The sequence below is a fragment of the Ruditapes philippinarum genome, unplaced genomic scaffold (assembly GCF_026571515.1).
Source record: "Ruditapes philippinarum isolate M1 unplaced genomic scaffold, ASM2657151v2 ctg13_1_1_1_1, whole genome shotgun sequence".
In the NCBI taxonomy this organism is placed as follows: domain Eukaryota; kingdom Metazoa; phylum Mollusca; class Bivalvia; order Venerida; family Veneridae; genus Ruditapes; species Ruditapes philippinarum.
This window is the reverse complement of record NW_026856696.1, coordinates 12,396-76,810: the sequence shown is the minus strand read 5'-3', so window position 1 is coordinate 76,810 and position 64,415 is coordinate 12,396. Positions and strand designations below refer to the sequence as shown.

Below are 64,415 nucleotides of genomic sequence, written 5' to 3'. Positions count from 1 at the left end.
AACTATTTGGGATTCAGACAAGAATAAATTTGTAAATTTCTGCAATGTACGCCATGCGTGATAATAGCGTGTAAGATATTTTTTGCAAAGATCAGCATATTGTGATCGAAGATATAAACAAAAATGAAATCCGTTTCATAAAAGTAGGTATAGCCAGTAGTGTTTACCACAGGCGCTAGTCACATAATCAATTATTTTACATAACCGGTCTATATATATAAAGATATAATAGTATATAGCCCATATAAAACTTTAAAAAAATTGTTTCAAGCACCTGTGGTGTTTACTGATGCGTGATTTTTTTTAAAATACTGATTTACATACGTTAGACTTTTAATATTATAGTATATAGCATGCTCTTCAATCAGGGATGATACTATGTCAAAGATATCAATGTTTGGAGTGAGTTCGGAAGTTTATTGTTCCTGAACTATCAAGCTTGGATAATGAAGATCGTTTAAAACAGTTGAACACGTGTAGTTTGAAAGATAGACACTTTAGAGGTGATTTTATTAAAACCCACAAAATACTCACGGAACAATTATTTATAATTCTGAAAGATTCTTCAGGAAGTCTAGCATATCAACCTCTGTTTTGTTTATAAATTAAAGCTGGTCAGGATTGATGACTTTTCAATAAAAGGGTGTTAAAACCCCGGATAAGTAAAAAATCATGAATACATATGGAATACAATGAAGAGACATCGCCTAAACTTTAAACATGTAAATAATTCGCATTTATCAATATATGAGTGTATAAAACTACTCGATTGCCACACTTATTTAGAAAACAACAACAACAATTTCTTGATACATTGTATATAGACGGAAATACGAAACTTAATTATTTATTCGGTTTATTTCGGTAGATTTACAAACAAGAGGTCTATTGATATATCAGTTTACGTTATTAGTGATGTTTGCATGAAGATAGATTTTCTTAAACGTTTGTGAAATTCACGCATAAAAACGTTGAAAACATTGGCGTTTTACCTGTTCACAATGGAACATTTTTTGTTGAAAAATTTGATTTCTAAATGTTGTGTGAATTATGAAAATGAACAAGTAAAAGATATCTCTGTAGCTCTGTCAGAGCTTAAATAAAAACGCTTTGTTACACCACTACAAGAAAATTAATGACGATTTCGCGATATCTAGAGTTGATCAATGCGGGTGAGTATGACGGAACAAACGAGAATAACTACAAGTGGTATCGAGTTTCGATTACCTTGCAGTTTCACCTCAAGAGAACCGGCTTTTCTTGGCACGGACCCTGCACACATTTGCAATTTAGAAGGGATGCGCGCAGGTATTTTGTAATACTAAGGAGTTAGAAAGCAAAGAGATAAAAAGTGAAACAGTGCTAGACAGTTTTAATAAAAAGTTATTTGATAATATTAAAAATGAATGCAAAAAAAGAATTTGTTCACCTTCCAAAGGGTGCGAATACTGTTCTATCCAAAAGGGTACTGGAACGCTTAAGTTACAAAAATATGTAGGAAACTCTGAACTCGAACTGGAAGACATACATCACAAAAAAGTTAAATTTTCTTTGGATGCCTAACGATGCAGAAGAATCTGAATGGTATCAGAATGTGTTTAATAGAGGGAGACACAACTTTGAAAGAATGCAAGTTTATTTTAAACTACAAAGTCTCAAACAAAAACGACTTTACCACATTCCACTGGCTGAGAGGGAAATGAATTGGAGAAAATGTTTTAGTCACATGAATCCAGACACAGAACACAAACCACTTTAAGTCGGATAGAACTCCAATAGAGCCTGGACTGGAAATTGAATTAGATTTCCATCCGATTTCTGGAACTTGAGCCAGATTCACCAAACAACGAACTAAATTTTAAGTGCACTCATAAAGTATTTCTGTTTCCTAAACCAGGAAAAAGGGACGAATGTAAAGGTTGGAGATATCTACGTATGACACAGAATTGAGCATCATGCAAAGAACAACACACAAATCACAGACAAGCCTATATGGTTTTGAAATTTGTTTTAGAGCAAATAAATGGCGGGCATTTGCAGGTCATATTAGTTCCTTTTTACCTTAAAACTGGCATTTTTCATCACATTAGAGATTTGCGACAGCAAAAGCCTTGAACCAACGGTTAACGAATGTGTTATTGCAGTTCTTAACTTTTTATCTGTAAAGTTCAATTGTCAAAAACCTGCCGAACTTTGTTTCAAGTGCTAACCTCATACTCACAAGTGAATACTTGTCGGTCCCAAAGTCCCCAGAATTTGCAAAAAGCCATTGTGAATCCTTAGCGCATGTTCTTAAAGTCGTGAGCGATTATTTAAGCGCAAAAATACACGGCGACATAGAAAAAATTGTTAATGAACTTCGCAGGATAAAGCGGATTTTAGCGGATATTTCAGCAGTTGAACACAAGAACTTCACAACTGTTCATAGAAAAGTTTGACAAGTGCATGCGTGAGTGACTATGTGTTATTATGATACACATGTTAATTGCGCTACAAGAAAACAAACTAAGAACACCCAAATACATAAAACATTTAACTGTTGACAAGTCATACACATTAAGTTCTAACGGCTAGAAGCACAAAATCACTTCTTTGTATTTTCATTGTTTGCATGAATGTAAATTATTTTGTTCTTAAATGAGAACCTCATTGACTATTTAAGTGTTGGTTTAATGAGCTATCTCGTTAAATAAAGTCATACCCGACATCTTTGGACAGGGTAAAAATAAAAAAAAAATACCCTCCGTTTTTTTACATTGGATATCGATGGCAAAGAAAAAAACAGCGCACGACGTTTGGAATTTGTTTTACTAGCATACAGATTATTTCATTTTTGTGATGGGCTGACTGATTTTAATTGTAGTTGCTGAACGCAACGCTAAAAACATTGTTAGTAAACATTTCCCTCTCTTGAAAATATTTTTAAAAAACGCCCACTTCTTGATACAATTAAACATAGTCCATATTCACTATAAACTATTGAGCTTTAAAAAAATATGCTGTATCATATAAAACAAGTAACATTTCAAAGACTACATAATATTCGTGTATTATGTTTTGACTTTTCATGCGGAACGTAAATGACAAATGCGATAACAATGTGCTAAAAAGAAATGTCGACAAAATGATAACATGCAAGACTGTTAGGTAGAGACATAATTAAAATCTCATTATTGATCGGTATGGTAAAATACAAAAGATACCGAATCAGGGCATATTATATACATTTGTACTTCAACAGAAACTTGTCAGATAATTGAATGAAAATAAAATGAAGCATAAAATTTGTAATGTGTTAAATAATATTTCCTTCACTTAAATTTAAAACTTGAAAAGGCGCATATTGTTCATCTTGTTCATCAAATTTCACAAAGCATTGTAGATATACTACCACTAGAAAGATAAAATATATTACATACTAATTTCTCCATGTATATATGAATACTTGTAAATGTTTTATCTTTAAAATTTTGTGTTATTAATTTACATATTATGTCCATCTTGCCTAGGTGCTTGATATAGTGTCATTATTGCAATCAGAATTACACAGGGCAGGAAGAATATGACCCGAACCAAGGTGATATATAGAGTAGTTCAAAGTGTATCTATGTTATCAAAATGGTCTTATAGTGTCCTAAAATCTATAAAACATTTCTTTATTTTTCAGATTATTATCATTTGTTTAAAAAAACCACATTAAACGTATCGACAGCGAGATAAATAAGATTAACATGTAGTAGATGTTTTTCCAATTTCGACGAGGCTAGTTACGTAGGCGACTTCAAATAATCACTTCACTATAATTCTACATTGGAGAAGCACACGATCAGTTTTTAGAATCAAACCAATATCATTTTAATTTGCATTTATGATTTGTTACCATGCGCTTCTAAGAAAACAGTTCAGGCTAAGGTATTTGAGGTGTGGTAATTATAACCCAGTCATAAATGAAATTAACCCAGAGAATCAACCTGGGGTAATAGTTGATACAAGCTAGTCCCTGGTAAAATATCCCGCACGTAGGATCAAGCTGGTGCATACACATATAAACTCTTATAACCCTTTTTTATATACACACAACAGGTAAAAGTATCATCCCTCTGACATATTTTAGTTTCATTACAAATACTTAAAAGGACTACTAATACCACCATCACTTTCACCAACACTAGTGGCTACCACTAACTGCTACTACTAGTTCTATAACACTTTTATGACGTTTGTAAATTGAACTCGTATTTGTCCCCTATGTACAACCGCCCAATATATATTGATAAACTGATATCAAACAATCTACATTTGTAATATAATCGATCTACATTTACCATCAATATATATTTGTTGAAATAATATATTGATAGAAGATCAATTAAAAGTTGGAATTATGGAAAAAGAAAATGGAGACGATATAACAACTCTCAAATGAACCAGAACAGGAAGTTACACAGACGATAGCTTTAACGCGCCCAATATATTGATTTAATGATTGCAAATATTTAAACTAGTCGTACATGTAATCAAATTTATTTGTCGAACGGATATTATTATTAGGAGGATCAAACGTTGAAAATATGGCAGAAGAAAATGGAGAGGATGTGATACCCAAATGCTTTACCGAGACAGGACATTGCACAGACGAGATTAAAACTATTGTTTGATGATGGAAAAATACTATTCGTCTCTGAAAACCTACTGACATATGCTTCTCCAGTATTCAAAGCTATGTTTGATCATAATTTTATAGAGAAGAAAGAACGTGAAGTGAAGTTAGCTGGAAAGAAATATGACGACTTTAAAGAATTTTTGCTGTGTCTACATCCGGCGGTTCAAAAGGAAATCTCACGTGAGTTGAAGTTGCTATGCTATTAAATCAATTTGCTCCTTTGTGACCTTATGGATATATATATACACGAGGGTCAAAAGGCCCCATATCGCTCACCTTAGAAACGCAGTCTAAACAAGACATATAATTCTCAGGTGAGATAAAAAGTACGTCAGTCGGTAATAAAGTAGTTCAATTGATATCAATGTTTGAATCAGCCCCTAAAGTTCTGGGTATGGTCCAAATTCCATAGCTGTACTGGATACAAATCTAGGTGAATTGATATAAAATAAATCAAATTTGAAACTGTGCTTGTAGTTCAAATTTCAATATTGTACCTCTCAATTAATAAAGTAGGTCACTGGATCAATTCAATTCTTCGTCTGCAACTGTGTATTTAAATGTTGTCTGCAGCTGAAAATACAAATATGTATTTCCCAGCATTAAAATCTAGATTTTCTGATATCTTTCAAATGATATAATTTTCGCAAACTTGAAAGTTGAAAGAGGTCAACTTTACAATATTTCATGGCAAGTTTTAGCTTGTGAAGTTTCAGGAGAAGAATTGTTTTGACTATACACACATAAAGAAACCCTATGACCCCCGGAGCATGCAGGGTAAATGTCGAGATCAGGGCTGTTTCTTAAACAAACTTTATACATACCTACCGGACATTGTTACATACCAAATATCTAAGCTCAAGTCCTTGCAGGTTTTAAGGATTTCTCTACATACATATAAGTGAAAACCATGCACCTGAACTTTGATCTTAAAGCTATAATTCAACAAACTTGGTAGAGGTTGACTAGAAAACGTTACATATCAAATATGTTAGCTTTAGCCCTTGATGTTTGGAGAAGAAGTTTTTTCTTTTGGTTGTTTGGTTGCCATCGCAACCAGAGTTAATGGAATGGAATTCTTCGAACAATTTTACAAACCTTTTATGCCAGAAACAATCCTACTTAGTTTTAACAACATTTAGAAAGAGTTGTTGTTCGAAACAAATTTTGACATTGTCCGCTGCACGCATGTCAAGCGGCATATTGTTGCTAGCCAACAGACAAGACAAAATACGATTATTTATTTTTTCTTCTTGTCTCTATTGCCTTTGCTAGAGTCGCCCAGCCATTATTTGTTTTGCTGTTTTGAAGTTAGCATGATATATTAAATCAGTTTGCTCCTCTATCAGATTCACATTAAGATTATATTTCAATTTGCAAATTTCATTTCAGGTAGCAATGTTTTAAGTTTAGCGTTGATAGCGGAAGAATATCAAGTGGCAATTTTTATCACGAGATGTAAAAATGTCATGTGGGATTGGTTACGCATGAGCGTCAAAGGCACTAATTCCGAGTACACTACTGCCAATGATCTTCGGAAATACGCTGCTAATTGCCTTTTAATCTTGCATAAAGCTCTTGAATGTAGATACGCAGAGATCACCGATGAAGCTATCTCAAGTGTTTGCAAGTTTGGTTACGGTGTTTTTAGTGGAAGACTTAGACTTAATATGAATTTGTCTGTTAGACTAATGGGTTTAAGTCGGACTGCAAGAACATGCTACATTACAGCTGCTGATGAAGATGTTGAAAAATCAGAATGTTATGATTTATTTGAAGACCTTCCTGAAGACATTAAATACAAATTACTGACCGAAAGACTCATTTTATGTGAAAGTAACAACATGATTGGTGTAAATTGAATAGCATTACAATATTTAATGATACATATAATACATGTTTATGAAAACACATTCAAATTAATATGAATTAATTACAGAATTAAAAGTATGTTTCAAATTAATACAAAAAAGTCATATAGTCGTTTTGTATGTAATGTTTAAAGTTCATTTGTTTGATTGTGAAGTAAGATAAGTATAGTTATTACAACAAATATAGCCAAATATTCAAAACATATATTAGTGCACTGTCTTTGAATCTGCGAATAAAGCCTCTCTTTAAAAAAACTGTTACTTTTATACTGGTAAGGTTTCTTTGTAAGAAAATGTAGATATCTTGTGAAAACGCACGAACCATATATATTAACTTGTTAGCTAGGATACGTGTGTCTTACTGGTAAATAACACCTAGAATTTATTCATTTCTAAAATAACACGACTTTACGAGGATGGATTCCGGTCAATTCAAAATATATATTCTAGCACAAAAGAGAAGACAGCATTTAGCAAAGCAAATCAAGAACATCTTCAGGTATTGTCATTTTTATTTTATTTTTAAAGAAACATTTTGGCGATAATTTGACCTTTAAGAAGAAAATGTGATAAGTCAGTCCAAGCCTATTGAAACTTCCAATAATATCAAAATCCTCGCGGGGACGTTAAATTTACACATGTAAGTAATACATGTTTGTGTGCATTGGCAAATGAAAAATAAATCGGTAACTGAGTAACATCAGAAGAAGTTTTTGTCAATTAAATGTTTTATATCATTACCCTTGAAGGAAAACATATAGCAGATACGCCTTAGTTTCTAGGTAGAGTGTCACTATATTAAGGCGTTATCAGAGGTTTATATCAGGTATGCACACTTTTCCTTCAGGATTTCTACAATATTTCCATAGCTTGTTTTTAACTTTTTAGAACACACACTGTTTTACAGTTATCTTTTACCTGTCATCTTCTGCATACAGAGGGAATATACTCTAAATAAAGATACTGTATCAACTGAACATGCACATAATTATATGATTAAATTTGACCAATTACCTTTATTGCTTCAAAATAATGGTTCATTTTTATAACTATGAAACATGATAATAATAGTAACATTTACCTAACAATACATGGTACTAACTCATTGTTTAGACTCAAAATATTTGAAAAGTGCATGGGAATGCTACTCTATCCCACCAATTTTGACACTGAGTTGACCATTTTCCTGCTAAGAATGTCTTAATTAAACTATAGATTAAATCTAATAAATTGTGATAGTTATTTTAAAGATTGTCCACACACTGGCATACTGGCTGATCTTGTCAGATAATAATTGTGTAATTTTGATATTAATGTTAGAATTTGAACATAGCTGATACCAGATTTATAATCAAACCGAGTAGCTAATAGATGCCTATACAATTTAAATTATACAAAGAAAACAAGTTGTTTCTCTCAATGATAAATAAAGAATATTCAATGGAGAAATATAACAATTAGGGATGCATTAGAACCAGGGGTATAGTATCAGTGCCAGTACTAGTTTGGTTCAATAATGCAATAATAGAACCAGTGGTTTTGTTTTGAATGTAATACAAGTATACGTACCCTCATATATTTCAGTACAATATTAGGAATATACATGTACTACCATAAGGTATTGAATTCAACTTTTTAACATCAATAATATTGTTTTCCCCATATGGAATTCAGGTCAAGTAATGCATGCCTGTGATATTCTAGGGTCTATATTATATGTGGTTACATTTTCAGTCTATAATACAGCTGAGAAATTAAATAATAATTAATAAGTCGACGGGATGTTAGTGGACATAAAGATGTGACACAAAAATTTAGGTAAATAAATATGTTTTATTGCAAATTACAGAGACGATGTCATCCTATAAACAAAACAAAAATGTCTATATATCAAAAGCCAGAATTTCATTTAAATAAAATTCTCTCCGATAAAATATTATAATAAGGTCAACATCAGTGATGCTTGAACTTGTAATCTAAATGTACTGTTGTTAATTTAAGGCTAAGAGTAAAGTTTTCTTCTAACGTATCTCTTTTAATTAAATAGATATTTGTGGATTATAGCTTTAATGTTGAAAAAAAAAGGAGAAGAAATAAGATACCTGCGTTAAGAAAGAAATAGAAAATGGAAGTTTTGTGTTTCAGATCTCGCCAACAGAAGATGTACCTGATGCTTAAAAAGTTGATAAGTTATGTGTGTGGAAACGGAAAATGATTTGAAATCAAAACTTTACATGATCTCATTAATGAATGATGACGAAAAGACAAGATGGCTAAATGATATTTCGGTCAACATTCTAGAAAATGTGCATAATAATTATATGAAAAGTTTCAGAAAGAAGGAACAATCTTATTAAAATCATATCCGAACTGTCGATCCACTACCCGTCGCTAGGAAGGCAAAGAGTAACGTGAGCGAAAACGATGATCTGATTTTAATGAGATTGGAGTAGGGAGGAACAGCAACTTGGTAAAATGAAAGTGGAAATTTGTAATTTATGTCCTGTTTGTAGAGGTACATTTTCAACCTCAGTATGGTTTAAGAAGCACTTTCTGAATAAAGAGATCACTGGAACTTATACACAGTTTACCAAAGTAAAAATTGTAGCTATTGAATATTTTCTATTCATGTCTTTAATTTTCAAAGATACTTGTGATGCTTAAAAATTAGCTGATGATAACAGAATAATAAGAAATACTTACTTTGAATGACTGTATGTGTCAGGTGCAAAGCATATAAAGTACACGATCTGGCTTAGTCGCATGATTACTTATGAATGTAACAATCGAAACATGTGTGTTCATTTAAAAGTGGGTATATATAATAATATACCAAAATGACAAGGCTGTAGAAATACAAGTTTGAAAAATAAAGAAAGAACTAAATACAGGGCGCAAATGAAGTGTATACACGTAACGAGTACGAATGTGTTTTGAGGATGCTTTATAGATTACAAGTAGTTGTATCATAATTTGGAGACTTTACTATTGAAAACGTGTCAGAGTTAAATCGTATACCATACATGCACAGAGCATGCTCGTTGATTGGCTCATTTTTTCTGGGGTTTACTTATTTTGACGACAAGGAAAGAGATAACGACATAAAAGTCATGCTCAGATGCTCGATCGTACATTGGTTACTTCTTCTTTAATCTAGATGGGGTCTAATATTGTGACGACACGGAACGTGTTTTGAGAAAGAACACTCGGCAATCTGATCAAACAGCCTCGTGTTTCGATGCTTTTTCTATTACACAGAGAGCTACGCGCTTCCAAAAATGATAAATTTGACTCTGCATGTGATCTATTTTTAACTTCTAGCAATGCAACAATTCATAATATTGATCGATCAGAAGCTCACTTGTATAACTAGGCCGTGACGATCGGCACTGTGTATAGTGTAAAAAAGGATTTTATGCAACCAATTAAAAAGGTAAATGATTTACATCATACTTATTTCTTTAATACATTTCTATATCCATTCTCTTGAGGGTTTACTTTTTCAATATCTGCTCTGCATCTTGTACAAAACTTGAATATGATATTTTTTAGACTAATGAATACAGTAATATAACCTATATATGATTATTTTCCACTTTAAATTGAAAATGTGTTTGGGGGAGTGCCTTGTAAGTAATGCTCTTTAGTCTGCATACAAGCATTGATTCATGACGTTGAACATAAATTAAAAACATATATTACATGTAGTGAAATTTATACGGTCTAGATATTATATACTGTAGGTAAAAAGTAAGTTGCAATTAACTACTATGCAAACATACTTTTATCACAGTTATTTTTGTTTATATTTTCATCACGCGAATAAAACCTGTAACGATTTCATATTACGATTTCGTACTATTGATTGACTGAATGTATTAATTAGATGACTAATGCTTAACCTCTTTTCCGAAGAGTATTCAATAAAGGTTTTCAGGGAACGTAGCTTCAAGTCCAATTTTGGGCAAACTTTTTTTAATTTCTTTTTTGTATTTTTCTTTTCTTTTGTCTGACCGGTTAAATATTAATAGTTTTTTTCTTATGTTTGAAAACACTTTAATTAAGAAAACACTTAAAATGTTATATTTCCAAATCCGGAAAGTAAACTTCCCCACAGTCCAACAAGTGTCCAGAATTATATGTAAATACTCATAATTGAAAATATTAAGATTCCCCATCGATTACTGACAAAATATGTAGGGTTTTCTGAACCCAACCACTTTCCGTTTCTGACATAGGTCTGTTTTAATTAACCACTTTTCTTTAAGTTTTGTTTGTTACAACGGTTTAATAATATGAAGTTTTAGATGACTTTTAAAATATCGTCAATAAAACATCTAATACATTAACTAATTGATTGATTGATTGATTAATTGATTGATTAATTGATCGATTGATTGATTAATTGATGAATCAATGATTTATAGTTTGATTGATAGAGCTATTTATTAAACCGTTCCTGTTTTCATTCGTTATCAGTTATATAGTAATTGGAATATTTCATCTTTACATACGGCACATTTCAGAGTCAGAAATTTATATCAATTTCATTTTGTACTTTAAGTAACTGAATTCTGTCAAAATGACAAAAAAGTGAAATAAAGAGGTCAATACACATTTTTGAGAACAATACTGATTGTACTGGACTAGAACAACACAACTGCGAAACCTATATTAGACTTGACTAGCGCTTCGTCCTATTCAGATGTGACAGCTATATGTACTCGTCCAATAGACTTCACTACTGAACTCAACACTATAATTATAATAACCTCGTACATGTAGAAATTTCGAACTTCTTAAACATTTTTTTCTCTTGCTTTGGTTCTAAGAGAGCAATCGAATGAATATCAATGGCATCTGCGGGCAATGCTACTATGAAAGATGGGATAATGGCTTACCGGAGTGAGACTACGGGCGTAGGTGATAACCAAAATATGCAGATGGATACACGCGATGTGGAAAGAGGTGATGATACGTGTAACTTGTTAACATTAAAAACATTCTGCATGAATACATAACAATTTTTGCGCAATAATAGAGCAATATTCAAATTAGTAACTAATAAGTAATGGTGATTATTAAAGTTGAAGAATCAACACATATTTTTCTTCTATTTGCACTGTAAAATTCAAACTTATCAATCAAGTTTAACAAGTTCACTTATCATCCGAATGGATGGACTGTATGCGTAATTACAGGTCTTAAATTTTCATAAATAGTTTTCAATAAATGTTGTATAATGGCTCCTAAAATAATATATTGCAAGTTAATTCAATAAGTATCGATAAGTACAGCAGATTTGATTCATTATTATTTTTTTCCAAATGTTATTTTCAGATGATTTAGCCATCATTAGAGAAAAACGATTGAATATGATGAGCAAATGTTCAATTTTGACGGCGTTAGTGTCGTTGATTGCAAGTGTTGTAGGAATACTGGCCATTCTGTACTCAGGGGGCAAATTCCCATACAGCCTAGGAGGAAGTGCTATCGCCGGTGTAATGGTAATATTAAATCATCCCAATATTTTATGACTCGGTCAAAAAGTGTTTTTTGGATTGTTTGCGTTACCAAAATCATTATTGTTATCATTCAACTTATTTTCTATTGATTTTACTTGGTTATTTTTACACATCAAACATTTCTGTGGTCTCTTAATATAGCATGGGCACATCAGTGAAGTTGCCAATCTATGGTAATGATAGAATTTATACATTTTTTAACATAACATTTTTACACAATAGTTAAGTATACGTAAATAACGCAATGTGTGTTTTACTAACTTATATGACGGCGTAATATTTTGTGTATTTCACAGGCACTCTCAATGACCATTTGTCCATTTTGTATGTACATGGAAGGAAAGAAAACAAAAACTGGAACCAAAATGAGTGGACTGTTCAATTGTTGTGTAAGTTATAGTTTTTCTCAAGAAGAAAAATTGATAATGATATACTTCAAAAAGTTGTATGCAAGTTCATTTTGTAACGCCAAAACGCAAATATGTAGGTACATGCATAGCGAATCAATTTACAATGTATATTTTCCTTTATCAAAAAAATGTTTAACTTCTTTTTTTAGTTTTACTTGCCTTAAGCAGGAAATCCTTAACATTATCTTACTCATATTTTTTTCTGGCAAAATAAGATATATAATGATGCTAAATATAAAAGTAGTTTTGTTATCATACAAAAAATCCCCTTTTTGATGGACTTTATTTGCACAATTCATATTTCTAGTCTTTGGTATTATATAATTATTTAAACCGGTTTACAGAAAGCGATATTTAAAGAAGTCTTGTTTTCATTGGTTTATTGGCAGTGTTTTTCATGGGATCTTCATAATTCAAAACCTTACTGATATATTTATATCAAGTTTATAAATACATTATTTTTGTTTTATTGCAGACAATCAGTCTGGTGATCTGGTTTTGCTTTTGCTTATGTGGTATTTTGGTTGCGATGGGGATGTCTGGAATATGGGGAATGATCGAATGTATACAAGAAACACAGAGCCCTGGACAATGGTCGATAAACTCGTGTAGCCAAAAGACTAATGCAAATCTAACATTTTCTGTGTTAACGCTTATTTTGTCAGCTTTGCTTCTAATTCTAACGATTGTTATTATTTGTTTATTTTGTTGTAACACTGGAGCATTCGGCATTAAGAATGAACGGCAGAGAGAATTTGATTATTATAGAAATGTGATTAGGGCCGAAGTCCAGCGGGAATTAGTAGAACAACGTACCCATGAGAGGCCTCGTCCTGATATACCCTATGACGACAGAGTGAACAACCCGAATTTAAACAGAACCATTGACGACCATGGACATGTATCAAGATATGTTGATGGAAGAGATAAGAATGAAGAACCTCCTCCTTCCTACGAAGAAATAGTCAACAAAAACGTTTAAAATGCTGGGGATATATGAGCCGCGTCATGACAAAACCAACATAGTGCGTTTGCGACCAGCATGGATCCAGACCAGCCTATGCATCCGCGTAGTCTGATTAGGATCCATGCTGTTCGCTTTCAGTTTCTCTGCTTGTAATAGGGTTTGTAGGCGAACAACAAGGATCCTGATCAGACTGCGCGGATGCGCAGGCTAGTCTGGATCCATGCTGGTCGCAAACGCACTATATTGTTTTTTGTCATGATGCGGCTCATATAGACTTTTATAAGTCCTTTCATTACGCCATTTTCTAAAATAAACCTCCACATGTTAACTTGGTATAAGTAACTGTGTAATTGGCTTTTTATGTGTTCATTTATTTTTTGCAATTATTTTATTTATTTACTTTTGTTATTCCTAATATTGTGTTTGATTTATTTATTTTATATGCTTACAAATAAATAAGGTCATTTACTGAAAATTTAACCGGAGTTGTGTTTGATTACTTCCTTCTTACAGCTTTTTCATACTGATGACCCAACTCCACGTTTTTATTCTTTGTACTATTTACTTTAGCCCAATCCTTAAATAAAATGATTTTCTACGAACAGAAACATCTCTTTTTATTTGATATGTCCACAAGTTGTATTAGTCCTTCCTTCATTTAGTCATAAAAGCTAATGATGTGTCTGATTATTTTTATTAGAATCCAAGAATATTCGCAATCTTTAATAGCTGATAGTCATATTAAAGAGCATACTATAGTGAGATAGTTCATATGAATGTGTTTTTCTTCTGTTTATTTTTAACCTAGAATAATGGAGATAGCCTTTTTATAAACATCTTACTGCCTTGCTATGAATTTATTTATGCTCATATTATGTATATTATATATATTCAAATTATAAATGCATTTATATTGGATAACTAAAATGGGGAAAACCTTCACTGAAAAAAAGAAATAAGCGAATGATTTCTAAAAGTTTAAAAATAAATAATAAACTGCTTTCAATATGGTTTATTTTCCACGAGTATTTGACATTTATTGTTTAAATCGTTTTTTTTTTTGTTGTTGTTGTTGTTTTTTTTTTCATATTTTTTATGCATATATATGAACATAAAGATAAATAAAATTAATAAATTGTCACACTGTCATTGTCACAAAACTGTTCTATTTCATTTAAAATCAGTCTGCGTCTGTCGTATTGAAATTTTTTACATGTAATATTTAATAGATTAGTTAATTTGACAATAAAAAATTACCAATTCGCGAAAATATAAAAAAAAACAACAAGCTAAACTGGAACCATATGAAGTTAGCACTGTGGTTTATATGTTCAGGTGACTCCAAAAACCTATTTCAGAAATACCTGTCGCATATACAACAAAATCATGCTGTAGATTCAATAATACAACAACAATTCTTTTTTATAAATGTCTAAAGTCTTACATCGCCCATTTTAGACAGCGAAATTTTGAATTACACATTAAAGCAGCACAAAAATAAATAAATAAAGCAGCTCTAAAATATTGTGAGGTAAACAAATAAAGCAATTTACATATTGCAATCGGCACTTTCAATCCAAGAAAATTACCAAGAAGTCGTCAACATATGCAAAAATAGCCATTACTGCGTAAGTAACGCATTAGAAATATGGTAATAAAATACTGCAAAATCAGTCTTAAACCGTACATAACATGAAAAACAAAACTTGGATTTGAATGTCTTTACCTTTCATTAAATGTTAGTACATTTTTCTCTATATTAATTTTCTTGAAATAGTTTGGCTCATCTAGAGGCGTGCAGCTTTAAGTGTTAAAAGCGGTAGACATTTTTAGGCAATATTAGATGATACCAATAAACGAATGAATTTTATATGTGTTGTCCTATCATGTGTTTGTTTGTTGTTTTTCTTTTACATTTTTCTTAAGAAGGTGAATAATCTTGTTTTGAAAATTTTCTATATAATGTACATAAATCCTGTAATCAATGATTTTACTCGAGAAAGGAAGTAACACAAATTTTTCGTTTTGAAAATTTAACACGAAAATGTAATCACCGGTAAAAGATCATAATTCATACAAAATTAAAATGTAATAATGATAGGGTTTTCTCTCATATCATATATTTAATTTTAAAATGCTTATGAGTCTTACTTTATAACATTTATACCTGTATTTGTCTTCTATACCCATTCACAGTAATTTATACTCAATAATGTGCTACTGAAATCAAATGAGCGGCGTCACGACAAAACCAACATAATGGGTTTGCGACCATCATGATTCCAGACCAGCCTGCGCAGTCCGATCAGGATCCATGCTGTTCGCTTACAAACTTTTTTACAAGTACAGAAACTGATAGCGAACAGCGTGGATCCTGATCAGACTGCGCGGATGCGCAGGCTGGTCTAGATCCATGCTGGTCGCAAACGCATTATGTTGGTTTTGTAGTGACGCGGCTCAAATGTTAATCTGACACACAAGTGTTACTTTGATATTCTTAATCATGATCATCGATATAAAATTTGAAATCTATATTTTTTCTTAATTAATTAAATGACAAGGTAATAATTCCATGAAACATTAAGTGAACTCCTGAATGAACTTGTTACTAATGAATAGATAATTCCAGATGCTATTACCAAAAAGATAACCCATTGTACTAGAAGAAGTGTGTCCGCATATAGTTTCTCTACAGACCATAATACCGAAAACATATTTAATGAACTAAACATTGAATTAAAATTTAAACTCTAGAAATTTAAATAGTAAATCTGTGATTCACTTTGTTTGTAGAAATTTAAGTTAAATCTGGTTCTCAAAATACACTATACGCCTTGGTATTGTTTACACGAGATAACATGCATCGTGGTGGTGTGGCGAGCTTTAATATCCAAGTAAACAAACTCGTTTACATTTCGAAATTTACTGGCATAAACAGATCGTGCGTGACTATATTGTGCATAAGACGAAATTCACGTTATCAAGATAAACACAGGTATTTATATTTATATCTTTATTTTATAACATTCTTTATTGATTTATTGCTATACCACTCACGAGAAATATTTCAACAAGTTATACAATATCTACTCATCGTCTTTCAATCTACAAGGATACCAGATCAATAAACAATTATTTCATAATTTCTATATTTATTTTTGGTTTAATACAAAAAGTGTTGTGTCCTCCAACTTCACTATGTATCATTGTTATTTACCACGTTTAAAGGAAGTGCATGTTTTGGCGGTAATGTAACACATGTTCAAATGTCAAAACATACTAAAAAGTACTATATATAGATGTATATATTCATTTATACTGCACGGTAATCAAATACGATCTTATGTTATCTTCTGTTTTGAAACATACGTTTATCATGATTTTTTTATGTATATTAATAATTAAGGGTACGTTCTATTGACGGATTGATTGGTTGGTTGGTTGGTTGATTGTATGATTGATTGATTGATTGATTGATTGATTGATTGATTGATTGATTGATTGATTGATTGATTGATTGATCTGACATAATATGTTTTCTGGTTTCAAATCGAAAATGTGTCAGATTTAAGTTACTGGAAAAAGCATAATTATACAAAGCATAATTATACATGTTCTTTTCAAAGACCACCTTTTAGAACACTTAAACTTACCAATTTTCTTCCGCTTTAATTAAATCAGTTGTCCTTTTAAACGGTCTGAAGCTCAGATCATCCACATAGCATTTAATTTTATCGCCGTCAATAAATCCGCCACTTTCTATTTTAAAACTTCGATATTTCATACTTATTAGTTGTTAATAATAGTAAATACAAAATATTGTGATATATTTGTATGTTATTTTAATGTTAACTCAAAACTCATTGAATTATGTTATGCTATTAGAAGTATATTCGGATGGATATCGGACACTACTGCTGAAAAAGAGAAGGTATCTACGACAAATTCGACTGAGATGACCGAACTAGGTGATGATCAGAATATACAAATGGATGAAAGAGGTGGAGAAGGAGGTAATTTATATATTCTGTATATTCCTTTACAAAATATTGAATACAAACTTTATAATTTTTGTAATTTTTTGTCAGCTAACTAAGGAATATTCAAATTGATGATTTATAAGTTATAAAGATTAAAATATTGTCAGACTTTTAACTTTTACTTTCATAATATGGTTAACTAAGTTAAATATAAAATAATATTATTTTTCAAGTTATTCCATAAAAATCGATTATTCTAAAAGTTCAAGTCAAACTGTTGCAAAGAACGATTTACTATATTTTTAAACTTCTTTTCAGATGATATTTTAGCCCTCAGAAGAGAAAAGCGACTGCGGGCGATGTGCTATTGCTCAATTTTGACGATATTTGTATCAATATTCGCGATCGTTGTAGGAATACTGGCAATCCTAAACTCAAATGGCAAATTTCCTTACAGTATGGGTGGAGGTGCTATTGCCGGTGGAATGGTACATACTTGATTCACCAGAACATACATTTGTATGATTTATATTTGAAACGTAACATTATTACATACCTCGGGTATACAGTGCAGTCAATATGTTTGGATTGCTGCGTTCCCAAAATTATGCCCAGTTTTTTTTTCTTCCTATCTTACATTACCATTTTTCCACAACAATCATTTCTAAACTAATCATGTCCTATGGACGCCCTTGAAGATGTAGGATTTTAAGATTTATTTACGAAATACAAGTGAGAAATATACCCATGAATGTACAATAATTGTATGTACCTGTAAAATAAACTAAACTTACTGAATCGTTATGACTGCTGTATTGAATGTTCTATCTATTTTCCGTTGAGTCAAACCCTGCTGGGGGACCTATACTTTGGGGCAACTAGAGAATAACAGGGTGGAAACATTTGTTGACACGCGTTCTCTAGATAAAGCAAATTTGGTGAATGCTTTGCCACCAATGTAAAATGATACAACTAAAATTATAAGGACAATATATTTCACTTGGTTACAATAATTCTGAGATTACTTCTATCAGTTTTTGTTTATTAATTTGTGGCATTAGAATTGTTACGAAGCTACAGATTTTTGTTTTTGCAGGCAATATTTTTGACGATTTGTCCATTTTGTATGTACAAGAAAGGAAGGAGAACAAAAACTGGCAATAACTTGAGTGGACTGCTAATGTTTAATGTAAGTTGTTTGTTCTTGCGCCTGTTAATATTTGTCTATAAAATAGTCCTTTCTGCTTTACATGTATTCACAATAAAATCACAATAACATTTATGTAATAAGACAGTGAAAGCTGTTACTTTATATGATTTTTATAAGCATTAATTATCTAATAAAAAGATATCCTTACAAATACACCTTGCTGCGATCTACCGATAGTCTTGAAGCTGTTTTTGTCTTGTTAAAGCTCAAATTTAACTAAAAGATAATTTAAAAGAATTAAAAATTTGAAACATTTTTCAGTACAATTTAGGGGAGCGACACATTTTTGTAAACAAATGAACAAAAGGAGTTATAGAATGTATTGTGTAAACTAGCAGTAACTCCAATAAAGTGTCGTTTAGTATCAATGAAATGTTTCACAAGGAATTGAAGACTTTTGGAAATTTTAATTGGTCTTTAGAGTGCAAAACATTTAATATGTTACAAGTGGTTATCTGTAGGGCTTCGAGAGTGTATTACATTGTCATCACAATGTTTGAAATATTCAAAGTTTATAATTATAACCTTGCCGATTATTTTTCTCATTATTTGAACAAAATAAAGTAATATACATATTCTCTATATTTCCATCTATTCAAGATTCATTAAAGTATTCCAAACAGTTTTTTAATTATTACAGGATCCAGTGTTTGCATTGCAATTCCTTTTCTCAAAATCGGAACAAAATAATATATTGTGTATATTCAGTGCATGGTCTTCTATCCATGTATCAAATTTCCTGAAATTGTAACAGGCACTTTTGCATTTTTGAAGGTTCCAAATTTTGCGCAATTAAAACCTATATGTGAATTTGATTCACGAGCGAGACGAGACTAAAGAGTAACTTACATGAACTACAATGGCATTTACATGTTTCTTGATTCACGCTCCAAATTACGAGAGTTGTTCAAGGACGGATCATTTGCGTTCAAGTTTTGATTTGATATAATACCAGGTCAACTTGTATACGACATGACGTTTCAATGCAATAGCTGATTTATATTTGTATCTCAGAACATAAAATATGTATAATGCATATCAAAGTTATTCAAACATTATTGTTTTAAATTGCAGGTTTTCTGCTTGATAATTTGGTACTGTCTCTGCCTTTGCGCTATTTTGATTGCCATAGGAATGTCTGGAATATGGGGAATGGTGGAATGTAACCGGGAAAAGCCTGGAGAAAGATGTAAAAAAGAGACAAGTGAAAAACTGACATTTTCTGTCTTAACTTTTATTTTGTCAGCTTTACTTTTAATTCTAGCGAATGTGATTATATGTTTATTATATTATTATACAAAAGCTCTCGGCATAAAGACGGCCAGGCAGAGAAATTACGAGTCCTATAGATATATTAATAGAGCCAATATACAGCGGGAAATGATAGAAGAACGGTCTAATGAGAACAGAGATACAGCAAGAGGACTAGGCGGTTATAATAGTAATACAATTGACAATTCTGAAGAGAATAGAAGGGAGAGACACGACTCTTTGACTGAACATGAAAGAGACCACCCTATAAAGCCAAGTGCTCCACCACTAGGAGACAACCCCAGCAACAGAGATAGCAGAATTCAAGAGGATAGACGGCCACCTAGAGGAATAATACAAGGCATAGATCATTTCGTAAGACCTATGGAAGATAGGTTCCGTTCACCAATATCACATGAAAATCGACATAGCCCAAGTAGACTTGAAGAGGATACCCATCAACCACGTACAGCTGATAAAGACGTGCACCGTTCTGAAAGAATAAATAGTGACAATCTGAATCTGAACCAGCATGATTCAAACAAACCTCGAGTTGACTATAGTCAAGCATCACGATATGTTGACAGTGGAGATAAACAAAATCAGAGTGAATCTGCTCTTCCGTCTTACGAAGAAGTAGTCAACAAATATGTCAAAGCCGATGACGTGTAGATAAATGACACGCGTCACGACAAAACCAACATAATGGGTTTGCGACCAGCATGGATCCAGACCAGCCTGCGCATCCGCATCCAACTAAAAGTACTTTTTACCTTTAAAAAGAGGCACCAAACCAATGTCTCGTGTATCGGTTTCGTAAGTCTATGAATCTGGAACGATGCAGTATTCATAGCATTGTAAAGTCTTTTTTAATAGGAATCAATGGTTGGTTGTCGTTTGTTACTATGAATAAACATATGTGAACTTGGTCTCCCTAGATGATCTTAAGCTGTAATTGTTTGAACCTTTGTCATTCGGCATTTGACGATAGAATGAGATAACATTCCAGTTTGCATGTTGCTATGACTTTGTTTCTTCACAATCTAGATTGTTAAAATCTTTATCGATAACTTCTCATAAAATAACTGTTCTATGCCATTTATTTATCATACACAGTTAATATGCATTATATATCTTATATTATAGTATTACCATTCTATGTTTTATTGTTATATGCTTTGAAAAACAATGTTGAAATAAACTCAATAAAGGAAGAAAGCAAAATGTTTTATTTACTAAATATTGTACCTCCATCTTATTTATAATTAATGTCAAATCTATATATGAATAAAGTTCTTAATCGGAAAACTGGAAATAACCTTTACTTATCATAAAAAGAATAGTGTAATGCGTACTCCATTATCCAGTGGCAATTTCCAAACGCAATTCTTAAGTTTCTTTGACTTCTGAACCTCCGGATACTAGACCGAACGCTAATCAAAGATCAAATTTCCAAATAAGATCTATATCATGAAAGAAATAGCATGATGACAAGTGCCCAAAATCCATACAACCATTACACATCGGAGAGTGTATACGTATAAAATAAGGCAAAAACGTGAAATCCAGTAACTGTTAGTTTAAACATATTTTATTCTAGAAAATACCCAACACATGATATACATACAATCAATTATATACACTGTGGAAATGATTAACAAAAATATCAAATCTGATAAAGTTCTTCTCCAAGTTGATTTTACGTTTACAACAAAAAGATCAGTTTATTGTAAACACGTGTATGGCACAATAATATGATACAAGAAAGTTTTAAAATAACTGATTTTAAGATCAATTAAACTGTTTGTAATAATATATTTCTTTACAAATTAATTATAATTAATATAAAAATGATAAAAGGGAATTTACTATAACGTTAACTTAAAGAAAAGTATAAAGAATAGGTTAGGCTGGTTTTTGAGATTTCGAGTTTGCTGAGTTCGAAATATATATGTTTCAAACCTGCTACTTAGTTTGATACATTTATAAAACGCAAAATTATGGTCTCACTTGATTTTGCTTTTGTTCCAAACAAGAAAGGGATGTTATTTTCAAAATTGTATCAAACGGATTTTGTCCGATGTCACCATATCTTGACATTTATAGAAATAGTGATCTATTGTCTCAATTTTATTACAATGTCAATGGAGCAATAAAACGATATATTTTAGCAAAAGAGTCCGGAGTCGTGTATGACATACTTGTTATTTCCTGTCTACGTAATATACAAGCAGGTTGCCTTTAAAACTGCCCTGATTCGGCAAAGACTTAAAGTGGACCAATGGGTCAGTATGTATTTCATTTAATTTGATAGGTGATTTGTTCCATTCTTTTAATGTAGACGGAAAACACGATTCGGCTGGTGCAATTTATTTGTTTGTGAAATCAAAAAACGAGAACGGTGACCACACTTTTTTTCGCTTAAAATGTTTCTGTTTTCATATTCTAACAACATGCCAAGTTAAAAGAAATTCTATTGAGCAGTTTTAATTTTGCCTATATGTCTATATGAAAACTCTCGAAAACATGAGATAAAGCTCTGAAATAGAAACAAGTTTTGGAAGTAAATGTTATTTTACAACATACATCCAAATCATGTTTATATTTTAACATTGTATATTATTGTTATTTACCCTGATATTTTTTTCAACCACTTATACTCGTACCTTCAACCCGCCCCTCTCCACCACATCTGTCGCTAATGCTCCTGCCACTTTTACTAATTATTATTCTAGACTAGTCAGTTTTGTTTCCGTTAAGTACGGAAGAGCATTAGTTCCAGGTGTATGTTTTTTTTATTAACTCGAAATTTCGAGTTAGTAAGTCGAAATTTCGAGTTACTATCTCGAAAGTCGAAATTTCGAGTTAGTAACTCGAAATTTCGAGTTAATAAAAACATACACCTGGCACTAATGCTCTTCGTAAAAAGCTATTTAACTGGTCACATAAAATATATTGTGGTAGTTAACAGTTGTATATTTTTTAATTAAAGATAATGCGCTTGACCTATTTTCGTTTCTTTTCATGAATAAATTTTCAATATGTAGGCTTTTGATATAGGAGTTTTTTCCTAAACGATTTAAAATCTATTTTGGATTTCGTGTAAAAGTTTTTTTTTTGAGGGGTCTTTTAAAAAATTTTTTCTTTTTATCAATAAAAACTTGTCCCAAAATTGATGTATTCATTTTGATTTAGAAAATTTAAATCGAAATTTAAATTGTATCTCCTTTTCTAAAAATTTTATCATATTTTTTGGCTTTACATGCAAATTGTTTATTAATAATTTCTTGTCAGAGACTCAAATGGTTACATAACAATATTGATTCAATGCATTCGCTGATCGTTCGTGAATCATCATCTTACTAGAATAAACAGAGCGTGACTATATTTTGCGTACGAAGGATTTAACGCAGCCAAGGTAAATACAGGTAATATATTTATATCTTTCATAATTAAAATGCTAAATTGCTTTATCCTCCTTGGGAAGTTTCACCTTTTTTAAAATCAAAGCCATAAACCTGGACAGTTAATCCATACCTATCAATATTAAGGTATAATTATGTGACCTACAACTATGTTTTCATTTACTAAAATTAGATATTTAGGTTAATGTTATACCCTACTTTTTTGAACGTCAAACATATTTAAACGTGTATTTGTTTACTACATATGCATTTCACCTATAGATATATATTTGTGAACGGCATATACATGTCAAAAGAACAGCCATGTATTAATAATATACGAGAAATAAATCTACTGTAGGATAAATCTTATTCGTGTTGTGTCATCTTAAAAAGGTAAACATGCATTTAGCATGACTATTTCGTTTTAATATTGTATTGTTAATCGTATCTGTTACCTAATTTCAGGATTGATTAATTGATTGATCTTGACTGCAGATTCAAAATTTACAGGTTATAAGTGTTCCTATTTTACAGCTATTTTTTGATTTACGGCTTTTGAAATATATTACCTTAAAACATTATAATTCCAGCTGTTGCTGACAGATATTCTAATAGACCCCTTTCAAAATTACTAAAAATAGAACGCTGCATATCATTACTGACCACAGGTTATCTCTGGAGGCAGAAAGCTGTCTGCTAATAGCCTAAATTCATGGAAAAGAGTCTACACATGCTCAAAAATGACCATTTCTTTGGGTTTTACTCTTAATATTTTATGTCTGTAAATTTAGTCTTTTACTTTGATAAACTATCCTTTTCTGCAGACAAAACACTTCTGATCCATTATTATTGGACAATAAAAAATCTTGGCTAGTAAGCTACAGATACTGGCATTCAATGGACCCATTGATAAGTTATTTTCCGAATTAAACTGTATTTATAAAATTCTCTGAGAGTAAGTTATAAAAAGGCCATTTAAATATTTAACTGACCCTAAACACTCTTCTCTCTGAATATATGAAAAATCTTTTTAATACATGTACCAGATAAACAAATATGTATCTTTATATAAATCATTTGATTGAAACTGTATACTATATGTACATTTTGATAGAAACTCAAAAGGAATCCTGAATGTGTCAAATTATGTTGCCTCTTTAAATAAAGTCATCATCATCATCATTATTATAATTATGTACTAGTGTTTGGACATGTGCAGCCAGTTCTATAATGAGAAACTTACAAGTGTTGGCAAGCAAGAGACAGTGTACAAAGAACATACCTTACAATGCTTAACTAATTAAGAAAAAATATGATCAAATCAATGCAACCTAAATTTTCATTGATTTATTTTAAATCATCTTTAATTTATTTTTAACCTCAGGCATAAACTCAGTTTCAAAACTATAATTAAAAACTACCAATATTAAATTAAAAATACCAGAATACAGAAAAAATGAAAACAACAGACTGGCTTAAATGCATAATTATATTTGTGTAACATCTATCTAAATTATACAGGAAATGCATAATCTAGTCATTTGAAATAGTTCGATTTCTGCAGAAAAGCCTGTTAAAAAATAAAGGCTAAACTTCAATTTTTGCTTACTGTGTGAAATGAAGAAATTATTAGGCCCATCAGTTACTTAATAATCATTTATGTTATGAAGCATTAAAAAAATCATGAAGCAAAACAATTGGTCACATTATAAAACGTAAAATGAATACAAAGAATTATTTGTGTCGTTGCCACGGCTTTAATTTTCTTGTTCCAATCTTTTTATAGCTTTTGTCCATGCATCCCTTCTCCACAATAAGTATTTAGGAATCTAAGTTATGACATTGTGTTTTCTGTGTTTTGCCTATTCGAGCATCCATAAATTTGAATAAGAATGCCTTTATGAAATAAGTATGTTTTGTTTTGTTAAAAACGTTTTTAAAGTAGTAGCATAATATTTTGTTCCGCAACATTTTATTCTGTTTATGCACAGTTTTCATGTGTTTTCAATAAAAGAAATATTCTATGTTAAGAGCCGACCGTGAGATGTAAATATCATAATGTTACCATTTTCGAATTTTATGAAAATTATTTCATTAGAATATTTCATTTTTGATATTTCATTAGTTTTTTAATCTTTAACTATTTTATTCACCATTAAGTAATATCCTTATTTTTTACATTAAACAAACCTTAAATATACCAACAAACAAAAACATCAAACATCAAATAATTCACAAATGTCTGAAACATGTTAGATATATTTTGCTAATAAAAATTGCTTATTTTAACAATTAAAGTATGATTATTGTTAAATAACTTCTCTTTAAACTTGTTCTGGAGGCTTATCAGTAAACAGCTTTCTGCCTCCACTAAATAAAACATGAGTGACCTGAAATTGACCTTACATTCTGCAAGGCGTCTATTCTAGCAATTTGGGGAAAGCATCTTTATTGTACATAATGGCATGAAGACCTTGCTAATGTTATATTCACCTCATACAATAATAGACGATATTAACAAAATTAAAGTCTACATACGTAACATTGTTTTGTAGTGAAATTAGCATATTTATTCATGTTTTAATTTTTCGCCACCTGTTTTTATTTCTATAACATTAAAGATTATACTATATAATTATTAAGGTTTAATTGCAGAAACAATAAAATTGAATACCATTGAAGTGCGAGAAGTTTGAACGTTTGATACTACATGATATATGATGTACTATTATAAACAGTTTTGTTTCGTTTCTTAAGGTAATTGAATGAATATGGACACTGATTTAGACAGGGTTACTTCAGCATACTCCACTGAGATAACTGACACAAGTGATGATCAAAATATGCAAATGAATTCAGACAATGTGGAAAGAGGTACGGAAATATAGGTTATTTCTAAAACATATTATATTAACATTTGATATAATTTTTGTAGTAAATGTTCGATAACTATAGAATATTCAGATAGCTAACTTTACCAACAATTATAGTTGGAATATTGTCAGACTTACAAGAACTTATACACATCTTCCTACTTTTTTCACTATTAAGAATAACTTTCAAATTTATCCAGACCAAACAAACGAATAAATCTTTTATTATCAATAGCAGTTTAATATGTCTTGAAACATTTTCACACACTCCTCTCAAGTGTTTATATTAGGTGACATAGCATTAAAACATTTGTTTCAAATAATTTTCATTGATTGTTGGTTTACTTCAGTTGTTCCACAAACTCTTTTTTTCTTCACATTTTTGACGTCAATTGCAGATGTTTTAGCGATTACAAGAGGAAAGAGGTTGCAAGTGATGTGCAATTGTTCAATTTTGATGGTACTGGTTTCGATATTCGCGATTGTTGTAGGAGTACTTGCAATTCTGAATTCCGATGACATTCTATACATACTAGGAGGAGGTGTTATTGCCGGCGGAATGGTATACATTTGAATTACAATTGTTGACATTTGTATAATTATCATTTGAAATTAAACAAGTTTCATGTTCAGGCTTCATAGTGTTTTTTTTCAAGTTGCATTTGAACTATATAAGATAGTTAAATAAATATAACTTAAACATTATAATTTTGTTTGTAAAACATTAAAACAGCTAATTCAAGCACGAAATATTTTACTAAATGAAATTGCGATGAAATTATAGATGTATGTTTTACAGTCACTATTATTGACAATCTGTCCATTTTGTATGTGGATAGAAGGGAGGAAAACAAAAACTGGGACCAAGATGAGTGGACTGTTTAAATGTAATGTAAGTTATATTTGAGTATGTTGACTTTTTCTGTATCAACGACCCGTCCGCTACAGATGAATTATTATAATGGGGTACTTATGACTTTATATCATAAATGTAGCTGAGAAGATTCTCTTGAGTATTGATTTTAATTCATATAAATTAAGACTTTCCAGATACAATGTCCCTTTTAGTGTACTTCTTGGACTGGTCATTCCAATTTTAGTATAATATGATCTGACATGGTATCATCATCTTTTAAAACTTTCTACAACAACGTGTTTCATTACCCATCAATTGAAACTTGCTTTGTAACCTTTGCTTTTGGGGTGAATTTGGGATTTTTATAAGAATCAAATGAAACAGCAGATGACAAGAGCTATTTTGTTTGCTAATTTCCTAACATTTGGACCATATTTAAGGCGATCCGGAGTGCAAACTTAAATGTACAGATTACGGAATAACATAAAGTTCACATTAACATTACTTCATTTGGTCTTCCTATTCCAGGACCTTGCTAATGCATGCATGTGTATCTCAAATCTACTCATACATTATTGTTGTTTTAATTGCAGTTAATTTGTTTGATGGTCTGGTTCAGTTTCTGTGTTTGTGGTATATTGATGGCCATGGGAATATCTGGAATATGGGGAACGGTGACATGTTTGCAAGAAAAACAGAATCCTGGAAAATCATCTATAAACTTATGTAAAGAAGAAACTAGTAAAAAACTTACATATTCTGTGTTAACTCTTGTTTTGTCAGCTTTACTTTTGATTCTGACGATTGTGATTATGTGTTTATTTTGTTGTAATACAAAAGCTTTCGGTTATAAGACGGTCCGCCAGAGACGTTATGAGTACTATAGAAACAATGCTAGGGCTGAGATAGAGCGGGAAATGATAGAAGAACGGACTAATGAGAGCAGAGATCAAGCAAGAGAACTAGACGGATATGAAAATAATAGAAATAATAGACATGATGAAAATAGAAGGGAGAGACACGATTATTTTTCTGAAAATGAAAGAGAACGTCCAATACAACCAAGTGCTCCACCACATGAAGACAACGCCAATCATGTAGATATAAGAACTCAAAGGAATAGACGATTACCTCAAAGAAATGAACAAGAAAGAGATCATTTCGTAAGACATTATGAAGATAAAAACAGTCCACGAAGATCTCCCGAAGATCGACATAGTCCACGACGACCCAATGACGGCAGAGAACGTCCGCGTAGACCGGATGATGACAGATATCGTCCACGACGACCTAATGACGGCAGAGAGCGTCCGCGTAGACCGGATGATGAGAGACATCGTCCACGACGACCTAATGACGACAGAGAGCGTCCGCGTAGACCGGATGATGAGAGACATCGTCCACGACGACCTGACGGTGATAGAAGTCGTCCACGTAGACCAGACGAAGGTAGTTATCGAACAACTGAGGAAGAGGAACACCGCTCTGGTAGATCTTACGATAACAGATCTGGAGACGACCATGTACATGCATCACGATTTGTTAACCGAGAAAATGAAAATGATAGCGAATGCACTTTAGAGAATCAGACTGAAGCACCCCCACCCTCGTACGATGAAGTAGTCAACAAATATTTAAAGGCCGATGATGTGTAGACAAATGTTTTATACTTGACATAATAAATATTAATTTAATATTTTCTTTAAGAAAATGCACTTTACTCACGGCTGCTTGAAACATTAAAACTGGTTATAGTTTCTTTACATCTTTCAAAAGCAGGAACTGGATCGCAGGGTAACACCGTCTGATAAGGTAGATAATCATGTGCAGGCAGAAATCGATATCAATAACCTTAAAAAAATAGGCATCAAACTCAAGTATTATGTACTGGTTTGTATATCTATCTATACACGGTTTCATCTGCAACGGATGACCTCTAATCCGGGATCATTCAATAAATCACAACATTAGAAAGTCTGTTGAACATGCGCTTTTAGTGGTGACTTAAATAATGTATTTAGTTACTCTTCCTTGATGATCTCTAGTTTCATACGTTGGACTTTCGTCCTTAGACAGACGTTGACAGATATTATGATTTACTCAGAATTTGATATTGCTCTAATTTGTTATTATTCAGTTAAACTTGTTTAAAAAAGTAGGTATACATCACTAACTTTTATCTTTTGTAGCTCTGTGCCATATATTTATCATTAATTTTCGAAAATGAATGTATCTTTAATTATATTATTATTATTATTATTATTATTATTTGAGGTACATGTTTATTCATTGTAACCAAAATGTTTAGGATATTCAATCTTTTATCATTCGATATATCAAAAAATATCGCAATAAAAAGAGGAGAAAAGCAAATGTTTGTGTTATTTCCTATGTTATGGGAGCGTTACATTTTATCAGTCACATCAAATGTTGAATGAGTTAATTAAATTAAATTAATATACATTTATATAAACCATGATATGAAAAAACACCGACTGAGGTACAATCAATTAACATGTAATAAGGATATTCATTTATATATTTGTGAAGACATTTTTTAAAAGTCATTTCATGCCGAAAGCTCTTTATAATGAAATAATCCCGTGATTCCAGAATAACAAACAATTATAAAGTCATATGCTTCTTTTCATTTTGATATTTATTAAAGAAGAATCTGGTCATGAAAATTGCTTCATAAGAAACGAAGTGCAATTATGCCTGACGAAAGACAAAACAATGAGAGATTTAGGCCAGATTGTCGCCACCTTAATGACAACATATTTGAGAAACTTAATTAACATAACAGTACCTTGCTTTATGATAGTTATGTATTATAACTGTTGTGCTGTATGTGTAACATTAGATGCTCGTCTGTAAAGTTTGTGTACCTGTTTCTTGACAAAATATACACATCTGCGGATGTTTATTAATTCAAACAATTACTAATATATGTACACTGGCGGTAAAAGGGTGCGAGGACAATAGCCTACGACCATGAACATGCTCAATTAAACCTTGCATGAATCATTTTCTATTTTGTCGTTTTGGGCTTTCTTTATGAAATCTGTTTTGTTCTATTGTGATTTATATTATTAGTTGCATTCAGAATAGGAGTGTCCGTGACAAATTAGTCAAGGTCGTTGACATCAAACAACTTGCCCTTCACCGCTGTGAGTTCGAATCCCGACAGGGGCTTTGGATTCGGAATACTGGTTTGATGCTGCAAGACAGCAATTGCCTATTAAAAAACACTATTGAATTCTTTGATATGCGTGCTCAAGTCACCAATAAATTATTTAAATAAAAGGCTATAAGTGATTATTATTGAGGAGCTTGTGTTAAAGGGGCATCCATGGCCAAGTGGTTATGGTTGTTGACTTCAAACCACTTGCTCGTCATCACTGTGGGTTCAAATCCCGGTAGGGACTTTGGATTCTTTCATGAGAAGAAGCTATCCAGCTAGCTTACGGAACGTTGGTGGTTCTACTCAGATGCCCGTTCTTGCCTTAAATAATGCATGGAAGGACACCTGAGGTCTTCCTCCACCAGTGTATATGGAACGTCGACATATGAACTATACTGTGTCGGTGTGGCGTAAAACCCGATCAATCGAACAAGCAAACATTCAAATGCATGATAATGCTGGTGCATTCGTTTGGCGTATAATGCTAATAATAATAATATCATTTTCAGAGAATCAAGTGAAGCAAATGTTTATTTAATGCTACATAATGGCAATCAATACAAATGATACTAAGGATGATATTCAAATCAATTCTTTATTATATTGCTTACAATCACCATACACTAAACAGAATACATGGCAACATAATATATAGAATACAGAGCAGTGAGCATATACAAAAATACATTATAATCATCACAAGGTTAATAAGACACATTAAACATACAATTGAATAGCATTCAAACATTGTACATAATTTCATATATAATTACATATACACAGATCAATACATGTACGAGTATCTTGTTTTAAATGCGTGATACATATAAATTGCCAAACTTTCGACAGTTATTACATTGTTGTTTTCATTGTTTCATTTTCCTGATTTTTACAACAAAACTGTAACAAGACTATAAGGTTGGTACTTCAAAGTTTTGACAGGTAGAAATACTTCATGCAAATATTTGTGTACAAAGGATAAGTAATAACTCATCTTCGACATTTGAGCCGCGTCACGACAAAACCAACGTAATGTGTTTGCGACCAGCATGGATCCAGACCAGCCTGCGCATCCGCGAAGTCTGATCAGGATCCATGCTGTTCGCTTACAAACTCTATTACAAGTAGAGAAACTGATAGCGAACAGCATGGATCCTGATCAGCCTGCGCGGATGCACAGGCTTGTCTGCATCCATGCTGGTCGCAAACGCATTATGTTGGTTTTGTCGTGACGCGGCTCATATAATGTTCAATTATTTATGTATGACTAGAGCTTCAAAACGAAGCTAAACATTTTCTTTTTTAAACATCAATGGTAATTACATATTATTCCGTGATGAGATCAGTATTATAGTTTACATAATGAAATTTTAGTTATTTTGTTTTTCTCAACATGTGCATACCATACTTGTCTAGGCAATGCACTTATATCTTAACAATTCGCCATCGGCAACGTACTGTTTTCCCCATACATACCCAAATACACACACACACACACACACACACACACACACACACACACGCACACACACACGCACACACACACACACACATATACGAGTATATACATATATATAGGTACTGACTTTATGGCCAATTCTATCAAAGTAACATTGCATATTATGGCATAAGCGTAGTTATGAAGCAAACGCAATAAACGTAACCAAAATTTGATGCAACGGTCAGCAGCATTAATGCACATTGGCTATCTCTCTTTGTTACCCAGAATTGCAGCATTACAAACAATTGTGTATACTGTAAAACCCTCTTACAGACATACACCGTTATGGATTTAATACCATTTATATGTTCACCATAAATAAAATAAAAGCAAACTTTAGATTACAAAAATCTTTTAAAAAATGTTTTATTCAGCTTATTTTATGATGAATTTAGGAGCTGTACAAGTACCCTTTTACCGTTAATAGCCATAATTTTCTGACATCATGTATAAAGACAAACGACTCGGGAAATAGGTCTTTACTCCAACTGCTAGTATTTCAATTGAACAATTAGCATTAAACCATATCTCTAGGGTCTTCCATCCGACCACCCCTTCAAACACCAATATTTTCATGTAAACAATATTTACATTTAATTTGAAAATGAAACAGATTGTGCAACCCATAAACAATACCAAGTACATGTACATTGTATTAATCCAATGTCATCTACAAACATAAGCCAACAATGTTTTTTATTGTTTGGGAATGATTAAATCCCTCTAACATTCTATCTAGAAAACAAGAAAGTAAAGTTTACAGGTAAAGCAGGAAAATAAAATTGGACTTAATTCGTTAAGAAATAATAGTAAAACCAGCCTATGTTCTTACTTTGCTTTAAAGATCCTGTATGTTTTGTGATTGATATTGTCACTGTGTGTATACGTATGTAGTTAAAGCTTAATGAGGGTCCATCCGCCCTTTCGGGCACAAAATGCAGCTTGCGCTGTCGAGTACGGACCCCGGACATGTCACCAGTCATGTCCTTAAAGAGTTAATTTTGAAGCACAAAATGGTGATAATTTACCTCCATGCAATTTCCACGGAGTATTAGCCAAAGATATGAATTTTGAGCCGAAAAGTAGGTCACTGTACGGCGGTCAATGAGAACCTAAATGTACAGTAACCTGTGACAATAGGAAAGGTGTTTAGCCCTGAAAAGGGCTGTTGGTGCCAGCTATAGGCCTGCCTTACAAGCCGTCTATCTGTACTAGGGGCTCACGCACCCTAGTACACCATCCTCGTCGTCTCAGCCTACTTTGTAGGGCCACTCCCCTCGGCATTAGTCAGGACATCGGCAGCTGGTCCGCAGAAGTGACGAAGTAGTAGTTCCGTAGTTACTGTGAGTATACCATACTTGCAAACAATATTGTATGTATATAATTATGCAAATAAAACAATTTTCAAACATCGCAGAATATGTAAAATGTGTACTGCAAATATTTCTGTACATTATATTTAATCAATATATTACATGCATTCATTTCTTATTGGAAAATTTGACTTAGAATTTATAGAAAATGAATTTCTAATTACCTCCCTTTATTTACATGAAATGTTAAATTGGGTAATATCTTTATAAATAATGCTTATTGGAACTTACAATATTGACAAATCTTAATTTGAGCATCATATTTATGAAATAAAACCATGAAGAAATTGTGTTACAGGATCTTTAAATTTAGCATGAATTGAGGCAACAGCAGTATACACATTACCTATAGTTTCATCATTTAACAAAATACTTCGGTCATGTTTCGATTTGTTTCCTATATTGTGAATGTTGAAAACTTATGCAACACCATACAGTTTTGTATTGATAATGCTCTGAACAATGCAAAATGGAAAGTGCAGTTTCAAAAATAAAACATATGATATAAGAGGTGTGGAATTGCAATTGTTATCTATCTCATTGTTTAAGATTTCGATATTATAAGTAAAAGATTCAATATAAAAAGTACAATTATCGTTACTTAAGGTATAAAATGGTGAATTTTTACAATATTTGTATTATTTTCCCTAATCAAAATCAGTACACAATGATAAATGGTTGATGAGAACTAACTTTTAATGATAATATTTCAAAGTTTGACACAAATTTCAAAACCGATTTTGTAGCTAAAAATAAAGAGGATAAGTAACTAATTAACCTTTACTGACCTGTGTTTTAGATATACTTATCACTTATTTCAAAATATTTACTCTTTTTGTTACGTTTGTTCACTCTACTGAACTATAAAGCTCCGTATCGGAACAAACGAGAACAGAAAGAATCTATACCAAAATGTGCACAAAAAATTATATGCATAGATATCAATTAAAAGTCACAAAAGTTTTTGTTGTAAATGCATGTTTAAATGTAGTAATTGCATGTTAAAATGTAATACTTATTCAAGGTAGGCTTATCAAAAATATCAATGTCAAATCATAGTTTCAAATATTTAACTATAAAGCTTATATACACTTTAAGCATGCAGTTTCTCGTTTTTTTACTCTACTAAACGTATCCGTATAAAAGAGAACAGAAAAGATAGAATAGTAAAACTTGTACATTAATAACTAAATCAAAAGTCACATACTAGTAATACACAGAATAAATCTCTTCCTTAGAAACTATACAGTAACTTACATAAGCTTATACAATTTTAAAACAATCTCACTGCAAATCATGTTGCTTGCTATACAGAGGATAAACCAAACGTATCACAAGGGTGATGCTTTAAACTCGATTGCGAAACAAGTTCGTTCTTGCAACTTCCGAGTCCGCTCCCTGGAACCGACCGGTACTGGTATCATATGAAGAAACATGGTCGTGGCTCGATTAGGACTCGAGCCCATGATCCCTGGGTTGAGAGGCAGACGCCTTAACCACTAGGTCACCGCTCCCCTTAAATGTTGCTGTTGTTACAGGTGATAAGTAGGAGCGTCCGTGGCCGAGTGGTTAAGGTCGTTGACTTCAAACCACTTGCCCCTCACCGCTGTGGGTTCGAATCCTGACAGGGATTTTGGAATTTTTCATGTGAGGAAGCTATCAAGCTAGCTTACGGAACGTCGGTGGTTCTACTCAGGTGCCCGTTCGTGCCTGAAATACTGCACGGAGGGGCACCTGAGGTCTTCCTCCACCAGTAAAGCTGGAACGTCGCGATATGACCTGTACTGTGTCGATGTGACGTAAAACCAAAAAAAAAAAACAGGTGATAAGATGGGGTTTGTTGATTAAGAAGAAGGGTGCAGTTGCTGTGGTAGGAAGTATAGTTATTGCAGTTCTATTGCAGCTACATTATATTTCTTCAGTGAGGAACAATTCTTGGCAGTTGTACAAGCAGGTTAAAAAGTTGTTCTAGGAAGTTGTGTTGCTGTTCTTACATGTGACGCGTTTTCAAGAGGTGACCAATTTGCTTGAAATGAAATTGTTATCCGAGGTTGTAAAGTAATTAAACGAAAAAGGTAAAGGTGGTATTATGTTAAAAAATGATGTTGTTCCAGAGACTGACACTGTCGCCTCTGACGACGTCTTATATGACAAGACACTGAAGGTTTAGAGGAGGTAAGAATGCTTGCTCTTGTTCAAAGAGATTAACTTGTTGTTGAAGTGGAAAGGTTGTTGTTCTGCTTGGTTCCAAGAGATTTGATTGCTCTATGAAATGACGATGTTCTCTAAGGTGATGAAGCTATTATTTCAAGACGTTCATGGTTCAATTATAGAAATCTGTTGTTCCAGGTGGTAAGGTTATTGTTCAAGGAGATTATGTTTTTGTTCCAACCGTTTATGTTGTTGTTCCATGAAGTCAGATTGCTTTGCCAGTCGTTGATGTTTTTGTTCCAGTTGATGAGGTTGTTTTTCAAGTAGTTGAGGTCGTTGTTCAAGGAGGTGATGTTGGCCCAGGAGTTTATGTTTTTGTGCCACAAGATGATCTTTTCGATCCAGGAGATAATGTTATTGTTCCAAGACATTATGTTCATGATCCAGGAGTTGAGTTTTTTGTTCCACGATGCTGTTGGTGTAGGAGATGTTGTACTCGGGGATGATAAAGTTGATCCAGGAGATGATGTTTTTGTTCCAGAAGGAGACATTGTTATTTCTGATGGTGAGGTTGCTGCTCCAGGAAATGAAGGTTTTGTTTCACTAATTGAGATAATTGTTTCGATAGTTGATGTTGTTGTTCCAAGGGGTGTAGGTGATGATGTTCCAAGATGTGCTGTTTTAGGAGACGGCGATATTGTTGTTTCAGATACTGGAGTTATTGTTCTTGAAGGTGAGTTTGTTGTTCCAGAAGATGACCAAGTTGTCTCTGAAGAGTAGTTATTTGTTCCTGGAGGTGAGATCGATGATTTAGATGTTGAGATTGTTTCAGGGGAAGATGCTGATGTTTCAGACGTCGGAGTTGTTGTATAATAAGGCGATTTTGTTGTTTCAGGAGTTTGTGTTACTGTTTCTGGAGGTGAGATTGTTGTTCCAGCAGATGAAAATGTTTTTTCAAAAGCTGAGGTAATGATTTCTCGACTTGAGCTTGATGTTTCAGATGATGAAGATAGCATCTCTGAAGCTGATGTCATTATTTCTGACGATGTGGTTGATGTTTTAGATGGTGAGGCTGTTGTTTCAGGAGGAGATGTTGATGGTTTAGATGTCGGGGTTGTTATATAATAAGACGATATTGCTGTTTCAGGAATTGGGGTTACTGTTTCTGGAGATGAGATTGTTGTTCCAGCAGATGACGATGCTTGTTGAGAAGCTGAGGTTATTATTCCTGAACTTGAGGTTGATGAAGATAATGGTGTTATTGTTCCTGGAGACGAGGTTGATGTTTTCAGAGTTGTTGGTGTTTTTTCTAAAGCATATGTATTTGTTTCTGGAGGTGAGGTTGATGTTTTTAGTGGTGATGTTGTTCTTCCGGAAGATGACGATGTTTTCCCTGAAGCTGATGTTATCGTTTCTGACGTTGAGGTTGATGTTTTAGATGGTGAGGTTGTTGTTTCAGGTGGAGATGTTGATGTTTGAGAAGGTGAGGTCGTTGAACCAGGACGTGAAGATGTTCTATCAAATGTTGAGATTGTTGTTTGTTTAAGTGATGTTATTGTTTCAGGAGATGCAAGTGATGCTTCAGGATGTGCTGTTGTTGTTTTAGGTGATGACGATGTTGTTTCAGATGCTGAGGTCATTGTCACTGGAGGTGAGGTTGATGTTTTTAGTGGTGATGTTGTTCTTCCGGAAGATGACGATGTTTTCTCTGAAGCTGATGTTATCGTTTCTGACGTTGAGGTTGATGTTTTAGATGGTGAGGTTGTTGTTTCAGGTGGAGATGTTGATGTTTGAGAAGGTGAGGTCGTTGAACCTGGACGTGAAGATGTTCTTTCAAATGTTGAGATTGTTGTTTGTTTAAGTGATGTTATTGTTTCAGGAGATGCAAGTGATGCTTCAGGATGTGCTGTTGTTGTTATAGGTGATGACGATGTTGTTTCAGATGCTGAGGTCATTGTCACTGTAGGTGAGGTTGTTGTTCCAGAAGATGACGAAGTTTTCGTTGAAGAGTGGATTATTGTTCCTGGAGGTGATATCGACGATTCAGATGGTGAGGTTGCTGTTTCAGGGAAAGATGTTGATGTTTTAGACGTCGGGGTTGTTGAATGATAAGGCAATGTTGCTGTTTCAGGAGTTTGTGTTACTGTTTCTGGAGGTGAGATTGTTGTTCCAGCAGATGACGATGTTTTTTCAAAAGTTGAAGTTATTATTCCCGGATTTGAGGTTGATGTTTCAGATGATGAAGATAACATCTCTGAAACTGGTGTTATTGTTCCTGGAGACGAGGTTGATGTTTTTGGAGTTGATGATATTTTCTCTGAAGCTAATGTATTTGTTTCTGGAGGTGAGGCTGATGATTTAGATTGTAAGGCTGTTGGTCCCGACAATGATGTGGGTGTTTTAGATGGTGAGGTTGTTGTTTCAGGAGGAAATGTTGTTCCAGTAGATGATAATGTTTTCTCTGAAGCTGGTGTTATTGTTCCTAATGTTGATGTTCTTAAGATAGTAGGTGAAAATGTTGTCTTTGAAGCGGAGGTTATTATACCAGGACGTGAAGATGTTGGTTTAGAAGTTGAGGTGATTGTTTTTAGTGGCGAGGTTATTGTTCCAAGAGGTGAAGATGTTCTTTCAGGAGTTGATATTGTTATTTGTTTCTGTGATGTTGTTGATGCAGATGATATTCCAGAATGTGATGTTTCAGGAAGTGAAATAGTTGTTTCATCAAAGGACGATGTTGTCTTAGGAAGTGAAGCAATGGTCCAGGAAGAGATGTTGTGGTTCCAAGTAGTGAGGCTATTGTTCCAGGTGGTGATATTGTTGATCCAAGACATGAGTTTGTCGTTCCAGAAAGTGGTATTTATATTACTGATTGGGAGTCTGTTGTTCAAGGAATCGTTGTTCCAGGAGATGATGATGTTGTTCCAGGCGATGATGTAGTTATTCCAGGAGATTATGTTGTTATTCCAGGAGATAACTTTGCAAGATCTGATATTGTTATTGCATATTGTTGAATGTGTAGAGAATGATGCTTCAGAATGTGACGTCACTGTTTTTGGAGGGGATGTTGTTGTTATATCATTAGGTAAGGCCGGAAATGCTGTTGACAATATAGGTTTACAAAATGGTTTCTCGCTCCATTCTCCGATTTCCTGACATATTGCGCTTGTTCTCCCGTTTTCTTCAATGAATCCTTGATTACAAACGAAAGCAACTTTTGCGCCTCTATATCTCCTATTACCGAATACCTTTCCGTTTGCTATTGTAAATGTGTCACATTCTGTAAAAATATGATAAATACTATATATTTTTTTGTTTATAAACCATCAATTGTCCATATCTGAATCGGTTTACAAGGAAATATTTTACAATCTTAATCAATGAGTCTTTTACATCTCCTTATTGTGTTATTGTGTGTATCAAAACTTGTCAATCACTTATCAATTTCATTCGTGTATACTTTTCTGCTAGCTTACAAAAATGTCGCTATTAATTTTCTTTCTTATTCGTGCTGCGATGATGCACGTAGGGGTCAAAAATAAAAAAATAAGCCCATGCAAATGACTGAGATTAACGTGAGTTAAACTTTTCCAATATTTAATACATGTTATATTTATGGTAGCATATTTCAGCCAACAGTTAACCATATAATTATCGCTTTAACTATCTGACTAGCTAGTTAGTTTTTGTGTTAAAACGACTACTAGTAATTAGATTTGTTTCTGTTAGACAGATAACGAATAAGTATCTAACTTCCAAAACACTAAAAAGTGCCCAGATCTGCCAAGACTTACCAATTAAATAATAGATAATTATCTGTTTATCTATAAAACTTTGGTGTTTGTTAACTGAAGTATCAGATAATTATCTGTATCACTAGAAAAAAATCATTTCATAGATAATGCGGAATGTTTCGGACATGTCCCTTGCGTTTCTTATTATTATCTAACACATTAAGTGGTTATCTATATAACTTGTTAAATTTTCAGTTAACAGATAATATATAAAAAAACGCAAGGGATATGTCCGTAATATTCCGCATTATGATGACTATTTTTTATGATATTTTTTGTCAAAGAAGAAAGCAGACGATAAGTTTAATAAGAGAGAATTAGAACTATCACTAAAGGTGATTTATACCCTTACACGCTATCTTAATTTCTTGAAAAATAAGTGGTCTGAGGCAAAATTTTAACTCGACCTTTTCATCTGTGTACCAATAAAAATGACCAATAATTGCCTTGTTAAAAGAGTATAATCATTTAAATAACCAGTACCTTGGTAAAACAAGAAGGATAGACAGATACAGAAAAAGTGAGAAAAATATGTAGGAAAATATAGCCACATTTGAATTAGACCTGTATATGATTATTTATCACTGGGAAACAATTTTTCCATTTTTAGTAACAGTGACCTTAACCCCAGGGGTTCCTTAAGCAATCCCAATCGGGATCTTTAAATGAGTTTGCTATATACCAAGTTATTTTACAGTATTTAATTTCTAACTCTAGTTATCGTCCGGAAACTATTTTTTTTTATTTTAGTAACAGTGACCTTGCCCCAGGGGGTCCGTAAGCAATCACAACTGTGATCTTCAAAAAGCTTGCTGTTAGCAAATTGAAAGCATTATCTCATTGCTAACTCCAGTTATCATCCAAAACAAGTTTTCTATTTTAGTTACTTTCATCTTCATATAAGCTTGCTATGTATCAAGTCTGTTTACAATATCTCATTTCTTACTCTAGTTTTCACTCGGAAACCATTCCAAAAACAATCCAAACATTGGTGTTAATATAAGTTTACTGTATACCATTTTTGATTACAATAACTCATTTCTAACTATTGTCTGGTAATCATTTATCTTCTTTTAGTAATTGTGACCTTGACTTTGACCACAGCGTTCAAAGGCAATCCCAATCGGAGTCTCCATATAAGCTTGCTATATACCAAATTTGATTCCTAACTCTTATTATTGTCTGGAAAACATGTTTCTATTTTAAGTAACAGTGTCCTTGACCTTGACTCCATGGGGATCAAAAGCAATCTCAACTTCGTATTATTTATATGAAAGAAAATATTTGTCTTACAGTTGGAAAAGATTGTTTTTTGAGAACATAGTAATTGTCAACTTGTGGGTATAGCATGTTTAATTAAACAATTTTGTGTTGTAGATGAACTTCAAACGTATTAACCATAACACTCGTTTTACCACACACAAATTGCACCAGCGAGTAAAAACTGTAAAATATTGTAAATACTGAAAAAGTATTGTAAATTTGTGAACTAGCTCTTTCCGTTACATACGCCGGGTAAGAAAAGTACCAGAAAAACTTAATAAATAGGCAATTAAATTTTACCTCCCATTTTCGCTTGTTAAAGAAACAAGAATAGAATTACAGTTGCGTCGATATTTTTTCTTTGTTGTAGGAGAGATTCGTTTGTAAAATGAATTGTGTATTAAAAATAACCAGAAAATACATAACTAGTGTTGTGTAACACTTCCTATCCCTTGAATTTATTTGACTTATTTCAGGAATAAAACTTTGCCAGTCTTTTATAATTGTGAAAGCCGTTTTTATTTGATTGTCGTTACAGTCATATATAAAGATGGGATACATTCCAAAAATCTTTTCAAGGATAAAAACATATTCATAAGTCAATTATTATTATTATTATTATTAACATAACGCCTCACCTTTCTGACATTGTCCTGGTGCATTACAGACATGGCCCGGCTTCCCATTGTCCGCTTCGTCCTAAATAAACAAAGGGTGGTGTCTTTATAAATGAACAAACAAACATACATAATCTAAGTCCGTTCGTTTATATATATCTGTTTGAAGCGTTAGTTATTTTATCTTTTAAAGTCCATGTTCTGTTGGTTCAAATTTTACCTACAAGTGTTATCAAACATTTTATCAATATGATTTTGTTTTTTCTTTACGAAAAGAACTTACACCACAAATCAATATTTTTGACTACCGTAAGTATCGTTTTGTACTCGTAGTATTCAATTAAATTCATTTTCTTTACTTTTTTGTGTCATAAACAAATGCACGGTCATTTATCATAGCTAAGTCAATGTCTATTTAAGCGCATAAGTTGGGATATGAATCGCATTCACCCCTACATGTTTTAGCTCTTGCAAGAGGTTACAAAATATTAGTTGCTACTGATCACAAGGACAGGTACACAAAAACGAGTTCTGTTTTCGAATATAAGTACCTACATCCATATGTTTTATTCCATTCCGATATTTAAAAATCTTTTCTTTACAATATATGTAAGCTAAATATAATGCCTACCTACATGTCGTTTTTTTGTTGTTTTTTTGGCCGGAGACCAAAAACTAAATTATAATTACCTCAAATTGCTTTTATGAAACATATATTGATACAAGTGACGTTCTTGAAAGCATTCATAACATATCACCACTAATTATATTTTATAGATTAATCATTGCTCATTTCAACCATGATTTCCTTTTACCTATGTGTGTTTTTATGGACCATCAAATTTGTCCCTAACCTTTCTGCACGCACTTTTATGTCAATATCGACAAAGTACTCAATACAAAAAAAACAATTGTCCTAACCTCTGTCATTTGCATATCATTTCTTGTAATAAAACTGCAAGATCCACCGACGCCAGCATTTTCGTCGGGTGTTACATCCTCTAGGTGTACTTCACACAGATTCAGCGAATAACTGAAGATCACAGATCGACACGAACTTCGTTTGGAACATTCATCAACACATTCTTTAACAGAAATGCCGACGAATTTCATAGATTGTTGAGACAACTTTGGGCATTGTATCCAGCGGCTTACAATGAAATCTGCCGACAAGTCAGCACAATTCAAAGTTATAAAAATGATAAAAATATAAAGAAAAAAGTGTGACATATTCACGTTTTAAATTTCTAATAAAAAAAAAAAAAAAAAAAAAAAAAAAAAAAAAAAAAAAAAAAAAAAAAATAAAAAAAAAAAAAAAAAAAAAAAAAAAAAAAAAAAAAAAAAAAAAAAAAAAAAAAAAAAAAAAAAAAAAAAAAAAAAAAAAAAAAAAAAAAAAAAAAAAAAAAAAAAAAAAAAAAAAAAAAAAAAAAAAAAAAAAAAAAAAAAAAAAAAAAAAAAAAAAAAAAAAAAAAAAAAAAAAAAAATAACTATCCAATTTAAACATCTAAAGCCTATACTTAAATTTACTAGTTAGCGTCCGCGATGAATTCTAAAATCTCTAATAATTTGTTGTTAAATATCCTAAATTTAATTTATTAATGAAGCTACTTTGAAGCTACAATTGTAGGCTATCCATTTTCCATAGTTTCATTTTAAAAGTGAAACAATCGATTTAGTTACACTTGTAATTAAAAGACATTGACAAATGATTAATTGAAAGGTGTTTAATTTCACCAATAGGTAAATTTTTCATTTTCGAGCAATACAAAGGGCATTTGATAAATTCCCGGAATTAGGTGATACCTTTGATAATACAAGTCAGGCTAACTTGAAATTTTACACGCTCGTGCTTTAAATTTTTTCCATCAATTACCTTTAAGTTAGATGGTTGTATTCCGCAAAAACCAGGTTAGAGCTTTTGTCAAATATTTTGAGTTCCGCTCCACCGCTCATTTTTCTGCCTTAATACTCACCTTCGACATCAAAAAAAATGATGAACATGTATATTGTGTAAAGGTTGTTGTTGAATTTTGACATGCTGACGAACAAAATTCTAGCCGACATTGGCGGTGGTGTGGGGTCAAGGGATAAATCCCTACTCTGACCTTTTATTTGAATAACAATAGATTTAACCACAAACATTGACATGTGCTCTTTTGTTAACAAACTGTTGTGGTGAAAATGTTATTGTATTCTTTAATCTTATAATTAAAATTCACGGGGGAGGAAGTGTTACACGAAGGGTGGAGTTCTTATGATAACTGTCACGGAGTTCCTGGAAAACGTTACGGATTTTCTGTGGAAAACTTTTCTAGATACTTGGAGAACTCGTGTAAAAAATGGTTATTTTTAACTTTAAATGGGGAGTTTGAGGTGCTAAATTTAACTTTAATAATTAAGCTTGCCCTACATATTGTATTTTGTTTCAGAAAGAATCTTTTAGTCCATATTTCGTCGCCGTTTAAAAAAAATCTGGTAGTTTTGAGAAAAATTACCAAATTACTTTATAATTCGTACATATTGACCTTTCCATTTGTGATCTTATTCGTTGCTATACATAATCATCTAATTATAGTGGAGAGCTGCAAACATAAAGCCCGGGCAAATAAATGTATACCCGATTTTTCAAATGTTACGGAGTTCTTGTGATAACTCAAAATATGTCCTGGAGTTCTTATGATAACCTTTGTTACTGCCAGTGTGTTTCTTGTGCTTAATTACGGCACATTAAAGCGTACTTTATTAGTAAATAAGTGTGTAAATCATTATGAAGCATAGTACGTTTATCATTTGCACAAAAATTTGGTTATATAAAGTTGTTTTTGATCGTGTTTTAGTTCCTAATTAAATTTGTGCGAAATCATATTGACATTATAAAACCCAACGAATGCACTAAATGTTTCTGCGTATACTGTTCGTCAACAAAAGTTTTATTTCATAAGTTTCCGCAAATGCAACATTGTTGCCATGTGGCAAAATTATAACACGATCATTCAATATATCTCGAGAAGACATGAAACTGCTTTGGTGTACAGTCTACATAAGATAAACAGGTGCTAAGCTATCTTCAGGAACGACCGCCTCCGTGGTCGAGGGGTTTGAGTCGATGAGTTCTAACCCAGTTACCTCTCTGGCGTTGGTTCGATCCACGGGAGATGCTTTGGTAATTTAGCACGGAAGAAGGTAGTCTAGTACTGGTGTAACTCTCCAGGAACGATGGTTAGGAAACTACCCGCCCATATGACTGAAATACTGTTGGGAAAAGGCGTAAAATGAAACAAACAAACAAACAAAAATCTTCGGAAAACCTGAATCAGCGGTCACCTGTATTCAGCAGTAACATGGCTTAAATCGCCAAGGAAAATTTTTTTAAAACTTACACTTTTTTCTCAGTTACATGACTTGTTTTAAGCAAACGCCTTTCTAAAGCAGACAGTAAGTAGTTGGGCTTCCCTCAAGAAGCGGCTAAGTAAATTGTATCATTATATACTATGTATCGTATATAACCGGGATACCCTTCACACCCATGCACTCTTTTTATGCATAAAAAATCAACCGATTACTTCCGATCTCTTCGACAGATTTGCACGTGCCCTACGGGTTCGAGCGCAAGAAGTTCGACAATATATTTTTGTAATCAATTACAGCAAAAGTTGTTGCAAAATTTCCACAACTTTGATAAGAAAAATGTATGCAGTAATTTTCCGAAATATGGAGATGGCTGTACGTCACGTGATAGTACATTGGATTTAATAGAGAAAGGAACAAGGTCGATAAACGGCATGAACCTTACGGTGACTCACATATCTTATTGAAGACTTACTTTCTATCGTCATATCATTGTCATAGAACTTTATACTTTTCTATGACAAAAACTGATACCTTTTAGAAATTGAAATACCCGTTGAATACATAAAGACGACACCCACCTCATTACATTTAGATAAAGGTAGTGCATACTACCTCCTATTTTGCTGAAAACCATTTACATGCATACCGATATCGATAGCATAGTTTCTTAATGTTCTCTAAAACTGCCAGGAATAATGTATATAATGACGAAATCATGCTTGAGTATTAAATTCAAAGCGTATTTTTAACCTGTATAAAGTAAATGCTCTACATCAAGTATGTTTACAGTCATTCCAATAAAATAAAAACACACACACACAAAGACCAAAACAAACACAAAAACACAAGAAACGGAGGTAAGAAAAATATCTCTTGATGAAAAACACGATCAAAACCAACGTTATATAACCAAATTTTTGTGCAAATGATAAGCGTACTATGCTTCATAATGATTTACACACTTATTGACTAATAAAATACGCTTAAACGTGCCGTGATTAAGCACAAAAACACACTGGCAGTAACAAAAGTTATCATAAGAACTCCAGGACATATTTTGAGTTATCGCAAGAACTCCGTAACATTTGAAAAATCGGGTATAAATTTATTAGCCTTGGCTTTATGTTTGCAGCTCTCCACTATAATTAGGTAATTAAGTATAGCAACGAAGAAGATCACAAATGGAAAGGTCAATATGTACGAATTAGCAAGTAATTTGGTATTTTTTCTCAAAACTACCAGATATTTTTAAAAAAGGCGACAAAATATGGACTAAAAGATTCTTTCTGAAACAAAATACAATATGTACAGCAAGCTTAATTATCAAAGTTAAATTTAGCACCTCAAACTCCCCATTTAAAGTTAAAAATAACCATTTTTTACGCGAGTTCTCCAAGTATATAGAAAAGTTTTCCACAGAAATCCGTAACGTTTTCCAGGAACTCCGTGACAGTTATCATAAGAACTCCAAACAAGTTATCATAAGAACTCCATCCTTCGTGTAACACTTCCTCCCCCGTGAAATTAGACAGGCCAGGGATCTATGCAGTGAGGAGGGACAGCAGATGTTCTGCGCATGTATAGGTTTGAATCGTGAAGTCTGTTTCAAAAGGTCTGGACGTATATTCTTTGTGTTCAATTGAAGACCTGACATTTTGAAATCGTGTATCAAAAAAGATTTGTAACTGTTTTGAACTTTAAAAATATCTTGTTTAAAATAACCTGCCTCTATCATTTTCTTGGATATGATTTCCATAATGTTACATGTATACCTTTTCCATAGAGATTGCTTCACCTTATTAAATGTTGGCCTGTTTAAAATGTATATCTATGTACTGGTCCGTCATATTTCTAAATATAATGAATGTCTAATATGTTAGATCCCTACTCTGACTTTTTATTTGAATAACAATACATTTAACCACAAACGTTGACATGTGCACTTTTGTTATAAGGAAATATGCTGTGGTGACATTATTATTGTATCCACTAATCTGAGAGTTAGAATTAGACAGGTCAGAGATCTATGCATTATAATCGTCCATTTAAACTTAATTTCGGGGGCCGGGTGGATGGTGGTCGGGCGTGCTAGATATAACATCTTTAGCAGATACGATAGTTTTACAATTATTGCATAGCACATATTCTTTTAACAACAAAAACCTTATTTATTCATTTGTTTGTTTGATGGTTGGTTGGTTGGTTACATTAATAAATGTGAAAAAAGCGACTTTCATACTTGAAAAGTTTTCGATTCGCTCACCGGACATATTCACAAGTTTATACGTAAATACATATCATTTACAAGTTAACAGATAAATGCTGGCGTAGCACAAATATTTTATGAAAGTAGCTCACAGCTTTCATTGAAACATTCGAGGCCATTGATACAAATTTAACATTCAATAATTCATGAAAATTGAAAACGCAGATTTCATATTTCAGTACGACTTTTAGCACATAAAACACTTCTCTTTTCTGTTGATTACATCCAGGCAAACACCGATTTTTAAAAATATTACCTAAACAAAAAGTAACCAAACACTCAAAAGATTTTGTCTATGGATTGAAACTATCATTATTCAGTCTATATGTGAAATCGGTGTTAGCCATAGCATGTCATAAAACAAATCTAAATTAAACATAACGTGAAATTGATCTCCATTCATTGCTAAGCGCAATGACACTGGTTTCATATTGTATGGGGCTATGATATATTATTTAACTATATTGGACGGGTACACAGCTGGCAAACCTATATTGGACGAGGTGCTAGCCGAGTCTGATACAGTTTTGCAGCTGTGTATTCGTCCATTATAACCAGTATTGTTCTCAAAAATGTATAATGATTTATTTGACATCTCGATTTTATATATTTTGACAGTAATTCAAGTACAATAAGGATTTGATACTCTTGAGAATTGAAAAAGAGGCTAGATGGATTACGATATGCACTTGATATTAATATTTTGGATTCTGAAAATAAATAGAGGCTATATTGGGTACGATATGCTTTTAATACGGATTAATTGGTTTCTGGAAATGGAAACGAGGCTAAATTGATAATATTGGATCCAATAATTTTAATTGGAACATCACGTAGTTCAAACGCTAAAAGTTCATTGGTTATAGTTTATAAGGTGTGGAATAAATGCATATATTATATGTAAATATTTAGTATTACGGGATCAAAAGCAAAATGTCCCTTCAAAATGTAATGACATATGTCTCCTTTAGTAACTATAGAATGCCATTTTCTTTGTTCCCCTGAATGTAGTTTAGAATTTTGGATCCTTCCACATGACTAGCTTATGGCACGTCGATGGTTCTACTCAGGAGCTTTTTCATGCCCGGGATAATGCGGATAATGCAAGGACGAGCACCTGATGTCTTCGTCCATGAGTTAAGCTGGAAAGTCTCAAAATGGCTTTCATAGTGTTGGTGCGAGACCCATAAAATAATTTCCCACTTGTAAACATACCGATCCTTATGTCACATTGACTCTTACCGATTTCCCCAACAACTGGTTTTGTTACAATGTAAAACATGTTACCAATTAATCATATAGATATTAAATATTAAAATTCCATAAAATATGTCACATTGAAACTCGAACTGTGTCAAACAACCTGGAAATTCAGCTGTGAAAGTCACATTTGAAATATTATATATTAGGTTCAATTACCGATTGACCGGCACGGAAAATAATCTGTTGCGTTTGTTTGGCGTCTGTCAGCATCGATTGTATTCGATTTTAAACCAATTCATTACAAAATGAATAGTTAATTTCCTCGAACGAGATTAACAGAAGTATATTCTTTAACAATTTTTACGTTACAATGTATCATATAGATCAATATCTCAAATATCACAAACGTCAACTATACCATATACATATTTTATTTTTCAAAAAATATGAAAAGCTAAACATCTGGCAAGGTTTATATTCAAACAGCCGTCCTGTTCATTTGTTGCTGTCTATCCTTTTAAAACACCGAAAGTGAAAACAGTTGTCTGTCTGTAAGTATATCCTGGTCGTAGAATAGTGTTGGGAAAATTAGACTGAAAAAAAAACGCATAAACATACTGTATCTATAACACCCGTGCTATTATTATTTGAAAAACAAATTTATAATACTTGTACACCTAAATGGATGATGAATAAGTTTTTTTATATAGAAGTTTACAAAGTTTTACTGGATAATATAAGGGAAACAATGCTTTGAAACCCTAAAATAAATCTTAATCCTTTCGTATAAATACCTTTTACCTTTTGTTTCCTATACAATGATTATTACCAAATCATACATGTAAATAGTAAAAGATTTAAATGACGATTTTGGTGATAAAGCTGATAATATTGTTGTTGTTGTTGTTGTTGGTGTTGTTGTTGGTGTTGTTGTTGTTGTTTGCGGTGGCAGTGGTGCATGGTGGTGGTGCTGCTGCTGCCTTTGTTTTTGTTGTTGATTATTTGGAATAATATGTTGTTGTTATTAGTAATAGTGATAATAATGATGATAACGACGACGACGATTATAATGACATTGTTATTTTTGTTGTTATGACAATGATAATGACGATAACGATGATGATGATAACGACGATGATAATGGTGTTATTATTTATTGTTGTTTTTGTTGGTACTCTGGTGGTGCAGGTATTAACAATAATGATGACGATGCTGTTGTTGACGAGTACTATGACAATGATGATGATGACGATGATGATAATGATAATGATTTGTAGTATTAAAGAATATAACAAAGATAAATGGTTGAAGTACAAGCAGTACTCACGTGATTGACACTGTCAGGATAACGCTGTGTCTCAAGACAGAAGGAGGCGAAAGGCTTGTACTCTTTACCACCTTTACCAACGGCATCTGTCATGTACTTGGCTGTGTAGAATTGTAAACCAGGCTCGGTGGTGTGAGTGTCGATATATCTACCAGTTGGTGGGTGTGATATCCTATAACATAATTGTTTTAGAAAAAAATTCAGATCAAAGTTAAACAGAAAACGCTATTCCTAAACAAGGAATCAAAATTCACAATTAAACACAACGTAAAATTTTCACAGAGCATGTAATTACGGTCGTCGCTGACATTAGAATAGAAACAAATTTAGTACAAGTACTTTACAAAGTTTGCACAGTGTCATGTTAAAAGATCGTCGCTGACATAAGAATAGAAACATATTTTTGTAAGTCGTAACTGTGACAAATTCTCCAAATTTATAAAACGTCAGATTATTAAGTGTTATAATTAGTTTTTCCTTTTAAAATTTTGGCATCGATGTTCTACAAAAATTTTTGGTTTTTACCAAATTTACAAGTCAACTAGAAGTCGCCCATGCTGTACGGCATTATTAGGCTGTACGGCCTTATTTGGAAATAATTTTGGTGATACATAATATTGATTTTCTTTTGTAACTCAGTATTTGTTGTTGTTGTCGTCGCTTGTTTTTGTTGTTGTTTTTGTTGTTGTGGTTTTTACTGTTTGATTTGTTTAGCTTAACATTAGTATTTTATATTAGAATTCTTGATAATATTTCAGTATCTACTAAAGGTGTACACTTATTCTTGCAAACCAATATTAATTATCAATGTTGGTCATACCTTGATACATATTTGAGTTCACCTTCGTCACCAACACAATAAGTTAAGTCAATGTTTCCTTTTCTAACTTCACTTTCTCTATCACCTAGTCTGACCGGTGACCTCAGATCATTAGGCGTTCCAGAAACATCGGGTAACTCGCCTATGAACGAATAAAAGAATAACGCTACATGTTAGCGGAAAAAAAAACTACGGTACTTAAGTTACATATGCAATTTAATATACATTGTAATTTCAATATGTGTACTGCAGTATTTCTGATTGATTTGACTTTTATACACAACATGGAAATCATGAAACAAGATAGTGATTAAATGAAAACAAGTAGAAGTATTTTCTAATCCATTTCGTTGAGTTTAAGTCACCTCCATCTTTATTGATGGAAAGCGCTCCTCCATGAAATATATAAGTTCAACCCCACCTGAAAAGAACAATCCAGCTTGATAGAGCTCTGTGATCATCATTAGATGAGATATTTTAAATAAAGTTCGTGGAGGAATTCGAACCCACATCGTTGAGGGATAATTAAGCGACCTTAACCACTTGGTCACATAGTTTTATAATATAATTATCTCATTATTATCATATTATAATGTTTTATCTTATTTTCACAAACCTGTTGGAATAAGGTCGTCATCTAAAGGTACACAACTATCTGCATTGATTTGTACAACATGATCCATGACGTCATCATCATCCTTTTAGTAACAAACAGGTATGTTTAATACTATAATCAGTTTTGATATGATGGCATTTTATACAAAAAGTAAAACGTTACATATATCTTACAGGGCAAGAAAAATTGTGCAGTCTGGCCGGGACTAAATCCCGGGACCGTTGGCATACCGTACCTAGGCTCTACCGACTGAGCTATTTTTCTGCTGACACATTCTCTCTGCCTATAAGTGAACAATCTTTGCCCGTGACAAGATTCCAAGAATGTTATGTATTTAATTTCAAATAACATTGTTTCCAGATTCATTTAAACTATTTTCTGTATCAAATAACCGTTAAACTGTCTAATTAATTTATTTTATTTAAAATATTTCAACATACATGACCCTTTAGATTGAAGTATGAGTGATTGGTTAGATTAACCGGACACGGTTTCGTCGTTGTGGCTGTGTAGTCTATTGTAAGAGCACCCTCCTGAGTCAGTGAATACATTATCTCTGTAGTAACCTCCCCTGGAAATCCTTCCTCACCATCCGGACTGACGTATTTAAGTTTGAGTTTGTCTCCCTGAATTTCTGCTTTCCAGAGCCTCTAAGAAAATGACAGTTATAATGCTATTGATGACCTTTGATCTATATATCAGTCTTGAACCTGATACTTTATCTTCATTAAAAACAAGATAATTTATGGGACTGGTTTTCAAACGGTTTGGGACTGTTACGTAATAACATCTATATCACCATCCTTTGCAATAGAATACAATTTCAACTCTTTGAAAATTTATTTTCAAACAATATAGCTAAATAGTTTTTAAAAAAGAATCCATAAAGAAGTAAAACGTACTTTAAATACATGTATGTTTAATAATATGTTTTATCAACAAAATATGACACTTTATTTGTAACTATTTACAGTCCATTTCTTCCCTACGGTATATACACAATAGTCCTGATAAAGTACAAAACCTTTTAACCTCACTTGTAGATGCTAATCGCAAATCTGACAAGTATTGTAAATATTATGAGACCTAAAAGTTAGCAACGCGTACTACATGTAGGTCAAACTTACCCTGATCCCATCATTAAATAATGTAAGATTCGGTACAGGTCAAACTTACCCTGCTCCCACTATGAATAAGTTAGGTCCGGTACAGGTCAAACTTACCCTGCTCCCACTATGAATAAGTTAGGTCCGGTACAGGTCAAAATTAACCTGCTCCCACCCTGAATAAGTTAGGTCCGGTACAGGTCAAAATTAACCTGCTCCCACCATGAATGTTTTTAAGTCCGGTACAGATCAAATACCATGCTCCAACCATGAATAAGTTAAGTCCGGTACAGGTCAAACTTACCCTGTCCCCACCTTTGATATTGTTAGGTCCGTAACAGATCAAATTTACCCTGCTACCACCATAAATATGTTAGGTCCGGTACAGATCAAACTTAACCTTCTCCAACCATGAATATTGTAAGATCCGGCACAGGTCAAACTTACCCTGCTTAATCCTGTGATCCCTCCATGAATATTGTTAGGTCCATTATTAATGTCAAGTTTATATTCCTTCCCGTCTAGTGTAAATTTCCCTCCAGCTATTCGCCCTGCCACACGTCCAACTGCGACTCCAATGTATGGAAAATTCTTCTCATAGCCTGAAATATAGATACTTTTGTAATTATATCTTGAATTTAGATTATACATAATTGTATATCAAAATTTAGATTAAACAATCTCATTACCTGAATTATTCAGTTTGTATCTAATTGCCTGAACTTTTTAATTGCCGTATACAGTAGTAATTCATTATCTGCATTTATAGCTTAAAAGTTTTGAACAAAATGCAGAAAAGAGTTTGCAGGCACATAACCCAATCAGCAAGCTGCGTGCGTCGTCAACCACAATCCCAAACCTCTCCTGCCACTTCCTTTACAAGGGAAATCCTCCAGCCTCCCCTAAAATGCACCACAATTCCGAAAATAAATAAGAAAATAATGTTGCTTTTATTGTTCTAACTAGAACAGAATATTATGTCAGCCTTCACACTATACATTTTACCTGCAACATCGTCATATCCAAGACTTATATCTGCCAATTTCCCTTTCCGGTCAGGTACGAGAATGTTGGAGACGGCACAGCCGAAATCAAGGACCGATACAACAGTTTTCCCGCCTTCAAATGTATACCTAAAGTTAAGAGATTTAACAGAAATGATATATGTAAACATAAAGTTTATAAATTTAACAAATATAAAGTAATTGCAGTTAATAGATTCAACAAACATCAACTAAATGTACACATAAATTGAATAAATTAATTAGATATTAAGTAAATATTTGCATTTAACAGATATAAATAAAAACAATATACCTATTATCAGTTAATCGATTTTCCAGGTATAAAGTAATATTATAGATATATAAAGTCAATGTAAACCTTTATTTTAATTTAGCAAAAATACATGTAAATGTAGATATGTTGCATGTTTGTGCTATAAACATATACAAATGTATTGTATATTTATTTATTTATTTAAGTCTCATCTATACATGTATGTTTAATGCAATAAAATTATTTGAGTTTGAGTTTAAGATGGACAGTAGGTCAAGAAATTGTTTGTTTGTTTGTTGGTTGGTTTGTTTGTTTGTTTAAAACAATTGTGTAAATATGTTGTTGTTGTTGTTGTTGTTGTTGTTGTTGTTGTTGTTGTTGTTGTTGTTGTTGTTGTTTGGATACTATATCATGTGATATATTTATCTCATACTGAAATGACTATAAAGAGCTATAAAATATGACGCAAGTTTTAATACAAATAACCCATGTTACTTTGATTTGTGACACGTTAAACTGAAACACTTTGAAGAGTGTAATATATAAGTTTGGCTTTACGAAACATAAATACATGTATAACATTGTGAGGAAATGCGATGACTCATGCCCAGCATAAAGTTTTCTTGACCTTATTGCACTTAAATGAAAATAAAAACGAATACAAATCACCACAAAAATAATACATTAACTTACTTATTTACATCTTTTCCGTTTTTAGTCTTCCCAAAGTGTTCCTTCTTTATTGAAATCGGCATTTTGTTTATGTGATTTATACGTAAATTATTAAAGTCCGATGTTCAAATGCACAACAAAATATGGGTCAAGGTTTGATGGTTTTACCTGTTATCATTACATGTATTTAGATCTACATGTATACTCATTTAAGCTAATTTAACATTAGTGTCTTTGTGGTAAAGTTTTCTTACTTCCCTTACTTCCACGTTTTACCTTACATCTTATTCATGCATCACTTTACTTTACCTTCAGCTTGTACTTTGTTATATTTTCCGCCTTGCTTAATGCTCGACAGTAAACTCAATATAATTGAACTCCTAAAAGTTAAGTTAATACATTTTACTGTTTTGTATTGAAGCATGTCGCGTGGTAAGGTAAGTTGTTTTTTTTTTCTTTAATAACTCGGCAATTACTTTTTTATCTATAAATAAATGGGCTATAAATATGGTGGCATATTTCTGCCACCAGATAACCATATAACTAACTAACCAACCTCTTAATTAACTAGTTAGTTATGTGGTTAACTAGTAACGTAACTAGTTAATTTTTCAATAAATAAAAGATCATAACGGGAAATAAATGCATGCTATTAGTGCCTACCACTACCATCCTTTTATTATTTTGCCAGCTTAATATTAAGAGGTTAACTAGTTACTTTACTAGTTAACCTTTTAACTAACTTGTTATTTAAGAGGTTAACTATTTACGTAACTAGTTAATCTCTTAACTAACTAGTTAATTAAGTGGAAAACGTGTTTCCTTGTAATTGATTTGCCCGTTGAAAAAAACAAATCAAGAAACAGGACCAGTTTATCCGCAAGAAGGATATTTTTAGTTACTTTTTAAGGCGTTTACTTGCGTGCGGGGGTACGCGTGCGTGTGCATAATTCAAGACTTGTGAGAAAATATAAAATAAGGGCATTTTATCTCTAGATATTTCACACTTCATGTATAAAACACGTATCTTGTCGGCTATTTCAACTGTTGTCCCTTTTTTCGGTTGTACGGGAAGTAAATAAGCGTTCCATTTTCTTTCTTTAACGGCTACTTGTAAATTTAACTTTTGACGAATTATAAGCAATTTTGCAAATTTGTGTACAATCACTTCTCAAAACGACTAAGGAATCATATCGACATATTCATTAAAAAAATAGATAATTATGGTATAATTACGACACTTCTCCAATTTCTTGTAAAAAACAATATACCGGCTGTCTTTTTATCTGCACTTACGACTGATTTAACGTTTTGTGGAGGCATTTACACAAGAATAGAATAGTCACAGTGTTTCTTTATTCAACTTTTTAAGTGCAAAATTATACGTTTCATGACATGTAAAGTGAAAATTGGTTTACATTTACCCATGTTTATATGAATGGCAATGCTCTGCACCTGTCTGCGATGTTTTTTTGGCCATATTAAAACGGACATGCGTTGGAAGTATATGGGACTTTACCGTTAAAAAAGTAGTACAAGTATACCATGTTCAAGTATCAAGTTGTACTTATACAGATCTGAAGGTTTTGAGATAATTTTAATTCAGACGTGTTATAAACTCTTTTGCAATTATTTTGGAAAGGAAATGGTAACAATACAACAGTAATAAATGACAGTGGCAGTTGTGTATGACGCGACTTTACTGGTTATATATGTACATGTATCCAAAATTTGGTAATTATTGGGATAAATAAGCAATGGTATATTATAGTGTGACATGCTTGACGTGAAAAACAAAATAATATTATACATAATTTAATCAAAATTGCTTCTACAAGTATAAAGTGTTTTCATTTAATGTAAGACAACATTTTATTAAAGCATTTGGGTTACATTTTGTAAGCATTTGGTAAGTCGCGTCTGTTGTGTGCATGTATCAAAACTGGATTTAAATGTCACGAACATTTTGAACTAAAATTTCTTCAGATCCTTTTTTTTTTTAAAAAAAATGGGAGACAAAAATGATTCACCAAGATACAATGAAAAAAGACCGTCGTTGAAAAGAGAGCGTTCACACATGAGTGAACACAGGTACGAAACCCTACAAAGTTTGAGTCGTTTAGTTGAAAATGACTTTAAATCCGAGATACAGGAAACAGGACATCGTCGGGTAAGCTTGCCAACGCTGACTCACGACTTTATGCCGACAGAACCCACACCGGGACATTGGCGTAGAAATTCATCTGTCGTTGATTATATGCAAGAGTTGACTTCAATACGTCGTGAATTAATTCAAAGACTGGTTCCTCACATAGAGAACAAGGAAGAAGCTGACGCGGATAAAGATATGGAAAATAGTGACATAATTATTGGACCATCAGAACGTGATGTTAGCGCCGGTAACTTGAGGAGAAATGGACAACTGTCTCCCGTCAATAATTCCATAAAATCTGAGCAAGAATTTCAGTTAAAATCATGCACAGGGAGTGATGAAATGGACGCAAGCGATAAAGATGATACTTTACGAGTGATTCAGGAAAAAATGGCGAAATTTGAATCCATGAAAAGTATTCCACGACGTTCTATAAACGCAGACGACTTCCAGCAATTTCTCGGTGCGAGATATCTAGAAATTTATCAGAAAAGATCTAAGCGAAATTGCGTGAGCAATGACATTTGTGAATCTTACAATTATGAACAAGACACACACAAAAAGTTGACAAGACATAAGAATGGGATAAAAGAAACTTCAAAAGCACAACATATTCGTCCGCTTAACTCCAAACTACATTCCTTGGGTAGAGAACACAATATTTCTCACGGAAGCACAAAAAATTTGGATCAACACTTAAAAATTACTTTGCCCCCGATTTTGAAAGACCGCGAATCAGACAGGAAGTGCTTACTTCCTAGTAACAGATCTGCCCTGCAGCTAAATTCGACATATCCAAATGGGTTTGTGCCTATCCATAACGACTTGGTAGACGAGAGTGAAGAGCGACGACGAACAAAGGGGGTGCCTCATCATACGGCGACACGAGCACATAAACGATATCATGAATCGAGAGAAATACATTCAATTCTAAACGAACTCCGAAAACTTTCAAGTACAGTGCAGAAAAGTGAACAGGAAAAGTTTATTCACAAGCTCGATGATGATTATTATTAACATATACGAATAAAGTTTATATTTGTGACGTTCTTTAGGAATGCTTTCAATATATGAAAAGGACTGTTATGATGGATATAGCTATTTCCGAATATAGCACTCCTGTGATTTTGCTGCTGCTGCTGCTGCTGCTGCTGCTGCTGCTGCTGCTGATGATGATGATGATGATGATGGTGGTGATTATGATATTATAGTGCCGAAATAAGGACAGATTTACTTTGTAAAATTAGTGAGACATATGGAATGGAAAAATATAAGCATGAACAAAAACATATCGTAGTAAATACTCATTCCAGTTTTAAGTGTCAACTGATAAATTCCCCAAACATCTATATTTTCGGTAGCTTTTTATGGCGCCATAAAACACCATTCTTAATTGCGACATGCTATCAATTGTTTAAATATTCGATACAATATGATAGGCGTATCTGGCTTGCATAACCATTACCCCGACTCATATTTAGATGGATTTAAGTCACTTGTAAATTGCGTACTTATTACATATTTGTATTTTCTCATGCTTGAACGAATGAATTCATCATATGTATTTTTCTATATTTAAGAAATGTCTGTGAAATTGTCAGAATATTCATTTTTTTCTTCTCTAAAACAATATATGTACACTGTAATTTACTGTTTCACGTCGTATTAAAAAAAACTATTTTAGATCATATTATGCTTGATATAATTATCATTCATTTTTATATACTTGTTGCGAATTTTCCGAGAGCTTCAAAACATTTACCGGTATAATCCTTTACATTTGTCAACAATTCTTTACTGTTTTTGACAGGATAAAACAAAAACAACACGACAATTAACCCTGTCCGCGCTAAAATGAGCTTGTTAATCTTTTAGGATATACTAACTGAATAGCGAACAGTGCTGGCAGTGATCAAGGGGAACGGATAGGTAGAATAGGGAACGAACAGTGCTCGTGGTGTATATTTCTTTTATATGTTTACATATTTGATTTGCTCATGATTTTGTATAATATACAAACTGAGTGTTATTGTAAATAAAATTGAAATTGAATAAAGTGGCCGGATGGGTAGTATAACCAGCAGTATAACGGTTAAGTTTTGCTGCGTATAATGCATGACAGATTATGTTTATGGACAAAATAGACCATAAGATAAGATAAGATTTCTTCACGCGCTTCAACGCTTTTTGCTTTATTTTCTCAGTACGAAAGCTGCTATAGTCATATTTTTTCTTAAATTTTGCCCTTGTTGATTTACATATTTAGGTATGAATATGGAACTATTCTAAATATGCGCATTTTCTGAAAACGATATTTAGAAACTGTATTTTGTTTGAATCTATTTGTGTTGCTGCTGCTGCTGTTGTTGTTGTTGTTGTTAGGGAAATACAAACTTTCCTTTTAATACTATCAGTTAGAATTACAATTTCCAGTAACTCTTATTTACTTCTCTCTAAAATTATGAACAGAGTTACTCCCCTTAGTTCAAACCTAATCCAGCAATAAAATGTAACAGGTCCAACCAAAATTCCCAAAACATAGTCATTTTATATTCTTTACTTAGGTGTAGTGGTAAAATCTGAGTTATTATACTTAGATATAACGAATAATCACCGTTTTCTATACTACATTTGTATCATAGTTTGGGGACCTTTCTGTTGAAAATGTGTCAGAGTTAAAAATCGTATACATTTACATGCACAGTGCGTTATCTAGAGTGCAGGTATTATAGTTACATGCCCATTGATTGGATCGTTTTTGCTGGGGGTTACTTATTGTGACGGCAGAGAAAGGGAAAGTCATGTTCAGATGCTCGTTCATTGGTAACTCTTTTTCTGGGACAACAGGGAACGAGTTTTTATGTTTGACTATGATACAAAAGAGAAAGAACATCAAAACACTCGGCAATCTGTTTAATACTCGGGGGCTACGCCCCCTCGTACAAATCAAATAGCCTCGTGTTTCGATGCTCTTTCTATTACTTATGAATTACCAACTAGTGCTTTAAAACAATTTATGGCAGGAAAAAAGAAATAAATAAAAACCAGGATGATCAGATATTAATAATTAAATACCCCAGGATACACACCTTTGTTCTATCTGTTCAAACATATTTAACTTTAGATTTCATTACAATTGAAAATATAGCTGACATTATGATCGAATCATGAACATGTCCTTTAATTGTTTTCAACAACGTCTCTAAATAAAATGCTGACTGTATAAATAAACCTGTATTTTAAGTAAATGACTTTCATGGCTAATAAAGCGTTCTATTTATCATACAAAATGCATCACGTTTGTAAAATGGTATTGCAGAAGATAGAAAATTCTAGCGCAGAAATTTCCAGTTCGCCGATTATTTGAATTATAGATATTCGATGGATTACTGCTCGTTAGGTTTGAAGCACAGGTATCTCTATTAGTTTGAACAGGTAAATATTCTCAATACTTGAAGTGAAACAAGAGGGGCAAAATAAACAGAAAACGAACCTTGTCAAACATTACATTTATCAAAATAAACACCTAATGTGCGAAATAATTAATTCGATTCTATCAAGTCTAATTGATCAAGTATATTTTAAGTTTAATTTGAGAAATTTGATTTGATGTGAGTAGGGCTTTCTTTAACAACACCATAGTATTGGTGATTCTCAAAAAAAAAACACTTCAAAGTGCATAATTAATATACATGTAATTAGATCAGAACAGAAGTAAATTCAACAAATTTGACTTGAACGCGTTGGTTCATCGTCACATCACTTATACAAATACATGCATGTAACATAGCGAGTGTGAATTCATCAGTTATTCACTTTACATATCATATAGGTATCTCCATATTTCCTGAATAAGAACTGAACAGAACATGCATTTAATTAAATGTATATGCGTGAGTATATTGTCTTAATTAATGTGTTAACATGAATATGATAAATGATGTCACATGTCTTACATTAAAATTGTTCAATCACATATTTTTGCATATATTTAATGTGCAGTTGTTTAAATTACAGCATGCATACCATGTTCCGGGGAGAACAATAACTATTCAACAGCAAAGAAGTTGTTCTAGGTAAACTCTTAGAAAATATCCCCAACAGTTATAGTTCAGAAGCTATTTCACTTCAGTGTTGCTATATTTTTTCTGATCGTTCGGGATCATTTAATCCAGTACGTTAATGTTGAAAATTGAATACCATCTAGGCCGTTGCTAGGTGGGCTTCAGAGATGTTGCACTTTTACATTGTCTCTCATGTGAGTTGTACGAATCTTCGAAAAAGGTGTGCTTAATTTTTTATTCGCAAAACAAATTTTAAAGTAATTCATTCTATCTTTCATATCATATCAGGCAATTATGTACGTCACACTTTAACTACACATTGTTTCTTGACAAACTTCTCCCAAACGCGTGTAAAGCCTTCTCCTTCAGTTGAAGTGCTCTTTGTTCTCGTAGTTCACGCCTATGTTCCACTGAAACAGAACAACAATCTTAACATGAACATGAACTTAAAAATATCAAAAAAGAGGTTGTAACTTAAAGTAAGATTTGGAATGCTAAATAAACATATATTAAAAAAACATCAAATTGTAACCAATTAAAATAAGAGTATGTAGTTCCGTTAAAAAATAGTGATAAGTTTATTGTAAAAACATTCTATCCCGTTTTTAAGTAAAATTTTGAATTTTTGTATCCTAGTTTGGTAATATATCATTTATAAAGTGATATAAAAGGAAACATTTTCACATTGTTACAGAAATAATATTATCTACAATTTAATGGAAAATAAAAAAATACTTTCAGTCTTTATATTATGCAAACACGGGAAATATTTTGGTAAAATAATGAACAAAAGTGAAGAGAATTGTACTTCAATGTGTGACGTTTATTGGTTGTTTTTTAATAAACTGCATCAAACCAAAGTAATAATAATAAAGCAGTAAAGTAAAAATGAAGTTTAACAAGCTTTCATATTGTCATATTATAAAGAATTTATTTAAAGCTACATGCCTCCAGATGAGTTAAATAAAACTTGTACTAAGATGTAACGAAAAGTAAAAGTTTCAAGATTCAAGTAATATTTCACATGTTTTGTGCGATTAATGACTGATTTTTCAGTATGTACAACTATATTTCTACTGCGTTACTAACGCAGTAAAGGCAATTTATGCATATTTTGACCACCTTTTTTGGTATTTTACGTGGTTTGTAAGTGCCATTGATAATGAGTAAGTTGCTTCCTTTTGTATGGAAGCCTTGGAGGGTCACTTTTGAGTTTCGACTTACGGATGTTTTACTTTTGACTTTCGACTTTTGATTTGTGACTTACGTCTTATGACTTTTGGCTAACCCATTTTACACGTGCTTTAGAAGCTGAAAGGAGCAACTTTGGTTTCAGGTATGTTTTTTAAACGTTTTAAATAATTTCATTGAGATTTGTCATGGAGGAGAGAATGTGTTAAGGAAGGAATTTAATGTTATTTGATATAATCCCAAAGTGGTAATATATCACAGACTTAAATTCCATAAGTGTGACTGTGTGTTTTTGTGCAATCTGCTGTGTTCTAAATATGTTCATTATATTAGTGCTTATACATTGTTTGCCCTCATCACAAAATCTGTCCATGTGTAACAAACAATTTTTACAAGTAGACAAGTAATACAAGTTTTACGTCTTAAAATGGCATGGCGCACAGTATAAAACATGTATCGCAATTCAGCATTTTATTGAGCTAACACAGAATCAGTATTTCTCTAAAGTACTTAGATAGTGTTGACCAATTTCATAAAGAACGGCAAGTGCTATGCTCATACACACAAGTACAAAGTTAACTTATAATTGTGCTCGAACACCATTTGCATTTAGCATCAATGTCTACTTTTGTTGAATATTTTAACAATTGAGAAAAGAACACTTAAGAGCAAACATAGATATTGGACCAGTTAGAGCAATAGATCCTACTAGCATTTTAAATGTTACATTTGTTCGCACCTATCAATCTTTAAAAGACGGAGCTAAGAGATTTACCCATTTTATATACTATGAAATGTATAAAGATTTAGATAAAAGATAAACTCTTATTTCAGACACAGCTATTGGACAAAAGGTAACGAGGATGAAAACCTTGATGTTGATCTGTGTCTTCATCATTATACTGTTTGGCATTACCAAAGCTACCGTACCAAGATACCTATCCTAAACATCTATAACAAACACAACTCTGCTGATGATAGAGTACTTTCTGGTACGGCAAGGCATTACGACGTCATTTAGTACAGTGAATAGACTTTTTAAACGCTTAAATTTTATACGGCGTAATAGAATATATACTCTTTTTGAGACTGTGTCTGATGTTATAAACAGAGAAATACAAACAAGTGGGCAATGCATAGAATACCGTACAGTATGGCGTAGGTTAATGCTGATTACCACATGTACGTCAAGAGAGACGACGTCATGGAAATAATAACAGATGGCATTGAGATGCGGGAAGCTCAACGCCTATGCCGACGCGTATACTACGCCAAAGGACCAGTTTTATATGACATATGGACGGTTAAACTTAAACCATAAGGATTTTGTATCCATGGTGATGTGAATGGGTATAGTAGAAAAATAATATCGTTAGAGGTTTCGGACTCAAATAACAACCCACACCTTATTGCAAGATACTTTTATACACCTTTAATGAACATTATCAAGTCCCCCCACCCAATACTACGTTGTGATGTTGGTATGGAAAACTGCATTGCTTTACTATTGCATCAATACTTCAAACACGATTCTACAGATCCGATTACTGGTACTCGAAGCATTGTAGCTGGAAAAAGCACATCTAACCAACGCATTGAGAAATGGTGTTGTACATTTCGACAAAATGGAATCCATTGGTAGATTTTTTCATCAAAAAAAATGCGATACATGTGTATTTAATGATCTGAACCCGATACAATGTGAGAACTTAAAATTTTGGTCCATGGACCTCATACAAACCGAGTTAGACCGGATTGCACATGAAATAAGGCAACATACCAGTTCTTCTGTTATTTGTGGTAAACCTGACACAATGTTTTTTACCAGGTCTGTATGAAACTCACGACTTCGGGAATGCAGTTAACTTGAGAGACGTATATATTTGCAAAGAACATGTATTCACACTCAAAAATGACAATGTGGGGAATTCGTAGAATTAGCCAGATCTACAGATGCCATTGAACGCTGATTCAGCACTACAACTGTGTACCGAGTTGAACGATTTAATTTTGATAATATATTTAATATAAATACGCTTTGAAACGACTAATACTGATTTTTGTTCGCTGTTATTGATATATACTAGGTTACTATTGGTTAAGTTTCAAAAAAATGATGTTTTAAAATCATAAAGACGATAGTCTATGATTTCACTTCATTATATATGATTGTTTTAAGATATTGGTTTGTAAATATTTAGCAAATTACAATATATTTGAAATTATCATTCAAGTTATAACCACTCTAATTTGCATTATAAGGCATTGTGAAATTGACAACATTGTTGAGTGGTATACCTCATGGACACCTGTATGCAAAATTTAAGCAAAATTAACCGTACGGATTTGGAGTTGTAGGCATTATTATGAGTCAGAACATACACATTAAAAAGGCTTTTTAAAAGAAATACATGTATTGAAAGTCTAAAAAAATATCCGTTTACATCTTATCATTATCATGTTTTGATAGTATATCTATATTATATATTATATCTATATATCTTATATATAACGTAATATCATGTTTTGCAAGTGTTGTTTGTTTAGATGCAAATAATAACATTCTAGTAATGAACTATCCATGTTGAATGCATGATTATTCTCGACACGATAGAAATATGCATGGAAATGTTTCTCTACCCCACCAATTTGAACATTTTTTATCATATCATTCTAAATTTAAAAAAAACAACAACACTGAAATTACATTTAGTCAAAGGGCTTGTATCAAAGTTTGCTAAAATCTTTCTAGAAGTATACTGATTCATTCTGTGAAATATGGAAGGCTTTTACCGGCTAGTTTGTAATATATAAAGCATTGAAAATGTTATATGTCGTATTTGCTCTTAGATTAAGTATTAATTAGGCAATGAATATCTGTAAAAAAAAAGATAAAAATAGAAGAAGAGCATATTTTTCCATCTAAATATAGCTAGAAAAATACAAAAATACTGAAGGAAAAAAATGGGATTCGAACCCACAACCATCTGATTTCATGCAACTAATGTAAATACTCTCAAAATGAAGGTAGTGCATTCGAATTTAGAATGGACATACCTTAACGGGTCATTTCTTAAACAGTCTTTGCATGTAATTTTTCACGAAAAGCATAAGTGTAGTGGGAATCTTCCTAGAGTTATTTAAAAAATCAAAACTAAACACATTTATTGTACAAGTTAATAGTCCTTTTGAAGATTTCCAACTCAGCAGCCTGTAAATATTAATTTTTAAAGTTTTAACATCACAATATATGTATGTGCAATTTTGTGACTTCTTACGTAAAATACATGCAGTCGAGATTAACTGCACTATAAGAATCGACTTCTGGTTGTATCTCTTCTATCAAGCCCTGGTTGCAAAAAGGCTGCCCGACTAGGAATAGAACCTCGGTCACCGACGTGACTGGCAGGACACTTTCCACTATGCCAAATGTCACAGGGGGAGAAAGATATGCAGCCATACCGGGATTCGAACCC

The 64,415-nt window shown here is 32.6% G+C and overlaps 6 protein-coding genes across 7 annotated transcripts; 4 read left to right on the top strand and 2 right to left on the bottom strand.

The window, feature by feature from the left end:
• Positions 1–4,365: 4,365 nt before the first annotated feature.
• LOC132747393 (uncharacterized) lies at positions 4,366–6,985 on the top strand. Its single transcript, XM_060736765.1, has 2 exons — positions 4,366–4,843; positions 6,056–6,985. The coding sequence occupies exons 1-2, from the start codon at positions 4,723–4,725 to the stop codon at positions 6,523–6,525; spliced, it is 591 nt and encodes a 196-aa protein (XP_060592748.1). The 5' UTR covers positions 4,366–4,722; the 3' UTR covers positions 6,526–6,985.
• A 2,627-nt stretch (positions 6,986–9,612) lies between these two features.
• Positions 9,613–13,916, top strand: LOC132747406 (uncharacterized). Its single transcript, XM_060736778.1, has 5 exons — positions 9,613–9,967; positions 11,367–11,502; positions 11,875–12,041; positions 12,356–12,448; positions 12,945–13,916. Exons 2-5 carry the CDS (start codon positions 11,388–11,390, stop codon positions 13,449–13,451), a joined length of 882 nt encoding a protein of 293 aa, XP_060592761.1. The 5' UTR covers positions 9,613–9,967; positions 11,367–11,387; the 3' UTR covers positions 13,452–13,916.
• Positions 13,917–16,279: 2,363 nt separating this feature from the next.
• Positions 16,280–21,120, top strand: LOC132747405 (uncharacterized). Its single transcript, XM_060736777.1, has 5 exons — positions 16,280–16,431; positions 17,322–17,449; positions 17,735–17,904; positions 18,513–18,605; positions 19,701–21,120. Exons 1-5 carry the CDS (start codon positions 16,295–16,297, stop codon positions 20,547–20,549), a joined length of 1,377 nt encoding a protein of 458 aa, XP_060592760.1. The 5' UTR covers positions 16,280–16,294; the 3' UTR covers positions 20,550–21,120.
• Positions 21,121–23,177: 2,057 nt separating this feature from the next.
• LOC132747404 (uncharacterized) lies at positions 23,178–29,380 on the top strand. 2 transcript variants are annotated; one of them, XM_060736775.1, is made up of 5 exons: positions 23,178–23,305; positions 26,042–26,158; positions 26,556–26,719; positions 26,957–27,049; positions 27,607–29,380. In XM_060736775.1, the coding sequence occupies exons 2-5, from the start codon at positions 26,050–26,052 to the stop codon at positions 28,666–28,668; spliced, it is 1,428 nt and encodes a 475-aa protein (XP_060592758.1). In that variant the 5' UTR covers positions 23,178–23,305; positions 26,042–26,049; the 3' UTR covers positions 28,669–29,380. The 2 variants fall into 2 exon arrangements, with proteins under 2 accessions (XP_060592758.1, XP_060592759.1); XM_060736776.1 differs by lacking the exon at positions 23,178–23,305 and adding an exon at positions 23,371–23,677.
• A 5,997-nt stretch (positions 29,381–35,377) lies between these two features.
• On the bottom strand, positions 35,378–42,006 carry LOC132747395 (mucin-2-like). Its single transcript, XM_060736767.1, has 3 exons — positions 41,815–42,006; positions 40,915–40,975; positions 35,378–38,499 (listed from the first exon to the last, which is right to left on the bottom strand). The coding sequence occupies exons 1-3, from the start codon at positions 42,004–42,006 to the stop codon at positions 35,399–35,401; spliced, it is 3,354 nt and encodes a 1,117-aa protein (XP_060592750.1). The 3' UTR covers positions 35,378–35,398.
• Positions 42,007–48,128: 6,122 nt separating this feature from the next.
• Positions 48,129–53,827, bottom strand: LOC132747392 (galactose mutarotase-like). Its single transcript, XM_060736764.1, has 8 exons — positions 53,554–53,827; positions 52,588–52,715; positions 52,030–52,184; positions 50,917–51,126; positions 50,477–50,558; positions 49,861–50,002; positions 49,041–49,212; positions 48,129–48,306 (listed from the first exon to the last, which is right to left on the bottom strand). The coding sequence occupies exons 1-8, from the start codon at positions 53,613–53,615 to the stop codon at positions 48,223–48,225; spliced, it is 1,035 nt and encodes a 344-aa protein (XP_060592747.1). The 5' UTR covers positions 53,616–53,827; the 3' UTR covers positions 48,129–48,222.
• Between the last annotated feature and the right edge of the window lie 10,588 nt (positions 53,828–64,415).

What these genes read in the sequence shown, in the direction of transcription:
- LOC132747393 (XM_060736765.1), top strand. Translation starts at nt 4,723, where the DNA reads ATGTTTGATCATAATTTTATAGAGAAGAAAGAACGTGAAGTGAAGTTA. An exon ending in GGTTCAAAAGGAAATCTCAC is followed by an intron (nt 4,844 to 6,055) that starts GTGAGTTGAAGT and finishes ATTTCATTTCAG; the next exon opens with GTAGCAATGTTTTAAGTTTA.
- LOC132747406 (XM_060736778.1), top strand. Translation starts at nt 11,388, where the DNA reads ATGGCATCTGCGGGCAATGCTACTATGAAAGATGGGATAATGGCTTAC. An exon ending in GTGCTATCGCCGGTGTAATG is followed by an intron (nt 12,042 to 12,355) that starts GTAATATTAAAT and finishes TGTATTTCACAG; the next exon opens with GCACTCTCAATGACCATTTG. An exon ending in GTGGACTGTTCAATTGTTGT is followed by an intron (nt 12,449 to 12,944) that starts GTAAGTTATAGT and finishes GTTTTATTGCAG; the next exon opens with ACAATCAGTCTGGTGATCTG.
- LOC132747405 (XM_060736777.1), top strand. Translation starts at nt 16,295, where the DNA reads ATGCATCGTGGTGGTGTGGCGAGCTTTAATATCCAAGTAAACAAACTC. An exon ending in CGTTATCAAGATAAACACAG is followed by an intron (nt 16,432 to 17,321) that starts GTATTTATATTT and finishes TTATGCTATTAG; the next exon opens with AAGTATATTCGGATGGATAT. An exon ending in GTGGACTGCTAATGTTTAAT is followed by an intron (nt 18,606 to 19,700) that starts GTAAGTTGTTTG and finishes TTTAAATTGCAG; the next exon opens with GTTTTCTGCTTGATAATTTG.
- LOC132747404 (XM_060736775.1), top strand. Translation starts at nt 26,050, where the DNA reads ATGAATATGGACACTGATTTAGACAGGGTTACTTCAGCATACTCCACT. An exon ending in GTGTTATTGCCGGCGGAATG is followed by an intron (nt 26,720 to 26,956) that starts GTATACATTTGA and finishes TATGTTTTACAG; the next exon opens with TCACTATTATTGACAATCTG. An exon ending in GTGGACTGTTTAAATGTAAT is followed by an intron (nt 27,050 to 27,606) that starts GTAAGTTATATT and finishes TTTTAATTGCAG; the next exon opens with TTAATTTGTTTGATGGTCTG.
- LOC132747395 (XM_060736767.1), bottom strand. Translation starts at nt 42,006, where the DNA reads ATGAAATTCGTCGGCATTTCTGTTAAAGAATGTGTTGATGAATGTTCC. An exon ending in ATGATATGCAAATGACAGAG is followed by an intron (nt 40,976 to 41,814) that starts GTTAGGACAATT and finishes TTGTTTATTTAG; the next exon opens with GACGAAGCGGACAATGGGAA. An exon ending in ACCAGGACAATGTCAGAAAG is followed by an intron (nt 38,500 to 40,914) that starts GTGAGGCGTTAT and finishes ATATTTTTACAG; the next exon opens with AATGTGACACATTTACAATA.
- LOC132747392 (XM_060736764.1), bottom strand. Translation starts at nt 53,615, where the DNA reads ATGCCGATTTCAATAAAGAAGGAACACTTTGGGAAGACTAAAAACGGA. An exon ending in GAACTCAAATATGTATCAAG is followed by an intron (nt 49,213 to 49,860) that starts GTATGACCAACA and finishes ATTATGTTATAG; the next exon opens with GATATCACACCCACCAACTG. An exon ending in ATCCTGACAGTGTCAATCAC is followed by an intron (nt 48,307 to 49,040) that starts GTGAGTACTGCT and finishes TTTTTTTTTCAG; the next exon opens with TCTAATTTTCCCAACACTAT.